At 40.8% G+C, this 72,089-nt stretch overlaps 2 protein-coding genes across 3 annotated transcripts; one reads left to right on the plus strand and one right to left on the minus strand.

Moving 5' to 3' along the window:
* Window positions 1-23,603: 23,603 nt before the first annotated feature.
* LOC114829519 (putative uncharacterized protein DDB_G0282133) lies at window positions 23,604-27,200 on the plus strand. Its single transcript, XM_029114994.2, has one exon. It carries the CDS (start codon window positions 23,604-23,606, stop codon window positions 27,198-27,200), a length of 3,597 nt encoding a protein of 1,198 aa, XP_028970827.2.
* A 7,013-nt stretch (window positions 27,201-34,213) lies between these two features.
* Window positions 34,214-36,654, minus strand: LOC105008272 (forkhead box protein B1). 2 transcript variants are annotated; one of them, XM_010867547.3, is made up of 2 exons: window positions 36,405-36,654; window positions 34,214-36,239 (listed from the first exon to the last, which is right to left on the minus strand). In XM_010867547.3, the coding sequence occupies exon 2, from the start codon at window positions 36,227-36,229 to the stop codon at window positions 35,291-35,293; it is 939 nt and encodes a 312-aa protein (XP_010865849.1). In that variant the 5' UTR covers window positions 36,230-36,239; window positions 36,405-36,654; the 3' UTR covers window positions 34,214-35,290. The 2 variants fall into 2 exon arrangements, with proteins under 2 accessions (XP_010865849.1, XP_010865848.1); XM_010867546.3 differs by having other exon boundaries at window positions 34,214-36,244.
* Window positions 36,655-72,089: the final 35,435 nt, after the last annotated feature.

Consider the following 72,089-nt stretch of genomic DNA (forward strand, 5'->3'; position numbering starts at 1 on the left):
GTGATGTGCTGGAGGTCTACGATGGCTGGGAGCTGGGTACCAGTGATGTGCTGGAGGTCTACAATGGCTGGGAGCTGGGCACCAGTGATGTGCTGGGTGGTTTTCATCACTCATTCTAGGGCCTTCCAGTCGGCCATGGAGCATCCACCAAAACACACTGTGGCGCAGTTAGTCAGAAAGATACGTTAATAAGGGTAGGAAATAGCTCACTAGCTGTTTTTCATTGCCTAAAGCTGTCCTCCTGTCCTCAGTATCTGGCTCTCATTGCCTACAGCTGTCCTCCAACATAAAGAAAAAGGGTTGTCTGAGTTTTTTTTCCTTTCTGTGTGGCTGCCGGCGGAGATGGGATGGCCTTCTCTGTACTTCTCAGCTTGACAAACACAAAGCACATCTCTTTGTTAAAGTGCCACTGATGGCAGGCTGGGCTCCATAGCCTCAGACTATTCAATACGCTGAGCTAGGGCAATTACTTATCAAACCAGGTCAGTGCTTCTGCCTCATCTTTACAGGGCTTGAGCATCACGTACTGTGAGGAAATAGAAGTGTCCGGTACAATACTTTTGTTACCTCTCCAACTTGGACACTATTATGACCAGATCGCTAATAATTCTAATTTAGTTAGCGTGCTAAATTTCATGGCTCAACAACATTGTTCTTTTATTCATGCGTGAATAACATTGATGCAAAAACTATCAAACTTAGGCGACGTAAGTGAAAATTCAGGAGAATCCTTACAAATTCCTCTTCTTCTGTTGCACATGGGATTGTGGTCTTATAATCCCAAAAAGCATGGTTACATAATCCTCTGGAAATAGTTGACCATCTGGGTACTTTTGCATACTTCCAACTCATTATGTTTTGGAACATACTCTTCTTAATCTGAAGTACTATATTGTATGGAAGTATGCACACTGAGATGGGGTCCCAGGAATTGTTCTCTACTACTAGGAAGTACATACAGTATAGCTAGGGAGTGACCACTTCAGTCTCTATTAACGGCCCAGGTAACCACACCAGACTAGGTACGTTAGGCCTATGACAGAATCTCACTGTTGTGTCTCTAAATACTTTCTGTTACTGTTCTTTATGTTGTACTCTACACAACCCTTTGGTACTGTTCTTTGTGCTGTACATGTTAATGAGTTGTGCTGGAGAACATTGGCAGTCAGGGCCAGGGGGGAAGTTCCCATGTTCTCAGGGTGAATCTGTTCCTGTACCTTCATAGCTCAGTCCGTCTAAAACACGGAGGAACAGAGACAGGAAGAATGTGTATTGAATAGAGCGTTTGTTACCTCCAGCTCATTTGGAGAAGAACAGTCTCCCTGCAGAAGACTTGAGGTAGGGACTGATCAAAGCCATGCCCAGAGATACAGAGAGAGAGGGAAATAGAGAGACTGAACCAGCACATTCTACAGTCCATCTTTGGCATCTTAACTGTTAAAACTAAATTTGAAAGACTAATGTTTAAATAATGTGGTGTATTAAAATAGCACATTGTATGTTGATGGACATCACATATATTATGATGCTGGGAAAGTATAAATAATAATAATATGTTAAATGAGTAATCACAAGATAACTGAAGTATAAGCAATATACAAAATGTTGGAGGATATTAAACAGGCTTATGTGGAGAGGGAAAGAGTGAACAAATAAAGGTCTGTAAGATAAGGAGCCTGAAGAGGAATTCTGTGACCTGCCAATTTGAACTATGACACTGAATTAAAACATGTCAATGGAGCAAGAGTCCTTGTAAAGGACAACATACAGGAAATACATCAATAGAACAGAACCAAGACACAATATCAGGACTGACTCTACTGATCCTGGATACTCCAAGATGTCTCTCCCCTCCTCCCCTCTTCATCCCTCTAACTCCCTCCCTCCCTGCCTCCCTCTCCTTAACTCCCCTCCTCCCCTCTTCATCCCTCTAACTCCCACCCTCCCTGCCTCCCTCTCCTTAACTCCCCTCCTCCCCTCTTCCTCCCTCTAACTCCCTCCCTCCCTGCCTCCCTCTCCTTAACTCCCCTCCTCCCCTCTTCCTCCCTTTACGTCTCTCCCTCCCTCCCTGCCTCCCTCTCCTTAACTCCCCTCCTCCCCTCTTCCTCCCTTCCTCCCACCACACCCACCTCCAACCACCCCCATACCCACCACACCCACCTCCAACCACCCCCCTACCCACCACACCCACCTCCAACCACCCCCCTACCCACCACACCCACCTCCAACCACCCCCATACCCACCACACCCACCTCCAGCCAACCCCTACCCACCACACCCACCTCCACCCAAGTCCAATTACCTCCACCCACCCTGCCCACCTCCGACCACCCCTACCCACCACCTCCACCCACCTCCAATTATCTCCATCCACCCCCCTACCCACCACTTCCACCCAACTCCAATTACCTCCACCACCTCCAACCCCCCCTACCCACCACCTCCACCCACCTCCAACCACCCCCCCACCCACCTTGTCCACCTCCTCCCATCTCACCCACCTCCAATCACCTCCAACCACCGCATCCCCCTCATCCACTTCCATCCACATTCATCCACATCCACCCATCTCTAACCACCACCAACCACCTCCAATCACTTCCAACCAATCCCACCCCACCTCAATTCAAATCCAAAATATATAAAATGATTACAGACAAAAACATTCTAAGATTGCTATGTAGACAGACAAACAGACAGACAGGAGAACAGACAGACAGAAGGATGTTGTTAAAATATGGTATGCAGAGAGACAGACAGACAAACACTTTGTAATTGTTAGAAGATGTCGATGGAATGCAGACAGACAGATTGACTGACAGGAAAGATTTTGTTGTTAATAGATGTTGGTGGTATACAAAAAATGGGACTGTTGACACCTACTGTTTATTTTCAGTTATGAAGACTTTCAATTCAAATCAAACTTGAGTTATTTTAGTTTATTTTGTTTCTTAAAAAAAGCCAGAGGGATGTCGTTCTGCTGCAACATTCTCTGCCTTGTTCCAAAATGGTGTTTCAACTCTCCTGAATCCACTGCAGTCGTCTTTCCAAACATTCCTTTGTTTGAAGAGAGATATGCCTTAGAAGTAAAAAGAGCAACACTGAATATATATTGGTTAATGTTCTATAATGGCAGACAACGCTAATGTGTTGAGTTCCAGTGTAAGAAACATGGACCTTCCAATTATGTGTTTGAGGCAGACAACAGCCTTATATTGACTCATGACCTGTTAGAGGAAGACAAGATTATATGAGATTATATTATATTGGATTAAACTTTATTGTCATTGAAGTACAGTACAACAAAATTCAGTTAGCATCTAACCAGAAGTGCAAATAGACGAGGGCAGAACATTTAGAAGTATTAAATATATTAAGTCAAATATAGACATTTAAAAAACAACTGCCTGGTTTCTGTTATAGTTTATGCAACAAATTTGTTGCCTTTAAAAGTATAAATATGTCTATTTATACTTCACACTTAGATGTCTATATTTGACTTAACACTTTCTAAATACCTAGATGTTTTATTTGACACTTAACACAAACTCTAAATACCTAAATCTATATCTGACATAACACTAGACTCTAAATATTGTACCTTGATGTCTATCTTTGACTTAACGCTAACTCTGACTACCTAGATGTCGGTATTAATCGTAACACTAGGCTCTAAATACTGTACCTTGATGTCTATATTTGACTTAACGCTAACTCTAACTACCTAGATGTCTGTATTAATCGTAACACTAGGCTCTAAATACTGTACCTTGATGTCTATATTTGACTTAACGCTAACTCTAACTATCTAGACGTCTGTATTAATCGTAACACTATACTCTAAATACTGTACCAAGATGTTTATTCACTGCTAAAAAAAATTAAGGGAACACGTAATCATCACTGTGCTGTATAACACCAAGTCAATTCAACTTCAGGTATATCAATCTGTCAGTTATGAATCATAAGGAATTACGGATCATTGTCACCTGTTTGGGTTCAAATTGAAAGCGACAACAGGTGCATGGAGAGGCAACTGCAAGACAACCACCAAAAAGGGAATGGTTTTGTAGGTGGTGGCTACAGACAATTGCTCTCTCCTTATCCTTCCTGACTGATCCTTCTCTAGTTTTGTGTTTTGATAGTGTCCTTGTCACTACTGGTAGCATGAGGCGGTACCTGCAGCCCATTCAGGTTACACAGGCATTCCAGCTCCTCCAGGATGTGCCGTCGCAAGAAGGTTTGCTGTGTCTCCCAGTACAGTCTAAAGAGCATGGAGGAGATACCAGGAGACGGGCCGTTACACGAGGAGAGCTTGACCGGGCCTTAGAAGGGCATCAACCCAGGGTGGGATGAGGGCCCAATGTCCTCTAGTGGGACCTGTGCTCACAGCCCAGTACTTTGCAGCTCGATTGGTATTCGCCAGAGAACACCAGAATTGGCAGGTCCACCATTGGCGCTCTGTTCTCTTCACAGATGACAGCAGGTTCACACTGATCACATGTGACAGACATGAAAGAGTCTGGAGACGCCATGGTGAACGTTATACTGCCTGCAACATCATCCAGCATGACCGGTTTGGCGGTGGGTCAGTGATGGTCTGGGGAGGCATATCCTTGGAGGGTCACACAGACCTCCTGGGCTAGCCAACTGTACCCTGACTGATGTTAGGTACCGGGATGAAATCCTCAGACACATCGTCAGACCTTACTCTGGTGCAGTGGGCCCTGGGTTCCTCCTGGTGCAGGACAATGTCCGGCCTCATGTGGCCAGTGTGTAGGCAGTTCCTGGATGACGAAGGAATTGATGCCATTGACTGGCCCTCACGCTCCCCAGACCTGAATCCAATTGAGAACCTCTGGGACGTTATGTATCTGATGCCGCCAAGTAGTGCCACAGACTGTCCAGGAACTCACTGATGCCCTGATCCAGGTCTGGGAGGAGATCCCCCAGGACACCATCCTCTATCTCATCAGGAACATGCCCAGACATTGTCGGGAGTGCATACAGGCACGTGGGGGCCATACACACTACTGAGTCACATTATGAGTTGGAACAGCCTGTGATTTCAATTATTTACTTAAATTTTTGGTGTGAGATTGAATCCATCCTTCAATCAGTTGGTGATTTTGGTTTCCACTGACCATTGTTATGTCATTTTATTCTCAACAAATTACACAATGTACAATAAAGATTTTGATCTTTAATACAGCTCTGGAAAGAATTAAGAGATCATTGCACCTTTTTCTTTCCTTTCAAAAAAGTAGAAATTTAAAGTTTTGTGTGAGAAACAGAAGCGTTCAATTTGGAGTGGTCTCTTGATTTTAACCCTTCTGTTCCTCACTCAAAACCTTCCTTTCAAACTTTTTTTGGAAAGGAAAGAAAATTGTGCAGTGGTCTCGAGTGGTCCAGAGCTGTATATTTCCTTCATCGAGACCTGATGTGCGATTTAAGTGTTCCCTTAATTTTTTTGAGCAGTGTGTTTGACTTACAACTAACTCTAAATACCTGGATCTCTATTAGTCATAACACTAGTTTCACAATCTGAAGAGGTTGCAGGACACAGGTGCAATTTGTTTTACTTAACCCTACCTATAAATACATAGATGTCTATATTTGACTGAACACTATCTATCCAGTTACATTTTGTTATTTTGTCTGTTTACCAAAATATATTCAAGTTACAGTTGAATAATGAACATGGGCTTCTAGTCTCTCAGCTTGAATCCACATTGGAGGAAGGGTTCCCCTGTTTTCAAGGAACCAAATGTAATTGGACAATTGACTCAAAAGCTGTTTCATGGACAGGTGTGGGCTATTCCTTTGTTATTTCTTCATTAATTAATCAGGTAAAAGGTCTGGAGTTGATTCTAGATCTGGCATTTGCATTTGGAAGCTGTTGCTGTGATCCCACAATATGTGGTCAAAGGTGCAAAACATTTATAAAAGTCCATCAGTGAGATTACAGAAATATTAGGAGTGTCCAAATCAAATGTTCTAGTACATTCTGAGAAAAACAGAACGTACTGGTGAGCTCTGCAACACAAACAGGCCTGGACATCCATGGAAGACAACATTGGTGGATGATCATAGGATCCTTTCCATGGTAAAGAAAAACCCCTTCACAACAACTAGCCAAGTGAAGAACACTCTCCAGGAGGTAGGCATATCATTATCCAAGTAAACCATAAAGGGAAGACTTCACAAGAGCAAATACAGAGGGTTCACCACAAGGTGCAAACTATTCATAAGCCTCAAGCATAGAAAGCCCAGATTAGATTTTGCCAAAAAAACTTAAACACTTTAAAAAAAGCCAGCCCAGTTCTGGAACGACATTCTTTGGACAGATGAAAATAACATCAACCTATATCAGATTGATGGGAAGAAGGCTGATGAAGAAGGCTTGGAACGGCTCATGATCCGAAGCATATCACATCATCTGTAAAAGACAGTGGAGGCAGTGTGATGGTATGGGCATGCATGGCTTCCAATGGCACTGGGTCACTAGTGTTTATTGATGATGTGACAGAAGACAGAAGCAGCCGGATGAATTCTGAAGTGTATAAGGATATATTGTCTGCTCAGATTCAGCCAAAATTAACCCAGGAGTTGATTTTAAGGCAAATAAGTGGAATATTCTGCAATGGCCGAGTCATCTCTCGTGCCTGCAAAGGATTCTTGACAAGGTATTAAAAATGAACATTTTATTTATGATTGTGTTTATTTGTCTAATTACATTTGGTCCTCTGAAATAAGGTGCCTGTGTATGAAAATAGTTGCAATTCCTAAATGTTTTATGCGATATTTTTGTTCAACCCCTTGAATAAAAGCTGAAAGTCTGCACTTAAATTGTATCTTGGTTGTTTTATGTCAAATCCATTGTGGTGGCGTACAGAGACAAAATTATGAAAATTGCATCAGTGTCCAAATATTTCTGGACTTAATTGCAAATATCTAGATGTCTGTTTTTGACTTAACACTACCTCTAAATGCTTAGATGTCTATACTAATCACATCCCTAGCCTCTAAATAATGTACCTAGATATCTATATTTGACCTAACACCAAATCTAATCCCCTAGATTTCTGGGTCAATTCTAACCTTAAGTGTAAATCCATGACATAGTGGACCAATGGGGAAACCAGCCAATCACCTGGGCAAGTTCATATTATTTATTGGACTTTCTGGTATAGAGCCTTAAAGGACCGTTCCAGAACTATTACAGATATGGGCATTAACGAGATATAAAAACATATTTTATATTTTTGGGGAAATGTATAATTAGATGGATTTAGATGTGCTTTGGGTCAGAATTAATTTGCAAGTGAAAGACAGTTAATGAATCTTTCAAATTGACACAGGATCAGTTAATAATTATATTTAATTCATTTTAATGCATTAATTCAGTGAGAAAAATTGAGCATGAATTCTAATTTGCAAGAGCAAGATACATTGCAAAATAAAAAATATAATTTACAATAATGAAATAAAGGAACTCTAAATAAAGTCATTGAGAAAATGGAGAACTTGGGCAATTGTTTAAAACAAAATAAATAAAAACAAAATCTACAAGCATTCTTTTAAACTCTACAAATTACTCTATGTTCTTGAGTTTGAGTTCTACTTTCAGCTCATTCTGTGGGGCATAATTACTGAAAGCGGTTTTACCTGAAAATGGTTTTACCTGACTCTAAAGCCATCATAGGTGTATACAGCATTACCAGTAATTTGTTCTTGTACCACAATTTGTGGATTTAACTTTGATAACTGAAGTCAGATGTGTTGGTAGTTTCTGTAAGACAGCTTTATACTATGTAATATAGCACATTGTTATCTTCTTACATTCAGAGAGGCCCACCCTACATTTTCATATATAATGAATTTTTTTATTTTATTTTATTAAACCTGAAATAAAACTGAGCTCAGTGGTATACAACATTAAATGGTTTTAAAGTAATAGCAGCTAAGTGCATGTAGAAACTAACTCCATAATGTATAACTGACATGAAAAAGGCATGGACAATTAATTTTCTTTAATCAAATGTTAGATAAGCTCTATTTCATTTTTTTTTTTTTTTAGCACTAGAAATCTGGTGGATATTTCTGCATTGCTAGAAATTCTGTTTGTAGGAAAGTAAAGGCTATATGATACGCATCTTTTTTTTTTACAATTAGAAAATAATTTCAAAGATTGCTTTAATAATGTGAACCGAAGAGGTCCTAAAATCTTGAAGTTCTGCTTTATGAACTTTTACAAATTCCAATTTAACACTATGCATCCTCATTGCATTGGTTCTCCCAGAGAGATAATTCTTAAACCATTACAAAATCAAAGCCTAATAAACTCAAAAGCTTTCCCCAGGTCATTAAATAAGGCAACTCATTTTCAAATCCATGGCATTTATAATATTATTTACATTGCAGTAATTGCACATTGTCCTGACTTAAAACCTGATTTATATCCAAAAAACAACTAGATAAAAATACTCAAAGTTGCATTTTCACTAGAGATTTGTGAGTCTTTGATATGAAGGAATTAAAGAGTTGATATGTGGTGATAGTTGTCAGTGTCACTTCAATCGACATCCTTGTGGAATGTTAACATATGAACTGCATTCTGTAGTGGTAATATAGCAACATAGATTTCTTGTTTTGAGAACTACTGTAAAAAAAAAAAGCTGAATGATTTACAGATACATTTGCTGATTATCCACATCAGCATTCAGTACACTCTCACATTACATATAATAACCATTATTTCAAAGAAATGGCCCTCAGAAATAAACATAAATAAAACTAGTTGTACATATGATCAGTTAATGGGAGTTTAAAATTAGCAAAGGATCAGTTCATTTGATTCTTGGATTAATGCAAGATCAATTAATGTGAGTCATGTTCATTTGAAAGTCAAAGTCTTTTATTTATCAAATACACTGAATAACATAGTGTCATTCTGAACAATGAAATTCTTGTGACATGTCACATGACAAAATATACATAACAGTGTTAACTAGCAGCAATTTCAAAGAGTGTAGAGTGGGGTAAAGTGGAACATACGGATTGAAATTCTTAATATTATAATTATAACATTATAATACTATTTAAAAATTATAGAACCCATTTTTTGAATAACATATTGCTCTTGTCAGTAGCATGCTAGTAGAGAGTTGGTGGTAGTGCTGGTAGTAAAGTAGGTTAGGGCCTTCTGTTATTCCTCTTCATGGAGACAGATATCTGGATGGCCATTATTCATTTAAAAGGCTGATTGTTCCCTCAGGCTCTGTTCATCTCAGCTTTACACTTTATTTAAAGCCAGTTGTTGACAACTCTTCAGTCTGCCAAACTATCACCACCAATAATTGCTTAAGGAGATGGAACTTTAGCAAATGTTGGTTCCATCCCAGAACTCTCTTCTCTTTCTCAGCCTTCTAGAACTCTTTCTGATGAATCATTGATTTCTCTGCTTCTTACACTTGGCAGAGATTCCTCTGTAATTCAAAGCTGTAAGAGAAATGATAAAAAAGAATGATGTGGTGGTTTTACATATGAAACAGAAAGTAGTCTCTCCCTTTCTCTCCCTGTTTCAGTTTTTTTCTCTTTATTCTTTATTTTTGCATATTGACCAAAGAGGCTCTGCTGTGGTGTTTCCTGTGAAGTGTCGTTGTGGTGTTCAGCTGTGTTGTTAGACCCTGAAGCCCGGGGCAGTCATACAGCAGAATGCAGGCTACCTCTCTGTCTCTCTGTCACTTGGCTCCACGAATGCAACAGTCACTAGTGAAGCACAGACGCCAGTTGATTAAAGCCAATTAGATGGCCTGTCAGTTTCCCTGGTGACAGGGGGAGACGGGGGACACCTCCAACCCCAAACCAACTCCTCCCATCTGAGCCGTCGCTGGAGGCGGGACGAAACATTTCAAATGCGGAACACAATCAAAGGATTGTGGGAAGGAAGCTCAGATTTTGACGGTCTGGTTGTGTCGACTTCTAAGATGGTTTCAGTGAAACTCTTGTGAAGATATGATGTCACCCCAGGCTCCACAACCAGTCAGCTAATCAGACAAGCAGCCGGCCAACCAGTCAGTCAGTCAGGCAGTTAGTCAGTCATCTCAATAATGGAGGCTTAAAAGTTAAAAGTCTTATCCTAGTCCAAAACCCCTACACACAGCAGTGTTCTGCTGTATCGGATCACTGACCTTCAGACTTAGGCAGTCAAGAAATTCAACTAAATAGAGGAGTACATTAGTTGAATTTTCTGAGGTGCCTCTGAGCCACATGTAACAAGGTTAAGTAAAAATGCTGTGTTTTCACTATGCACCATATGTTGAAAAAAATCTAATATGTTCAGCTCCAATATGTCAAAGTTTGGGTATATATTTTCATTAGTGTAGGAACCTATCAGTGTAGAATGAGGAGTTTTGTCAGTATAGAATTTCATCAGTGTAGAAATTCATCACTGTAGAATTAAATCAGTGTAGTATAACATTAGTGTATAATTATGTCAGTGTAGAATTCTGTTGGTGTAGAATCATGTCAATTTAAAATAATGTTAGTGTAGAATTATATCAGTGTAGAATTATGTCAGTATATAATTGTGTCAGTGTTGAATTTTGTGCATGTAGATTTACATTAGGGTAGAATTACATCACTGTAGAATAACATTAATGTGTGTAGAATGCATTGCAGGGAGACAGTTTACATAGTCATTTTTTTTACAATTTATATTTGTGAATTAACCAATTTCTTGCATTAATTTATTGATCTATTTCATATAGTATATTTTATTCTGTTTGCTGCTTCTTTATTTTCAGTGCTGTAGGAAGAGAAAACAGAATCTGATCTAAACAACAGAGATTCTCCTTAATGTTCCAGTCTGCATAACAACAGCTTTAGTCATGAAATATTCATGTCTATTATTGTGGGTTATGAAGTCAGGATTGTAAAAACAAAAAAATGATAAAACAATATTCCAGCATGATAAACTCTCCATTAAGTTTAGTTTGTTGAAACAGTTATAATTAACAGTGTGAATGTTAACCTTGATAAAAATGTCAACACTGCATAACATTTATTCTGCCATAAACTATCAATGCCCTCCTTTTTAAAGGTAATACGAGGGGGAGGAGTGTCTGATGCATCTAATGGATAATACATGTTTTATAATGAAAAACCGTAATATATAATAATAATAAAAAGTCTCTAATACATTCATTTGTTTTATAACAGATACTGTATAATAAATAATAGTAAAAAAGTAAAACATATCCATCTTTCTTTACATGAACAATAATGTATGTACCACATTTATCTACTTTAAAATTTATAATAATGTTTTTGAAATATTAATCTTTTTTATAATTAATAATATTATATGTAAGACATTAATCCATTTTATAATGAACAATATTGTCTATAACATTTTGTTATATATTTTATTCATCTCACAGACTTACAGTTAGCACAGACATTTTAAAATAACTGGGTAAGACAACCACATTACTCATTAGTAGCAAGTCCACATTATTCAGTAATTTGCAAGTCCACATTACTCAGTAGTTTGCAATATTTGCTGCAATAACCATTTCTTCTTTGCCCAAATTTTCCCAAATTTAACAACAACACTGAAGTGCATATTGTTCTGTGAAAGACCTCATCCCCTCAAGCTCAACTCTAGACATCAAGGCCAGTTCCTTTCCATTTCTTCATTGCATCCTGCTAAGGTGTGGAATCCAAGATAACACAAATGTCAATAAAAGGTATGAGATAAACAATGTAAATCAATTTAAAATGTAAAAAATAATTATATTTCTTTTGTCTGCTATCAGTCAGAAAAATAAATAAAGAACATTTTATTTTACTTCTATTTATCATTTTCTGTCCCTTTTCATTTTTCAATACCTCACTTTTGTTTTCTTTTTCCTAGATCAGTTTATTCATACGTCCGTTTCTCATTTCCTCATGCAACATTCCCCATTTCCCTCATCGCAATTATATGACAGCTTGAACAGTTCTCTATTTCCTGTTTTCCTCATGCTAATGAGAAGGGCGTGTTTAACCCATGCAGTTCAGAGATTGGTCCAGGGTGTGTGTATTTATCGTCAGTGGTGAATACAGACTAGACCAATCAAAAGGTTTTATGTTACTCCAGTCTCAATAGCAAAATAATAACCACACACCTCAGGTGTTAGAAAGCTTCAGCCGTAAATATCTTGTGTCTGCAAGCCAGCTACTGTAGAGCTAACAGAGCAGTAGCCAACATTAGCCATAAAAATGTGTGCCTGTTTAAGTTATTTCTCTTGTGCCATCCATTTAAATATATTGACAAGAAGCTACGATATGAGATTTTGTCTGTGATAGGAAAGTTATGAGTATTTGCATGTATGCAATGCTTTATATTACAGACAGTGCTTCTTTAGGTATTTCATTAGGCTGAATGTCTATTCAAAATATACAACTGTCCCATAATATAAGTTGCACACTCTGACCATACTTGCCAAACACTTTTGGGATGCAGGACTAATGCAAAAAAAATACAGGACTAAACGAGGGAAAACCTCAGATAGGCGCTTTTCTAAGGTTTTGCACATTTTAACTTTATTTAAGGCCATGCTATCAAGCCACTGAACACATTTCAAGGGGTTCTGTGAAGCTGGGAGACCCGTGGATATGAGGAGAATTTGACTAACTGTTAACAGGGCTGTAATATACTGATAGTTAAACCTGTCAGACAGAGATAACCTGCTGGGAAACATAGGCCTAAAACAAATATTTTTGGACAACAATATGATATACTTTAGCCTGTTTATATCCTACTGACTTGTGAGGCCTCTGCCTCCGTGCCCAAACATTGTTTGTTTTAGATAGACTTGGTTATGAAAGCAAGAGTGTAAAAATCAATCTATCAGTCACATTTATAAAGCCCTTTTTACATCAGCAGTTTTATAAATGCCCATCCAGAAACCCCAAAGTGCAACAACGTCTGCTCCGTGTGGGTACGCGCTCCACCTCGTCGGTGTACTAACCACCAGCTGGAGAGTGATGGCAGCAGCACACCCTGAGGACGCACCTGTTTTCATTTAGTCATTATTTCTTCTTATCCGGCACTCCACCTCATCGGTGTACTAACCACCAGCTGGAGAGTGATGGCAGCAGCACACCCTGAGGACGCACCTGTTTTCATTTAGTCATTATTTCTTCTTATCCGGCACTCCACCTCATCGGTGTACTTACCACCAGCTGGAGAGTGATGGCAGCAGCGCAGCCCATCATTAGTTCATCGTTAGTCATTAGTTCAGTATATATTGGTTCTGTTAGTCATAGTTCAGCACAGATTATTGTTTGCTTGTCATTACGTGAGGTGTGTTTTTATAGATAATGTTTGAAACCATTTCTGCTCGTGTTTTTTGAAGTATGACAGCAATCCGGAGGGTTGTCCCAGTTTCCTTCTTCAGTGCGATTTGTATTTCGGGGACCAGCCGGTGTCTGACTATGAGCAAACAAACGCGATAATCTCCCTTTTCACTGGGCGGGCCCTCGAGTGGGCTATGGCACTGACAGTGGTTCTGGGGATCTAAGGATGTTTCCTGGTTCATAGCCCAGGTTCGTGCCGTGTTTGACAATCCCGCAGGGATGGGGGCGAGCTACTTCCGCGTCTGAGGAGTATGCCCTCGTGTTTTGGACGGTGGTAGCATCCAGCAGATTGAACGAGCCGGCTCTTTGGACAGCCTTCATCAAGGGATTGCGGGCAGAGGTCCAGATGGAGCTGGCGTGCGTAAGCTATTCCATGTCGTTGGACGCCTCCACCGCCTGAGCGATTGCCATTGATGGGCAATTCTGGGGCCGGGACTGCCTGGTGTGCCGTTCACATGTCAAGCCCACTGGGGTGGAGTCAGATCCTGAGCCTGGAACTGGAAATCACCAGGCTCCCCGCCGAGGAGAGAGGACGCAGGTGTCATCAGGGGCTGTGCCTGTTCTGCGATGAGAAGAGGCATTTCCAAAAGGGGTGCTCCTTGGCAGAAAAGGGGTGAGTACTCTGAGCAGTTGGGCATTCTAGGTGCCTTGTGTTTAAGAAACATAGCTAGCCCGTTCTGCTACCCAGTTGTTCTGTCTGGTGGTTCTTTCTCTCACCCCACAACAGCTCAGATTGACTCCAGGACTGCGGGGAGCTTCATAGACCAGCACTGGATGGATGTCCTCTGGGGTCCGGCTCCATAACCCACAAGACACACCCTGTCACAATTTCCATCAATGGCTGCCATCGGGAGAAACACTGCTCCTGGGACTGTGCCATTGACCTCCTCCCGGAGACCGTGCCCCCCAGGAACAGGATCTACCCAATCTCTGTGGCCAAGAACGAAGCTATGGAGACTAATATAAAGGAGACGCAGGAGCAGGGCTACATTTGCCACCTCCCCTGCTTCAGCCAGCTTCTTTTTTGTTAAGAAGAAGGACAGGGGTTGAGACCCTGTATAGACTATAGAGTCCATAACTGTGAAGTACAGTTATCCAATGCCTCTCGTCCCATTGGCCTTAGAGCAGTTAAGGGGGCCGCACGTCTAGACCTTTCTAAATGAGGTGTTCGGGCTATGTTGGGGAGGTACATAATGGTTTATATAGATGACATCTTGATTTACTCCCTCAGAATACGTGGCTCACATCCGTGCTGTCCTGGAACGTCTACTTAAACACCATCTCTATGTAAAGGGAGCAAAGTGCGTGTTCCACACCCCCACCGTCTCGTTTCTTGGGTACCACATCGCTCCGGAGGCGTGTGGCTGGAAGAGCTGAAGGTGGATGCAGTAAGGTCATGACTGGTCCTGAAGACCATCAGAGAACTGCAGAGTTTTATTGGGTTTGCAAACTTCTACTACCTGTTCATCAAGGACTTCAGCACCATCACAGCGCCACTCACATCGCTGTTGAATGGCTCAACCTCAACTCCTCTGCTGGACCCCAGACGCGGAGAGGGTGTTCCTCCTTCTTAAGGACAGATACACAACGGCACCCCCTCAAGCCTTCACAATGGAGGTCAACACGTCCGAGGTCGTGGTGGTCCTCTCCCAGCAGCATGGAACCCCCCAGCTCTACACGTGCGCCCATTATTCCAAGACAATGTCTGCTGTTTAGAGGAATTATGACATGGGTGACCGGGAGCTACTGGCAGTGAAGTTGCCACTAGAGGAGTGGAGACACTGGAGAGAGTGGAGATACTGGAGAGAGCGGAGACACTGGAGAGAGTGGAGACACTGGTGAGAGTGGAGACACTGGAGAGAGTGGAGATACTGGAGAGAGCGGAGACACTGGAGAGAGTGGAGACACTGGAGAGAGTGGAGACACTGGAGAGAGTGGAGACACTGGAGAGAGTGGAGACACTGGTGAGAGTGGAGACACTGGAGAGAGTGGAGACACTGGAGAGAGTGGAGACACAGGAGAGAGTGGAGACACTGGAGAGAGTGGAGACACTGGAGAGAGTGGAGACACTGGAGAGAGTGGAGACACTGGAGAGAGTGTGCCCAGGAGCCATTTACTGTCCTAATGGACCACAGTAAGGGGGGTTTAAGGCCTGGTGTCTCTGTAAAGCACTTTGTGACAACTGCTGTTGTAAAAAGGGCTTTATGAAATAAATGTGATTGATTTGATTGGTCACAGGAACCTCTAGTATATCAGGGCAGCCTGGCAACTCAAGCCCCACCAGGTGCGCTGGGCTCTTTTCTTCAAGCGCTTCCAGTTCACCCTGACGTATCGCTCCGGTGGATGCCCTCACCTCCCTGCACGACCATCCAAGACATATGTGCCCCGGAGAGTGCAAGGTCAGCTGGTGACCTGGGTGCACACCCCTCCTGCTACAGAGAGGAAACAGACTCTGAGGCGTGGTCAGTCCTCTTCTGGCTGTGCTAGGTAAGCATTATTAGAGCAAATGACCTTTTGGCCATGTCAATGTTTTTGCACAATCAGAAGACAAGCAGGTCAATAAATGCATGTGGCCTGTGACCAGAGTCTTTAAACAGAATCCAGGCAGGACAGGGACATTCAGGTGGTCTGTAGGAAGGACAGGGATATCCAGGTGGTCTGTGCGCAGGACAGGGACATTCAGGTGGTCTGTGGGCAGGACAGGGACATTCAGGTGGGCTGTGGGCAGGACAGGGATATCCAGGTGGTCTGTGGGCAGGACAGGGACATTCAGGTGGGCTGTGGGCAGGACAGGGATATCCAGGTGGTCTGTGGGAAGGACAGTGACATCCAGGAGGTCTGTGGGCAGGACAGGGACATTCAGGTGGTCTGTGGGCAGGACAGGGACATTCAGGTGGTCTGTGGGCAGGACAGGGGCATCCAGGTGGGCTGTGGGCAGGACAGGTACATCCAGGTGGGCTGTGGGCAGTGGCAGCAGGAATCATTTAGTAGAAACTTGATCTACAACACGTCAAGGAGGACTTCAGACAGGCCAGCGATTGAGTTGTGTGAGTCTGCTTGAGACCTCATCACCATCCTTAGCTGAGAGGGGGCCTGGGACCATTACTCACCATCGACACACTAATTAACACACTGACGGTATGTTCTGCTTGGTAACCACTGACTGTTTCATCCTGACGTTGTACTGTACTTGCCAGTTTTTCGACTTTGCCTGATCCAACTGAGATTAGCTGCCCCCTGGTAAATAATGCAAAATGGCCGGTTGATTTTTTTGTTTAATATTGCAGGTACCAGAGTCCCCGATGACTAGGGTTTTCAGTTTGTTAGGGCTACTGGTAGAAACTGTCTGCAGCTTATACCTCTCAAGAGACGGGTTGGGCCTTGATTCCAACTCCAACAGGGAAAACTGGTTGAAAACATCTGTCGGCTCAGAGAGTAACCCGAGTTTAGCAGGTCCAGAATGTTTACCAGTAGTTACCAAGGGAAATGTGTCCGTTTGCAGGGACTGTGCTGGCAAGAAAACACTACTACCCTCGTTTCAGCATGGTGGCAGATATGATAATAATGAACAGGGTTTAATAACAAACACACAAATGGTTTAATAACAAACGCACAGAGGGTGTAATAACAAACACAGAGGAATTAATAAGAAACCCAGAGAGGGCGTAATAACAAACACAGAGGGTGTAATAACAAACACAGAGGAATTAATAAGAAACCCAGAGAGGGTGTAATAACAAACACAGAGGAATTAATAAGAAACCCAGAGAGGGTGTATGAACAAACACAGAGGGTGTAATAACAAACACAGAGGGTTTAAAAACAAACACACAGGGTATTGGATATCTTGTCAGCTGACCGTAACGGAGGAATGTGTTTACTTTGTTTTAGTGACAATCCAAACAGATGCTGTGTTTGAGTTGTGTGATGAGTCACTTTGTTACTCGTGCTCCAGGGAAATGGGACGAGAGAGTGAAAGAAAAGTAGAGGGAGGGAGTTGGATGGGAAAAGGGAGTAAAGAAAGAGGAAGAGTGAGGGGACAGAAAGAAAGAGAAGGGGAAGATAGAGGAGAGAAATTAGAAAATTAGAGAGAAAAAGAAAGGAGAAACGGTTAGGGTTGGAGGGGTAAGATGGAGGAAGAGATGGAGGAAGACAGAGGGGGAGGAAGAGGACTGAGTGAGAGGGAGAGGAAGAGGACTGAGTGAGTGGAGAGGAAGAGGAAGAGGACTGAGTGAGTGGAGAGGAAGAGGACTGAGTGAGAGGGAGAGGAAGAGGACTGAGTGAGTGGAGAGGAAGAGGACTGAGTGAGAGGGAGAGGAAGAGGAAGGGGACTGAGTGAGTGGTGAGGAAGAGGACTGAGTGAGTGGAGAGGAAGAGGACTGAGTGAGAGGGAGAGGAAGAGGACTGAGTGAGAGGAGAGGAAGAGGACAGAGTGAGAGGGAGAGGAAGAGGACTGAGTGAGAGGGAGAGGAAGAGGACTGAGTGAGAGGAGAGGAAGAGGACTGAGAGAGTGGAGAGGAAGAGGAATAATGATCACAAGAAGGACCTGACTATAAAATGGACTGTCCTGATTATTAATTTTCAAGGTGAATAATCGCAAATACAGGAAATGTGTCTAGATGCTGCATATCTGAATGTGATGTTCCCTCCAGATCAGGGTCAGTGTTAGAGGTCCAGTAATAAGACAGTCCTGATGTGATCCCTCCAGATCAGGGTCAGTATTAGAGGTCCAGTAATAAGACAGTCCTGATGTTCCCTCCAGATCAGGGTCAGTATTAGAGGTCCAGTAATAAGACAGTCCTGATGTTCCCTCCAGATCAGGGTCAGTATTAGAAGTCCAGTAATAAGACAGTCCTGATGTTCCCTCCAGATCAGGGTCAGTATTAGAGGTCCAGTAATAAGACAGTCCTGATGTTCCCTCCAGATCAGGGTCAGTATTAGAGGTCCAGTAATAAGACAGTCCTGATGTTCCCTTCAGATCTGGGTCAGTGTTAGAGGTCAGTTTTTCAAATTATAGCCCTGGCTGAATGAATCACAGCCCAGGCCGAACTAATCACATCCCTGTCCAAACAAAGCCCTGGTTCAATGAATCACAGCTCTGGCCAAACAAATCCCTGGCTCAACAAATCACAGCCCTGACCGAACGAATAACCCGACCTGGCTGTCTGGAGATGTCAGGGTGTTCCTCTCAAAACATTCACCACTTGGTCCCCCTGTCTTTCATATGGCTCCATCTATCATAATCATGTAAAAAGCTTGAGCTTTGTTTGTTTAGCTGTTTGTCGACATGACAGAAGAGTTGTCTATTCTATAGCGGAATCTAACGGAGACTCCCTGAAGAAGAATCCACACAGCGTTTCCCCGGAGACCATTCATGTGCTAATTCAGTCATTTAAATATTTTTAAGAGGATCAACTAAGATTACGCCAGTTACACACACATCCACACACACACATCCTCAGAATTTACCAGAAATAATTTGATGTGTGTAACAGCTTTACTTGGGACGATGATTACTTAGTTCATTAGGAGACATGTAGGAATAAAGACTTGACTTGTATGGTCACTTTACAAGCACACTTTACAGAATATATCACTGTGTTATGCGTTTACAACAAATATTATTGACATCATACAGAACCAAATACTAAATCATTTCTTTACGTATTTGTTTTACCTTATGCCACTCAATATAATTTCTAGTGGTGATCAAAACTACAGAAACACTTTAAAAAAAACTATGCATTATGTTTTTTATACTGACCCCTCCAGATCAGGGTCAGTATTAGAGTTCCAGTAATAAGACAGTCCTGATGTTCCCTCCAGATCAGGGTCAGTATTAGAGGTCCAGTAATAAGACAGTCCTGATGTTCCCTCCAGATATGGGTCAGTGTTAGAAATCAATAGTAGGACTGATGGCAGTGTTGGGGCACTGTTGGAGCGGTGTTGGGGAAGTGTTGGGGCAGTGTTGTAGTGGTTTTGGAACAGTGCTTGGGAAGTGTTAGGGTGGTGTTGAAGTGTTTTTGGGGCAGTATTAGGGAGCTTATGGGCAGTGTGATTTGCCTACTGGCCTTTGCTGGATATGGGCCCTTCTTCATCACGCCACAATGCCAAGAGACAGAAGTGAATGTATTCCGTTATTCTCTTGAAATGTACGTTACTACTCAACATCTAAAAGTACAGTAATAAAGTTCTGCAGTGGTGACTTCAAAAGTTATTCATCCTGAAACATTATATACATGAAATACAAAGAACTATGCTTTAGAAGTGCTGATAATTCATTACTTAAAACTTCAGGAAAAGATTTCAAAGTGTGTGGCTCGTTTGAAGCTCTTTGGTAAAAACTTTCGTCTTTCTTCCAATTTCATCATTCTGTGTTTTTATTAATCAATGTGATGACCTAAATTATTTTCAAGACAAATTAAATATTCTACAAGAATATATAGAACTTTTATTGTAGTGTCTTAATGTCCTTCCTACACCACAGCTATCAGCGTCAGGCATAGCCATCAGCCATCAAGGAAACACTTCCTTTGAAATGAAGCCTCTATACTGGCCATGTTCTGTCGTGCCCAAAGGCAGCATCCAAGATCAAGAATAAGTAAATGTTTAATTGTCAATGGCTGACATGTTCTTTTTTTGTACTGACTCAAAATGTATAGCAACTCACATTTCAGAGCGGTTTTCTGTGATGCTTCATTTCAGCTCACATGGGATGGTTGACCAAAACTGTTTGTAAAAGCTTAAAATTATTGTTTTCTATGATTAAAGTAAATCCCTGTAAAAAAAAAATTATACAGTAAATTTTTTTATCTTGGGATAACTTTAGATCATTTGAGTTACTGCTAAATTCCAACACTGATGTCCCTTATCAATAGATAGGCATCTGCTTTTAGCTGCTTGGTTGCTGACATATTAAAATGTTTTAAAAAAGTTTGAGAAAAATTGCTGTATAATGCTGTCAGTGCAATCCTTTGTCATGAATTTAGAACTGGGTTTTGATTTGACCACTGTTGGCAGCAAATTGTAATATTACAATTTGTAATGTAATATCTGTCTACATAACATATAAAATATGTAATGTGCACAGATGTAGTTGAAAATACCTGTATACTTGCTCTTTGAAACTGACTAGAATAAATATATAACATACATACCTGAACATGTCTGAAAAGGAATCATTTTCTGATCAGACATTCTCAGACATAAATTACTAATTTATACATTGTATTTTAATGCCCAGAAAATTACTTGGTTGGCGCCATGGCCTGTAGCTCGTCCAGAATCTCTATATGTCCCTGTGGTACTGGTCAAGACTCCTCAGACTCTCTATATTTCTGTGGTACTGGTCCAGACTCTTCAGACTCTCTATATGTTTCTGTGGTACTGGTCCAGACTCCTCAGACTCTCTATATGTCCCTGTGGTACTGGTCCAGACTTCTCTGACTTTCTATATGTTTCTGTGGTACTGGTCCAGACTCCTTTGACTCTCTATATGTCCCTGTGGTACTGGTCCAGACTCCTTTGACTCTCTATATGTCCTTGTGGTACTGGTCCAGACTCTTCAGACTCTATATATTTATGTGGTACTGGTCCAGACTCCTCTAAATCTCTATATGTTTCTGTGGTACTGGTCCAGACTCCTCAGACTCTCTACATGTTTCTGTGGTACTGGTCCAGACCCTTTAGACTCTCTTTATTTTTCTGTGGTACTGGTCCAGACTCCTCAGACTCTCTATATATTTCTGTGGTACTGGTCCAGACTCCTCAGACTCTCTATATGTTTCTGTGGTACTGGTCCAGACTCCTCAGACTCTCTATATGTTTCTGTGGTACTGGTCCAGACTCCTCAGACTCTCTATATGTTTCTGTGGTACTGGTCCAGACTCCTCAGACTCTCTATATGTTTCTGTGGTACTGGTCCAGACTCCTCAGTTTCTCTATATGTTTCTGTGGTACTGGTCCAGACTCCTCAGACTCTCTATATGTTTCTGTGGTACTGGTCCAGACTCCTCAGACTCTCTATATATTTCTGTGGTATATATTAAGTCTTTGACTCTCTATATGTCCTTGTGGTACTGGTCCAGACTCTTCAGACTCTATATATTTATGTGGTACTGGTCCAGACTCCTCTAAATCTCTATATGTTTCTGTGGTACTGGTCCAGACTCCTCAGACTCTCTACATGTTTCTGTGGTACTGGTCCAGACCCTTTAGACTCTCTATATGTTACTGTGGTACTGGTCCAGACTCCTCTGACTCTCTATATATTTCTGTGGTACTGGTCCAGACTCTTCAGACTCTCTATATGTTTCTGTGGTACTGGTCCAGACTCTTTAGACTCTCTATATATTTCTGTGGTACTCGTCCAGACTCTTTAGACTCTCTATATATTTCTGTGGTACTGGTCCAGACTCCTCTGACTCTCTATATGTTACTGTGATACTGGTCTAGACTCCTCTGACTCTCTATATGTTTCTGTGGTACTGGTCCAGACTCTTCAGACTCTCTATATGTTTCTGTGGTACTGGTCCAGACTCTTCAGACTCTCTATATGTTTCTGTGGTACTGGTCCAGACTCTTCAGACTCTCTATAGGTTTCTGTGGTACTGGTCCAGACTCCTCTGACTCTCTATATGTTACTGTGGTACTGGTCCAGACTCCTCTGACTCTCTATATGTCCTTGTGGTACTGGTCCAGACTCCTCTGACTCTCTATATGTTTCTGTGGTACTGGTCCAGACTCCTCAGACTCTCTATATGTTTCTGTGGTACTGGTCCAGACTCTTCAGACTCTCTATATGTTTCTGTGGTACTGGTCCAGACTCTTCAGACTCTCTATAGGTTTCTGTGGTACTGGTCCAGACTCCTCTGACTCTCTATATGTTACTGTGGTACTGGTCCAGACTCCTCTGACTCTCTATATGTTTCTGTGGTACTGGTCCAGACTCCTCTGACTCTCTATATGTTTCTGTGGTACTGGTCCAGACTCCTCAGACTCTCTATATGTTTCTGTGGTACTGGTCCAGACTCCTCAGACTCTCTATATGTTTCTGTGGTACTGGTCCAGACTCCTCAGACTCTCTATATGTTTCTGAGGTACTGGTCCAGACTCTTCAGACTCTCTATATATTTCAGACTCTAATGCTGCCACCACAATGCTTCACGGTAGGGATGGTATTAATCAAGTGTTAACCACTGCCTGGTTTCTGGATTTGACTCTTGGTATTCAGGCCAATGAGTTCAACCTTGGTTTCACCAGACCAGCAAATCTTGTTTCTCTTGGTCTGAGAATCCTTTAGGAGCCTTTTGGTGAACTCCAAGTGGGTATTTATCTGTCTTTTACGAAGCAGTGCATTCCATCTGGCCACTCAAAGATAATGGCCTCAATGTGGATTGATGCAGAGAGTTTTACTTCTGGAAGGTTTTCCCATTGCCACACAGGAAGTCAGGTGCTCTGTCAGAGTGACTATCGGGATCTTGTTCACCTCTCTGAACAATCCCCTTCTCCCCTGATTGCTCATTCTGGCCAAGCAGCCAGCTCCAGGAAGAGTGTTGGAGATTCCAAACTTCTTTCATTTAAGAATGAATTAGTTCTTGGGGACATTCCATTTTGGAGATTATTATCATTATTATTATTGAATGAAAATTATAAATTTTGCTAAATAAATATGTTCTCCAATGAGAGAATAGATCTCTTCCATACTGGCCATATTTTACACATAACCTGTATTGGAACTAGATTGCAATAAATTGACATCCTAATGAAATATGTCTTAATGTGAGGCATTAGTTTGTCCGTCCCAAGGGAGAGAGAAAGGAACTGAGCTAGAAAACTGGGTCAGATTTAGCTCTTCTGGTAAACATTCACAAAATACCTTCTATGCAGCAGAATAATATAATTTAGACTCTCTGCCTGCCATAATTGCTACTATTAGTTCTGCAGTGTATTTGTACTAAAATAATTTATATCAATATTTTTGTTTTCTTTTTATTTATGGTACACTGCGTCCTGTTTGGGACAGATCTGATAACTACAACACGACTACTAACCGGGACAGGTCTAAATACAGGAGCAGGCATGATAATTGGGATAGGTCTGATAACGGGACAGGTCTGTTCAAATCAATCAATCAAATTTCCAGTCGGATAACTGGAAAAGTTATTTTTAATGGGAGAGATCAGATAACTACAACATGTCTAATAACCAGGACAGGTCCAATAAATACAATGAGTCTTATAACCGGGACAGTTCTGGTAACTACAATGAGTCTTATAACCAGGACAGGTCTGGTAACTACAATGAGTCTTATAACCGGGACAGGTCTGGTAACTACAATGAGTCTTATAACCGGGACAGGTCTGGTAACTACAATGAGTCTTATAACCGGGACAGGTCTGGTAACTACAATGAGTCTTATAACCGGGACAGGTCTGGTAACTACAATGAGTCTTATAACTGGGAAAGCTCTGGCAACTACAACGTGTCTAATAACCAGGACAGGTCTGGTAACTACAACGCTTCTAATAACCAGGACAGGTCTGGTAACTACAACGCTTCTAATAACCGGGACAGGTCTGGTAACTACAACGCTTCTAATAACCGGGACCGGTCTGGTAACTACAACACGTCTAATAACCAGGACAGGTCTGGTAACTACAACGCTTCTAATAACCGGGACAGGTCTGGTAACTACAACACGTCTAATAACCAGGACAGGTCTGGTAACTACAACGCTTCTAATAACCGGGACAGGTCTGGTAACTACAACACGTCTAATAACCAGGACAGGTCTGGTAACTACAACGCTTCTAATAACCGGGACAGGTCTGGTAACTACAACACGTCTAATAACCAGGACAGGTCTGGTAACTACAACGCTTCTAATAACCGGGACAGGTCTGGTAACTACAACGCTTCTAATAACCGGGACAGGTCTGGTAACTACAACGTGTCTAATAACCAGGACAGGTCTGGTAACTACAACGCTTCTAATAACCGGGACAGGTCTGATAACTACAACACGTCTAATAACCAAGACAGGTCTGGTAACTACAACGCTTCTAATAACCGGGACAGGTCTGGTAACTACAACACGTCTAATAACCAGGACAGGTCTGGTAACTACAACGCTTCTAATAACCGGGACAGGTCTGGTAACTACAACGCTTCTAATAACCAGGACAGGTCTGGTAACTACAATGAGTCTTATAACCAGGACAGGTCTGGTAACTACAATGAGTCTTATAACCGGGACAGGTCTGGTAACTACAATGAGTCTTATAACTGGGAAAGCTCTGGCAACTACAACGTGTCTAATAACCAGGACAGGTCTGGTAACTACAACGCTTCTAATAACCAGGACAGGTCTGGTAACTACAACGCTTCTAATAACCAGGACAGGTCTGGTAACTACAACGCTTCTAATAACCGGGACAGGTCTGGTAACTACAACACGTCTAATAACCGGGACAGGTCTGGTAACTACAACGCTTCTAATAACCGGGACAGGTCTGGTAACTACAACGCTTCTAATAACCAGGACAGGTCTGGTAACTACAATGAGTCTTATAACCAGGACAGGTCTGGTAACTACAATGAGTCTTATAACCGGGACAGGTCTGGTAACTACAATGAGTCTTATAACCGGGACAGGTCTGGTAACTACAATGAGTCTTATAACCGGGACAGGTCTGGTAACTACAATGAGTCTTATAACCGGGACAGGTCTGGTAACTACAATGAGTCTTATAACTGGGAAAGCTCTGGCAACTACAACGTGTCTAATAACCAGGACAGGTCTGGTAACTACAACGCTTCTAATAACCAGGACAGGTCTGGTAACTACAACGCTTCTAATAACGGGGACAGGTCTGGTAACTACAACGCTTCTAATAACCGGGACAGGTCTGGTAACTACAACACGTCTAATAACCAGGACAGGTCTGGTAACTACAACGCTTCTAATAACCGGGACAGGTCTGGTAACTACAACACGTCTAATAACCAGGACAGGTCTGGTAACTACAACGCTTCTAATAACCGGGACAGGTCTGATAACTACAACGTGTCTAATAACCAGGACAGGTCTGGTAACTACAACGCTTCTAATAACCGGGACAGGTCTGGTAACTACAACACGTCTAATAACCAGGACAGGTCTGGTAACTACAACGCTTCTAATAACCGGGACAGGTCTGGTAACTACAACGCTTCTAATAACCAGGACAGGTCTGGTAACTACAATGAGTCTTATAACCAGGACAGGTCTGGTAACTACAATGAGTCTTATAACCGGGACAGGTCTGGTAACTACAATGAGTCTTATAACCGGGACAGGTCTGGTAACTACAATGAGTCTTATAACCGGAACAGGTCTGGTAACTACAATGAGTCTTATAACCGGGACAGGTCTGGTAACTACAATGAGTCTTATAACTGGGAAAGCTCTGGCAACTACAACGTGTCTAATAACCAGGACAGGTCTGGTAACTACAACGCTTCTAATAACCAGGACAGGTCTGGTAACTACAACGCTTCTAATAACCGGGACAGGTCTGGTAACTACAACGCTTCTAATAACCGGGACAGGTCTGGTAACTACAACACGTCTAATAACCAGGACAGGTCTGGTAACTACAACGCTTCTAATAACCAGGACAGGTCTGGTAACTACAACGCTTCTAATAACCGGGACAGGTCTGGTAACTACAACACGTCTAATAACCAGGACAGGTCTGGTAACTACAACGCTTCTAATAACCGGGACAGGTCTGGTAACTACAACGCTTCTAATAACCAGGACAGGTCTGGTAACTACAACGCTTCTAATAACCGGGACAGGTCTGGTAACTACAACACGTCTAATAACCAGGACAGGTCTGGTAACTACAACGCTTCTAATAACCGGGACAGGTCTGGTAACTACAACACGTCTAATAACCAGGACAGGTCTGGTAACTACAACGCTTCTAATAACCGGGACAGGTCTGGTAACTACAACGTGTCTAATAACCAGGACAGGTCTGGTAACTACAATGAGTCTAATAACCAGGACAGGTCTGGTAACTACAACGCTTCTTATAACCAGGACAGGTCTGGTAACTACAACGCTTCTTATAACCAGGACAGGTCTGGTAACTGCAACGCATCTAATAACCAGGACAGGTCTGGTAACTACAACGCTTCTAATAACAAGGACAGGTCTGGTAACTACAACACGTCTAATAACCAGGACAGGTCTGGTAACTACAACGCTTCTAATAACAAGGACAGGTCTGGTAACTACAACGCTTCTAATAACAAGGACAGGTCTGGTAACTACAACGCTTCTAATAACCGGGACAGGTCTGGTAACTACAACGTGTCTAATAACCAGGACAGGTCTGGTAACTACAACGTGTCTAATAACCAGGACAGGTCTGGTAACTACAATGAGTCTAATAACCAGGACAGGTCTGGTAACTACAACGTGTCTAATAACCGGGACAGGTCTGGTAACTACAACGCTTCTTATAACCAGGACAGGTCTGGTAACTACAACGCTTCTTATAACCAGGACAGGTCTGGTAACTACAACGCTTCTAATAACAAGGACAGGTCTGGTAACTACAACACGTCTAATAACCAGGACAGGTCTGGTAACTACAACGCTTCTAATAACAAGGACAGGTCTGGTAACTACAACGTGTCTAATAACCAGGACAGGTCTGGTAACTACAACGCGTCTTTTAACTGGGACATGTCTGATAACTACAACGCGTATTTTAACTGGGACAGGTCTGATGATTGAGACAGGTCTGATAATTTGCAATAGCTCTAGGATGGTTGGGGCAGAGTATAGTCTATTAGCCATCAGCCACTTCAGTTTTTGTAAACCGTTATGGAGGGCAGTCCCAGTAGCTTCTGATTAGCCCACATTGTAATTTAACAAACAGACAAAAGAACCAAGTGGAGTTTGAACACAGCACAAGATCACCATGACAATGAGTCAGCCCAGATCAGCACTAAGCTTCCACCCTAATGGTGGCTACATGAGTCCAGATCAAACTTCCACTAAATTACATTAATAACATATTTTTACCTGCTCTGAGTACTTACAGAACCATTTAAAAACAGATTGAAAAAGTTGAATTGTACTAAAAACTGACATTGGCCAAAAAAACTAGATGAACACAGGAAAATACACAGGAAGATCAAGAGAGATATTCACAGGCAGATTAATGGATAGTTTTACAGGGAAAATCCCAATCTGGGACTATGATACATGAACCGATCCCCAAACATATCCACAAGGTGAGCACAGAGATTGGGTCTGGGAACGAGGCCGGGCCGTGAACAGTGCAGGGATGAGATGGGCTAGGAATTGGTAGAGAGATAGGTTTGGGACTAATGTTAGTACTGAAAATAGGACTGGGACAGATGAAATGCAAGTAAGACTGGAACTAGGATGGGGAAAGGAACTAGGACTGGGTCAGGAACTAGGACTGAGTTTGGGACTGTAACTAGGACTGAGGTTGGGGCATTAACTAGGACTGAGGATGGGACTGTAACTAAGACTGTGTCTGGGACTGTAACTAGGACTGAGGATGGGACCGTAACTAGGACTGAGGATGGGACTGTAACTAGGACTGAGGATGGACTGTAACTAGGCCTGAGGTTGGGGCTGTAACTAGGACTGTGTCTGGGACTGTAACTATGACTGAGGATGGGACTGTAACTAGGACTGAGGATGGGACTGTAACTAAGACTGAGGATGGGGCTGTAACTAGGACTGTGTCTGGGACTGTAACTATGACTGAAAATGGGACTGTAACTAGGACTGTGTCTGGGACTGTAACTAGGACTGAGGATGGGACTGTAACTATGACTGAGGTTGGGGCTGTAACTAGGACTTTGTCTGGGACTGTAACTAGGACTGAGGTTGGGGCTGTAACTAGGACTGAGGATGGGACTGTAACTAGGACTGAGGATGGGACTGTAACTAGGACTGAAGTTGGGGCTGTTACTAGGACTGTGTCTGGGACTATAACTATGACTGAGGATGGGGCTGTAACTAGGACTGTGTCTGGGACTGTAACTATGACTGAGGATGGGACTATAACTAGGACTGTGTCTGGGACTGTAACTATGACTGAGGATGGGACTGTAACTATGACTGAGGATGGGACTGTAACTATGACTGAGGATGGGACTACAACTAGGACTGTGTCTGGGACTGTAACTATGACTGAGGATGGGACCGTAACTATGATTGAGGATGGGACTGTAACTATGACTGAGGATGGGACCGTAACTATGATTGAGGATGGGACTGTAACTATGACTGAGGATGGGACTGTAACTAAAACTTAACCACACTATGTTATTGTACTTTCATATATTTTTCTTTGTAAAGCTCATTGAATTGCTTCAATGTATGAATTGTGCTATATAAATAAACTTGCTTGCTTGCTTCCTAGGACTGAGGATGGGTTAGGGTTAGTATACAAATATGATATGTTGTGTTGTAGTCATATTTAGGAGTTTTTCATCGTTGAAGAGACCTTCCAACATGTTGTGTTGAAGTCATATTTAGGAGTTTGTCATCATTAAAGAGACCCCCAACATGTTGTGTTGTAGTCATATTTAGGAGTTTGTCATTGTTAAAGAGACTCCCAACATGTTGTGTTGAAGTCATATTTAGGAGTTTGTCATTGTTAAAGAGACTCCCAACATGTTGTGTTGAAGTCATATTTAGGAGTTTGTCCTCATTAAAGAGACCTCCCGACATGTTGTGTTGTAGTCATATTTAGGGGTCTATAGTTAACAGAAGCTCCTAGCACAGTTTCATGCTACAGTGTGTCTTAGATACTTCCGGTATACTTAGTAGACTTTTTAAATTGGTATAAGGTTGAATCGTGTTGGTATGTAACCATGTTTTGTAATGTAACTTTATTACTTGATTGGAATAAATTATATTACTTCAGAATATATATTACTACAGCATTCCTCTTTCATCTTCATACTCAAGCTCATAGGGCTAATGGTAATTACATACACAGTAAATCTAAGCGACCAGACTTGTCATCCCTGAGTCCTGGGTTTCAAAGCAGTCTGGTTAGGCCCAGGAACACATCACATTGACTTGTCATCCCTGAGTCGTGGGTTTCAAAGCAGTCTGGTTAGGCTCAGGAACACATCTCATTGACTTGTCATCCCTGAGTCGTGGGTTTCATAACTTTCTGTGTAACCACAGGAACACATGCCATTTTACTGTATGGTTCATATTAAAGGACCTACACCTTATGGACACTTATGATAACTGATATAGGCACATACACATATGTATATCAAAGTGACCAGACTGGTCATCCCTGATTTCCAGGTGGCTACATCCCTTTTTCTCTGTACTTGACTCATGAGAAGCATTGAGGATAGGCTGTGAAAAACATTACCTTTTAAAAGTTTGGTTTGTGACAAAAGATTAGCTAGCTTTTCTAATAACTTCCATCATAGTATGGTCATTTATGACTGCATATGTTTCCAAACAATATGGAGTCAGAATATTAGATATTAAATTATCATGTAGGTAGGTCTTAGATTCTCTTGCACTAATTTTCCTACTGGTCCACTCCCATAACATTCAAAGGGGTTAACCATTATCCTTCATACTACATTAGCCTGTTGACCAGCTAGCTTTTCTTAGCCTGTCCAACAATTAGCTGCTGTCATCCTGTTTACCAGATTGCTACTGTTAGCCTCTGGACCAGTTAGCTACTATTGGCCTATCCAGAAGTTAGTTCCTCTTTGGAATTTGCCAACCATGGTCTGCCAACCATGGTCATAATTAATTTCACAGTCACCCACTGGCCGACATCCACCTAGGATGAATAACAATGATCTTGGGGTTAGCTGGGATTAGAGCACACATGGTGTCTAACCATGATCCTGTGGTTAACTGGGATTAGAGCACACATTGTCTCTAGCCATGATCCTTGGAATAGCTGGAATTAGAGCACACATGCTGTCTAACCATGATCCTGAGGTTAACTGGGATTAGAGCACAAATGGTCTCTAGCCATGATCCTGGGATTAGCTGGAATTAGAGCACACATGGTGTCTAACCCTGATCCTGGGGTTAGCTGGAATTAGAGCATACATGATCTCTAGCCATGATCCTGGGATTAGCTGGAATTAGAGCATACATGATCTCTAGCCATGATCCTGGGATTAGCTGGAATTAGAGCATACATGATCTCTAGCCATGATCCTGGGGTTAGCTGGAATTAGAGCATACATGATGTCTAACCATGATCCTGGGGTTAGCTGGAATTAGAGCATACATGATCTCTAGCCATGATCCTGGGGTTAGCTGGGATTACAGATAGCTGCCTATTCAACTGCATTCCTCTCCCACTATGGGCCTATCTACCCCTCTTTCCCTATCTCCTTCAGACTGGCCTGTCCTCCTAACTCCCTCCTTTAAACTGGCCTGTCCTCCCCATCACTACCTCCTTCAGACTGGCCTGTCCTCCCCATCACTACCTCCTTCAGACTGGCCTGTCCTCCCCATCACTACCTCCTTCAGACTGGCCTGTCCTCCCCATCACTACCTCCTTCAGACTGGCCTGTCCTCCTAACTCCCTCCTTCAGACTGGCCTGTCCTCCCCATCACTACCTCCTTCAGACTGGCCTGTCCTCCCCATCACTACCTCCTTCAGACTGGCCTGTCCTCCTAACTACCTCCTTTAAACTGGCCTGTCCTCCTAACTACCTCCTTCAGACTGGCCTGTCCTCCCCATCACTACCTCCACAGATTGGTCCATCCTCCTCACTCCCTCTTTCAGTACTTCTCACTTCCTCACCTCTCTCCTTCACTGCTCTTCACTTCCTCCGCTGTCTCTTTTACCCTTAGCTTGCCCTCTTCACACCTCCCTCATCAAACCCATTCTGTTTACTGAGGTCCACAGCCCACAAAACCCTCTGAAAATATTTGTTTTTGCTTGTTGTTTTATTAAATACATAGGTACAAGCAGTATAGATGAAGTTTGTCACCAGCAAGACTACAAAGATAACACACACAAACTGTCACATCTGCAGAATAAATGTGATGCTACTTCTGCTTATGAAGCATAATGTTAGCATCTTGTACCTGTCAGTGTTGACAGCCCAAGGATGATGTGGGGCTATGGCCCCATTCCTTCAGCAGTCCAGCAGATCTATGAGACATGATTTTACAGGGAAAGTTAAACTAAACTTACTTAATTCTCCCCATTAAAAATACACCCTAAGCAACACACACACACACACTTATTTTGACAATAATGAACTATCTCCTGGCATGTATCCACAAGATAAACTAATAAACAAAAATGCCAAAGTCAAAGTTCTCTTTCAGCCTGTCTGTCTGACTGTCTGTCTTCCTGTCTGTCTGTCTGTCTGTCTGATTGCCTTTCTGTTTATCTTCCTGTCTCTTTCTGTCTGCCTGTTTGTCTTCTTGTTTGTCTGTCTTCCTGTCTGTCTGTCTCCCTGTTGGTCTGTCTGGGGAGTTTATTGCTGAGGCCTGTATAGATTAATCTAGATGCCTGCATGAATTAACACTTTCAGACAAATTACACATGAATGATAATTACGATGTGGTTCCACTTCAGTTGATTATCTTACAGATATCATGATAGAGTAGTTACGTGTGTGCTCTGTTTGACCCTGTATCATATAACTGATCTCCCCCTCTGTCCAAATGGATCACAAGTTATGAAGGAGTTAAGACACAAGTACAGCCACTACTGACAAAGGCTTTATATTGCTAAAAACAATTAAGATTACAGCACAAATAGATCTTAACTGAGGATCTCTGAGCTTTCAATGCTGTCACGATGTCGAATTATGATATTAAAGAACAAAAGATTTGTGAAACAGAGACGAGTAAACGCAGGGTTGTTGTAATAAACCCGTTCCAACAGGATTCTACACACTAAGAAAACTAAACAAAAACTGTAATTAATGGTTATTAATAGGAGTTTTAATGCGTTTCAGCTAATACATAATATTACCAAAAAACACTAATTGCAACCGCATGACACGTGTAAATGTGTAAGAAATATGTAGCCGATTTAATAAACATTTTCTCTAAATATTATTTAGATATACATAAACAGTGAGTCTAGCTATTAAAAGCACGAGGAACTGGTGGCATCAAAAATCAGGATTCGGAATTGGAAAACGCTTAATAATAATTAGAGCGTGTAGTGTCTGAATGGGACACTTTTTGAGTATTGTGAAAACCGGACACAGCTAAAAATGACAAAGTTAAAATGTTTAGGTTCAGTATTTTCACAAAAGCCATAAATTAAGTATTACATTCTGCGATGAACTAAATAAATTGCATGGAATTGCATTTTAATCGTCCGGAGAAAAACGAATGTAGTAAAACACCATGCCAGAACGGATAAACCTGAACTGTGTTGGACAAACTGGGTGTAAGGAGGAGGAGGTGGATTTAAATTCCAAAGGGGTCTCCGCGACCGTTTCCTAGTTTCCCAGTCAGCAATGTGTTTGTGAGAAATCGGTCTTTTTGTCTCTTCGTAAAAAGGCTAAATCTACATTGGTGGCCCAGTCGAAGTTTGCAATTCTTTGCTCTTTCTGCAGAGTGAAGAGAGAATGAAGTGTCTAGGAGGCGGGGTTTGTTGTAGTCAATCCGTGAATTCTAAAGTATTTGTTTAATGCCCCGAGACGGCCTGCCTTCGCTGCTCCAGCTCTCACACACACTCAAAATGAGCGCATTTAAAATACAAGATCAGCTATAAATGTCAACAAAATAAAGGTTAATTAATTAATTACACTTTGCTTAAAAAACTATGTAAATAGACAATTTAAGAATATACAAAATGTTATGAGAAATATGATACATTTTTAAATGTAACTAAATATATTTCTAATTATAAAAGGTGGAGATATTGAGTTGTGAAAAAATACACATGTCGAGATGAATTAGGCTGATTGTGAAATAATAAAAAAGATTAATTTGTAATCTATTTGTATCAATTAGATGAACCGTGCAGGCTAAGGGATAGCTTAAGTATAAGACAAACTCAAATGAGCTGATGAAAATCATGTGCGTGCAATACACAAAAATGTGCGTGCAATACACAAGAGCGTTATGAAACTTTTTAATTACGATCATTAGGAATTATATTAGGTGCCAGGTCTGTAGCCTATCATTTCTTTATTATATTGTAATTTGTTAATGGTTTATATGGTTTATCACCGTTTAAATGTGGGTTGCTTCTCTGCGCCTTTATTTCTAGGCCGAATAGTGTGTAGCAGAATGAATGAGGCTGACTGTCTCCGCTGTAACTACGGCAGCAACTCCATGCATTCTAATAACCCGCTTCTGATTGTGATTCAGACGTTTCTCGGTTTGGTCGATGACCTCCATTGCTCAGTTGTTTTCTGAATGGTCCGGTGGGAGAGTCTCAAGGTGTCTCTCACCGTGGGTTCTGGTGTAGCTACATTGCAAAGCCACCTGTATTCTGATCTAGATACTCAAATATGCAGTAATATAGGCCTATACCTGATTAAAGCCAAAACATTGATTTGATTTGCTTAATAAATCTGCTTCAATTAATGGGTAGTCTAATAGAAATGATGAAATAACTAAATAATTACGTCATCAAAAAGGTGTGATATTTCTGTCAGTATGATAATAATAGAATTATCCTCTTACTGTATTGTATGTCTGCACGTCTTATCATGTATAAATTAATAAGATTAACCTTAGAATAAAATACCACAACAAATTAAAAGAAGCTACACCATTTTATTGAGAAAATATTTCGATCACCAACTTTTAAATTCAATGCAAACCAAATGCACACTTTCAAAAGCAGCATGCTGGAAGATACAACACATCCTTTTGAATTCAACATGCTTTACCTCGACAGAGAAACACATTAACATCATATTATCAACAGCGTAATCGTTCATTTAAATAAAAATCACAGAACATATTTTGTGAATTAGATATTGTAAACAACCAAATAAAAAGTGCATTTTACATATCCATATCAGATTATTTGTAATTATTCACATTCATTCACATATTTCTCTTCGCATTTATCAATAATCCTATTGTTCAATTTACAGTGTAATATTTCTAAAGATTTTAAAATGTTCTATAATTGTATTTTTACATAGCTGATAAACAAATCAAATACATATTTGGTATTCTGACAGCAACAACCATTTGAGCATCAAAACTAATAATTTGTTTAAAACAAATGATGAATTGAGAGGTTTAGGTTTGCATGCTTTCACAATGTGACACATTGACATCCCAATCAAATGTTCGTTGTTTGTGTGTGATGCTGGTTGAGAAGAATGTATGTTCCAGTTATAAATATAACTAACATGGGACGTATTTGATAATCAGGAAATAATATTATTTCAAAGGTTGTCTGGGACATTACGTTACATCCAATTGAACCATCGTTACGTGCAATTAAATCATCTGAAACAAAGTCAAGGTTTGAAAGAAAAGTTACTGACATGCATCAGACTGAACCGCGGTTTGCAGTGCTTTGAGCCTTTACAAATCACAATCTGACAACACTTTAAAAAGAAATACGTAATAAGTTGAAGAGCAAAGATCAATGGCAAATTTTTTTGTGTTGGGCCCATGTTATAAGACAACCACAATTCAAAGCAAAACACCAGAAACCAAAATACACATTGTATACTCAAAATGAAAGTCTCTCTTGCCTTGGTTGATGATATCTCCGCCCAAGACGTCCGGAACAGGAGTTAGAATCTTGTGTGGTCCGAGCCATGATGTGGTCCGAGCCATGATGTGGTCCGAGCCTGCTGGTCTTGGTGATAAAGAGCTCTGTGTAGTTCTGTTGGTTAGTGCACCGCCACCGACTGCAGTGTTGGGTTGGTGTGAGTCTCCCGAGGGGTGGAGGGACTGCTTTGGCTGGTGGCTGTCTGAGGGGATGTCGGGCTCAGAGACTGTGGAGAGTTCGAGAGGAAGGCCGGAATGTGGGTTGGAAGTCCTGCAGAGAGCCCCACCGGGGCCGGGGTGGGTTTGATGGGCACAGGGATGGCTGGTAAGGTCTGTCCACCATGACAGAGAGACTTGAGCGGCATACCATAGGCCCCGTAGTCACCACCCATAGATATTGGAGAAACCGAATCAACCATTGTGTTGTACATGTGTGGCCAGGCCGTGGTTAGCTGGTTGTGTAGAGGGTAGCCTGCGGACATGGACTGCATAGTGGAGAACGCCAGACTCCCCGGAACCTTGTACTCTCTGGCTATAATGTTCTCTATTGCAAACGGATGTTTAAAAGTCGATGGCTGCGACACTCCTAAATTATAGTTAGACATCTGCGGCAGGTGTGTGCTTGTAGCAGCTAGGGCGCTGAGCCTCAGTTTTGCCTGCTGCTGGAGGTAGTGGGCCGCGTCAGACTGCTTGCTCTGGGCCAGGTGCTCCTGCGCCATCATCATCATCACCTTAAACCGTTTACGGCGTCGCAAGAAACTCCCGTTCTCGAACATGTCACCGCAGCTGGGGTGAAGTGCCCAGAAACTCCCCTTCCCTGGCTGGTCCGGGCGACGCGGGATCTTGATGAAACAGTCGTTGAAAGACAGGTTGTGTCGTAAGGAGTTCTGCCACCGCTGTGTGTTCTCTCTGTAGTAGGGGAACCGGTCCATTATGAACTTGTAGATCTCGCTTAGAGGCAGCATCTTCTCCGGACATGACTGTATGGCCATGGCGGTCAGGGAGATGTATGAGTAGGGAGGTTTCTGGTCGCTGTAGGTGTTTCTTCCTGGTCGCGGCATCCTGTCAACACTTCACTTCAAACAAATTGTTCCGTTTAGTTTAATTCCGTGATTAATATGTTTCTTCATGAAAATGAACAGCCAATTCTGCATGCGTAAAATGCAATATATTGGACCAGTATTTCATGCATCAAAAAAGTGACAGTTCAACTGCCTAAAGTTGCAAATAGTTTACCGATATGGTGTCCAGAACTCGTTGCTTTAGCTCTGTCTGTGTTCCAGTGAAAGTCGGTCTTGTTGTCTTGGCTAAGCTTAAAAGCTGTGAGCTGTGGTAATGAAAATCGGCAGTCAGATCTTCTATCCGAACTAACTGAATTGAACCGATCTCATCTCTTCATCGTCCCGTCCCTTCTAGATAAGTTGAGATAAGTAGCAATTATACTTTCCTGTCCTCCTCTCTGCAGTGTTTGACTGTAGTGACAGCAGTCGTATAGACTCCCATAGAGTCGCTCCACTAATGTGCCACCTCTTCATATCACATGACAATCAACCAGGGAGGAGGGGGATACTCGCAGAGAAATGCATAATCTGCTTTCAGTGATGCCTATTTACATGGACACCTTGGGCCAATATAAATTATTATAATCTAAAGGGAAAGCGGTGAACAGTCTCGCCAAATGAAGTGAATTGTGAGGGCACTCGGACAAGGTAACGGAATGTGGAGGTATTGCCTAACGGTCCTGGTGGAGGATTAGTCGTCAGCTCACTACATCTGCTGAGCCGTGGGATGTTTGACAGGGCTCACACCGTAGCTTTCACTCTTCCTAGTATTGTTCCTCTTTTGTTGTGTCATGACTTTCTTCGACCTTATAGGAACTAACTTTTAGAGCTTTATTTCTACCTGGACTGTATATGTTCTACCTGGACTGTTAATTTTGATAGGCCTTGATGCACACGTCTGTCAAATGTACAAAATTCAATTAAAAAAAACTAAATATTTTTTATTACATGTTGCGTTGTATTTGTACTTTTAAATTTTAGGCTATATAAATGTATTCAATACAAACCTGTTTCGGTCACTTGACATGACCCCCTCAGATCATGATGCTAGTTTTTTAATTAAAGATTTATGGACAAAACAGCTCTCTCTATATATTTTTAATCATTTATAGCTAGGAGTACCTGTTTTACGTAACTATAACTTGCCTAAAAATTGTATGAGTTCCTGTAGCCTATATGTTCTGGACTAAATGGTCAATTAGGATGTCGTATTTAAAACATGGTAGCTATCTCCAAAAATAAACCATCGTATTTAAACGGAAACTTCATAAGGAACGTGACTCTGTTGTATTTGTGTAAAATAATTGTAAAAGTGCTTCAGAAATGCAAATACAGCCTTTGGGGTGGCGTTGTGAAAACTGTATAAAATATCCATAAGTCAATTATATGAATGTAAAAACCTATTTTGAACCACGGCTATTCAAGGGTTTTGCAAGGCTCACCAAGGAGCACCTTTCCGCATGGCGGGTTTGCAATACCAGAGACCACACACGCGCACGCGGATTCGGTCATAATTTATGCTAATGAGCCTCCATAAATCCACAATGCGGACCTTCAGCAGGTTGACGGATTAGCAATAGAATCTGATCTGGAAGGAGATCCGCATTGTTGACTCCCGTCACAGCACTGGGCTGTAGACTATTCTCAGCCAGAAAACAAGAACTCAAGGAAACTACTCTCACCAAGTTGTTATTATTTACAGAAAAAGAGAAAAAGTACCAACCAAATAGTTTAGGTTTCCTTGGCTGCCACACAATCCCTGTCTGAAGTACATAGACGCTAGACGTCAGCACCACGCTGTGCACGGAAGCAGCGTTTTATTTCGATGGGTTTTTATTCCTAGTGATGAGCTCCTTTTAACGTGTCATTCTTCCATGGTGTTCTGCAGAATAGAGATGGGCTTTTTATCTGTTTCAAAAACGTTTCCTGAAGTGTCCCGGCAGGCCGGGGACCTGGGAGCCCCTGGGGTAAAGAGGACCAATAAAAACATGACACTTATAGGTTGAGACTTCTTTAACCCATCAACCTCTAGCTTGTTCACTGTGTGGTGATAACATTAACACTGAGCTATTCTGTAAACAACAGCCTCCCTCTCCCAAAGCTTACTCCGAACTAAAATGAATCTATTTTTCATTCAATGTATTTATTTTTCAGAAATGCTACATCTTTCAACACCTTTTGTGGACATAGTTATTGACTAAATATTTGAAAAATTCTAATTCCAGATATATTTTGAGCCTGCTCTACTGTGCACGCTCTACTTAGCCGTCCGGGATGTTGTCACAGTTAATTATGAACACAGAAACAGTAATAACCTGACGGAGGACCACCCAAACCACATCACATATCATCCCAACTAAATCACATTAATCTCTGCACGGATTAAGTCCTGTCCAGCTGTCATGCAAATTATGCCGATATACAGGAGTTAACAGTTAACCTGCTGAACTGAGAAGCGGACTAGCAGTGCCTATTAGCTCACTGAGGAGGCATGGTTCTCTCCTGTTGTACGATATGCTGGTTCGGCCTATTGTGGGTTCAGCCAGTCCACAGCACTGAAAATACCACCATGGCTCTGGCTCTGAAAGGATCCCCTCTCCTTCCTTGTTGCTCACAAACTGGGTTCAAGCAGCAGTAGATCACCAGTATAATGTGTGAGGTGTTTGGTCATTTGTACGTGCTGAACAAAGGTTGAGCTAAGCCAAATTGCATTGCACTTGTGAACCGAGGCCTGGTCTGAAGTGTCTTTTATAGCTGTGGACGGAGAGCTTAAAGAAGGCCGGAAGACAAAAGCTTTTTCTGAAGCATCTCTTGGTCGAGTAGCGAGGCGGAACATTCCCAGGGCCGCACCGGACAAAGCCTGGGTCTCGCGGATGAACGGGACAATCAAACAGTCACTTTCACACGTCGGGCCTTCACTGCCACTGAGATTCACAAAAGGAAACAAATGTTGTTAAAAGAGGATCGATTCCATTCATTGTAAAGCAGCGAATGATAGCCAAACAATATTGTCGGACAGAATCAAGTCAGGTTATGCAGCCGCCACTCAGACAATAGCCTATAATATGATACCCCTGTTCCGATGCTCAATATGTAAAGCTCCATGCATGTGATTTTATGACAGTTCTATGCTTATCGCATCTAAATATTAAACAAAACCTCACCAACAAATCAATAATACAATGCCAGTTCTAAACATTACTAAGAACATATAATACTTTCAGGCTCAGATTCATTCATACTGCGACAGTTTACCGTAAATAATGTTAACTGTCTTTATTTACGGTATGTAGGCCTACTCCGTCTCCACACACTCATGTTAAAAGTGAAAACATGCTGGTTCGGGATGTTGACCTAGTAGTTGTAGGGTTTCAAACCAGTCAGTTGGTTTGTCAATTGGAAAACGAAAGACAGCGTTAAATTGCTATTCAAGTATGACTGAATTGAGCTATTCCTTTTCACTTTTATGTTAGCTATGTTTTAATATTTTTACTGCTTGTTTATATATTTTCATATATATTAAACATAATGCAGTAAATTTAATGAATTCGTCCTAATCCTTTTAAACGTAATACGTAGTAGAAGAGGTCATATATATATTAAACCAACATAATTAGCAGTATAACTTAGTATGTACATTTGTTTTACTCAAGATTGATAACACACGATCATGAGCAAGACAAAATCATGTATTTTCAATTGAAGTGGGTGTGAGAATATAACGATTTCAGACTACAGTTCCCTGATATATAACCAGTATGTCAGCTTGGTAGCAGTCAGAGGTGCGTCATCACCTTGAGGGATTCTCTACTGTTTCCTCTTGATGTCAGTGGGCTGTGGAGGGTAGAGTCCCACTGAGGCCCTGTTTCCCCTCAATACCGTGTCATACTGTTATACAGCGCTCTATCTGCAGGCAATGTAGATTTACTAAACAACTGATGAATAAACAAATTGCAATTAGCTGGCGGTGTAGTCGACTTTCTAAATGCAAACATTTTTATACATATGTCATTAAACCTGGATAATCAGCTAAATTGCCAACAATTATATTTTTACATAATCACTATAATATACAATGATAATTTAGGCCTTTAATTTCAGGCCGGATTTTAGAATAATCCTTGGTAGTTCTGGTAAAATACTATAGAATAGACAACTTCATTATCATTATGATAAAACACACTAGAACACATCTTGGTAGTTATGGTAAAACCCTACACTAGAAAACATCATGGTAGTTATGGTTTAACCCTACACTAGAAAACATCATGGTAGTTATGGTTTAACCCTACACTAGAAAACATCATGGTAGTTATGGTTTAACCCTACACTAGAAAACATCATGGTAGTTATGGTTTAACCCTACACTAGAAAACATCATGGTAGTTATGGTTAAACCCTACACTAGAAAACATCATGGTAGTTATGGTAAAACCCTACACTAGAATACTTCATGGTAATTATGGTAAAACCCTACACTAGAAAACATCATGGTAGTTATGGTTTAACCCTACACTAGAAAACATCATGGTAGTTATGGTTTAACCCTACACTAGAATACTTCATGGTAGTTATGGTAAAACCCTACACTAGAAAACATCATGGTAGTTATGGTTTAACCCTACACTAGAAAACATCATGGTAGTTATGGTAAAACCCTACACTAGAATACTTCATGGTAATTATGGTAAAACCCTACACTAGAAAACATCATGGTAGTTATGGTTTAACCCTACACTAGAAAACATCATGGTAGTTATGGTTTAACCCTACACTAGAATACTTCATGGTAGTTATGGTAAAACCCTACACTAGAAAACATCATGGTAGTTATGGTTTAACCCTACACTAGAAAACATCATGGTAGTTATGGTTTAACCCTACACTAGAAAACATCATGGTAGTTATGGTAAAACCCTACACTAGAAAACATCATGGTAGTTATGGTTTAACCCTACACTAGAAAACATCATGGTAGTTATGGTAAAACCCTACACTAGAAAACATCATGGTAGTTATGGTTTAACCCTACACTAGAAAACATCATGGTAGTTATGGTAAAACCCTACACTAGAAAACATTATGGTAGTTATGGTAAAACCCTACATTAGAATACTTCATGGTAGTTATGGTAAAACCCTACACTAGAATACTTCATGGTAGTTATGGTAAAATACAGTAGAATATTTTAATGGTGGTTATGGTAAAACACAGCCGAATACTTAGATTGGTTATGGTTAAACTCAGTAGAATACTTAATGTTTTGTAACTATATTATAATAGTTACCAAATGGCCCAGAGACAGCCGCATGCCGCATCATCAGGCTGCTGCCCATTCAGATCTTGGGTAGATCGTACAGAAAACGCCCTGGGACCTTGGATGGGACTCAGCACCGTCGGGGGTTGATCGGGTTTGTGTTGGAACCGGTGGCCTTCAAACATGTAGGTTCTGTGAGTACTTGAGCAGTGGTGAGAAGCAGGAGGCCCTTGTGGATTCTGCTTTAGAAGACACGTCTTGATCTGTGACTCTCCCAAGGCCATATCAACCAATTGGACTTCATTAAACTGGTCAGGGCCAATCAGCAATGATATTACAGGTATGTTTGTCTTCAGAGCAATGATGCTCTTGATTGGAGCCCACATGGTGTTACCTGCTCTGGTGTAGCTATGGCAACGACTCACTCTTCATAACAAAGCTCCGGCAGCTGGATTAAATATGATCTTAATTAATTCCATGGCGATTTCTCCTCCTTGGAGAGGTTTTATTATGGCCCCTGATAATAGGGCATAATATAGTACATGAATATTCAGTAGAATGACAATTAATTAGCAGATAGAGGGCTCTCATTAGGACACCCGGAACCATCAGTAATCAACCAAGTTGTCAGGGAAGGGGTTCCAGAATTCAGGGAGGGTGTCGACCCCTTCCCGTCCAATAGCACAGGTCCCATGCTGCTCACACTTTGTTTCAATTAGAATTAATTGACCAGAATCCAGTGTTAAATATGTGTTTCATTAATAATATCAAAGCACATGGCCCACATACCCTTTTCACAAACATTGAATTAATTTTAATATCAGGCTACATAATGTAGCACAATAATGTATAACAACTCTAGTTCTGGTAAAGGTCCACTGGATTATGTCCACATACCCTGTTCACACACATTTATTGAATTATATTACCAGGCTACATAACAGTACAGCAGTATATACCAGCTCTACAGAGAGTTATGGTAAAACACCAGCACTAAAAGATAGCATGCCTTGCCTTAAGTGGGTCTTTAAAAATATATATAATTATTCATTATAAAATAATCTATTTCACAATAATCATAATAATGTTATTTAAAAAATATGTCCTGAAAATATATGAATATGGTATTTATCAATGGAAAGGGCATTCAGTTGTTTTATACGTCTGCTTGGCTATATTAAACACTGTACAGTGACCTCAGAACGTTAACTGTAAAATACAGACTGTAAGGGCATCAGAGCACCTCAGGGCATCAGAGCACCTCAAGGCATTTGAACATATGCTGGCAGTATGGCTAATGGACTGTTAACATGCAGGATCATTACAGAGACCTCCAGGGAGGTCTGTATGCGCCAGAGAAGGTCAAGCCGGTGCAGATATCATAACCAGAGATTATGTTAAAGGACGGATCAAACCCAATTAGGCTGGCCAGAATAATCTCAGAACTGGAGATGATGTTAAAAGAGGATCAAACCCAATTAGGCTGGCCAGAATAATCTTAGAACTGGAGACGATGTTAAACCAATCAAAAAATCAAAATTTATTTATAAAGCGCTTTTTACAACAGCAGTTGTCACAAAGTGCTTTACAGAGACACCCGGCCTTAAACCCCAAGGAGCAAACAACAGTAGTGTTGAATTTCAGTGGCTAGGAAAAACTCCCTAAGAAGGTCGAATTTTAGGAAGAAACCTAGTGAGGACCCAGGCTCAGAGGGGTGACCAGTCCTCTTCTGGCTGTGCCGGGTGAGATATTAAGAGTCCAATTGGAATAATAAATAAATTTCTCTTGGCTAAATCCAGAGTATATTTGATTTTAGACTAGGTCAGAAGTATGACCAGGTGGACAAGGACAGGAACAGCAACGGTCCCCCCAAACCAGGTAATCCGCAGGTGTGGACCAGGACCTCATCTCCTTCTAAAATTTAAAATTGGAGGAAACTGAGAAAAGTTAGTAGTACATCCCTCATGTCCCCCAGCACAATAATATAGCAGCGTAACACCTTGGAAACTGAGACGGGGGGGTCCGGTGACACTGTGGCCCTACCCGGGGGAGGCCCCGGACAGGGCCCAACAGGCAGGAAATCAATCCAACCACATTGCCAGGCATCAACCAAAGGGACACCCACCAACCGCAACCCCCCTGAATGAGGGCCGAGTATTGCTAGTAGCGTACAGCCCAACTGCACAAGTGCGCAATAGAGAGTCAACAACAAGCCAGTGACTCTTCCCCCGAAGGGCATTGGAGGGAGGGCATCCCAGTGGCGACGAGAGCCCACCTGGCAAGACAGCAAGGGTGGACAGTATCAAGCCTACTGGTCACCTTCACGCCCCCGGGCCAGGCTACACCTAATTATAAACCGTGCTGTAGAGATGAGTTTTTAGTAGACACTTGAAAGTTTGCAGTGAGTTTGCATTTCTAACCTTAATTGGCAGATCATTCCACAGGAGTGGAGCTCTATGAGAAAAGGCCCTGCCGCCAATTGTTTGTTTAGAAATTCTAGGTACAATTAAAAGGCCTGCGTCTTGCGATCTAAGGTTACGTGTAGGTATATATGGCTGGATCATTTCAGCAAGGTAAGTAGGAGCAAGTCCATGTATTGATTTATAGGTTAAGAGTAAAACCTTAAAATCAGCCCTAACCCTAACAGGCAGCCAATGTAAGGATGCCAGGACAGGAGTAATGTGTTAAAGGATGCATCAAACCCAATTAGGCTGGCAAGAAAAATCTGAATAACATACATGGAGTGAGGATTAAACTGGAATACTGAAACGGGGAAAAATCCTAATTGTGCCAAATAAAGACCTATATCTAGTGTAGACAAATAATTCCTTATTTTAGGAATATAAAAGATATGTAGGAATAAAAAACATCCTTAAAATTCAAAGAATCGCTAAATTTATCAAAACTAAATATTATTATCAGTAATATTATTCACAATATATTACACAATAATATTGGTGTGCGTTTTTACATCAGCAGTTGTCACAAAGTGCTTTTACAGAAACACCCAGCCTTAAACCCCAAGGAGCAAACAACAGTAGTGTTGAATTTCAGTGGCTAGGAAAAACTCCCTAAGAATGCTGAAATTTAGGAAGAAACCTAGAGAGGAACCAGGCTCAGAGAGGTGACCAGCCCTCTCATGTCTGTGCCGGGTGAACATATTAAGAGTACAAATTGTAATAATTAATAAATGCATGTGGGTCCAGAGTATATTTGGCTTTGGAGGGAGGGCATCCCAGTGGTGATGAGAGCCCACCTGGCAAGACAGCAAGGGTGGACAGTATCAATCCTTTCTGGTCACCTTCACACCCATGGGCCAGGCTACACTTAATCATAGACCATGCTGTAGAGATGAGTCTTTAGTAGACACTTGTAGTTATGTATGGCTGGATCATTTCAGCGAGGTAAGTAGGAGCAAGTCCATGTATTGATTTATAGGTTAACAATAAAACCTTAAATCAGCCCTAACCCTAACAGGCAGCCAGTGTAAAGAGGCTAGTACTGGAGTAATGTGTTCAATTTTTTGGGTTCTAGTTAGGATTCTAGCAGCCGTGTGTAGCACTAATTGATTTTTTTTTATTGATTTGTCAGGGTAACCAGAAAGAAGAGCAGTGCAGTAATCTAATCTAGAAGTAACAAAAGCATGGATTAGTTTTTCTGCATCAGTTTTTGATGGACATTTCTGATTTTCGAAGATGAAATTAAGCAACTCTTGAGATATATTTTATATGTTAATCAAAGGAGAGGTCCGGGTCAAGGGTAACGCCAAGGTTTCTTACAGTTTTTTGGGATACGACCATGCAGTTGTTGAGGTTCACAGTGAGATCTGTGAGATCTTTGTTTCTTGGGTCCTAAAATGAGCATTTCTGTTTTTCTTGAGTTTAAAAGCAAGAAGTTCTCTGTCATCCACTTCCTAATATCTGAAACGCATGCTTCCAAAGTAGCTAATTTTGGGGCTTCTCCATGCTTCATTGAAATATATAACTTTATGTCATCAGCATAACACTGAAAGTTTACATTGTGATTTCTGATTACATCACCCAGAGGCAGCATATATAGTGAGAAAACCATAATGGGCCCAGAACCGAGCCTTGAGGAACACCAAAACATACCTTTGACTTGTCAGAGGATATGCCATCCACACTAACGAACTGATATCTTTCAGATAAATAAGATTTAAACCAGGGTAGAACATGTCCATGTAGCCCAATATGGGTTTCCAGTCTCTCTAAGAGAAGGGAGTGATCAATAGTGTCAAAAGCAGCACTAAGATCAAGAAGAAACAGGACAGATGCAGAACCTTTGTCTAAGGCCATTAGAAGGTCAATTGTTACCTTGACGAGTGCAGTCTCAGTACTATGATGGGGTCTGAAACCGAACTGGAGCATTTCATAAATGTTATTTGTCTTCAGGAAAGGGGGATATGGGACTAGTATAGCCAGGACAGTATACATAACTGTACTGATGTTAATCAGTACAGTATACATACAGTACTGATTAACACTATACATTACCATGGGCAGTTCTAACACAGTAGTGATAAACACAACACATAACCATGGACAATTTTAATACAGTAGTGATAAACACAACACATAACCATGGACAGTTTTAATAAAGTAGTGATAAACACAACACATAACTATGGACAGTTCTAACACAGTAGTGATAAACACAACACATAACCATGGACAGTTTTAATACAGTAGTGATAAACACAACACATAACCATGGACAGTTCTAACACAGTAGTGACAAACACTATACATACCCACTGGGGGTACTATGTCTCTCTATGGGGGTATATGAAAAGACTAATGACACCAAAAGCCTTCTGATAAGAACTGTCTGGGGGTAGGGAGGGTACTTCAGGGGTACTCCTGGCACAACAGCATTCATTTATTCCCCTGCGTCATTGCCAGGTTGAATCCAACTTCATCCACAAAGATGAATTTACAGTGGGGAGAACAAATATTTGATACACTGCCGAGTTTGCAGGTTTTCCTACTTACCCTAACCCTAACCCTAAGCATGTAGAGGTCTGTAATTTTTATCATAGGTACACTTCAACTGTGAGAGACGGAAACTAATACGGAATCAAACTGTATGATTTTTTAATAATTAATTTGCATTTTATTGGATGACATAAGTATTTGATCACCTACCAACCAGTAAAAATTCCAGCTCTCACAGACCTGTTAGTTTTTCTTTAAGAAGCCCCCCTGTTCTCCATTCATTGCCTGTATTAACTGCACCTGTTTGAACTTGTTACCTGTATAAAAGACACCTGTCCACACACTCAATCAAACAGATTCCAACCTCTCCACAATGGCCAAGACCAGAGAGCTGTGTAAGGACATCAGGGATAAAATTGTAGACCTGGCTAGGCTGGGATGGGCTACAGGACAATAGGCAAGCAGCTTGGTGAGAAGACGACAACTGTTGGCGCAGATATTAGAAAATGGAAGAAGTTCAAGATGAGGGTCAATCTCCCTCAATCTGGGGCTCCGTGCAAGATCTCACCTCGTGGAGCATCAATGATCATGAGGAAGGTGAGGGATCAGCCCAGAACTACATGGCAGGACCTGGTCAATGACCTGAAGAGAGCTGGGACCACAGTCTCAAAGAAAACCATTAGTAACACATTACGCCGTCATGGATTAAAATCCTGCAGCGCACACAAGGTCCCCCTGCTCAAGCCAGCGCATGTCCAGGCCTGTCTGAAGTTTGCCAATGACCATCTGGATGATCCAGAGGAGGAATGGGAGAAGGTCATGTGGTCTGATGAGACATAAATAGAGCCTTTTAGTCTAAACTCCACTTGCCATGTTTGGAGGAAGAAGAAGGACTCCAAGAACACCATCCCAACCGTGAAGCATGGAGGTGGAAAAATCATTCTTTGGGGATGCTTTTCTGCAAAGGGAACAGGACGACTGCACCGTATGTAGGGGAGGATGGATTGGGCCATGTATCACGAGATCTTGGCCAACAACCTCCTTCCCTCAGTAAGACCATTGAAGATGGGTTGTGGCTGGGTCTTCCAGCATGACAACGACCTGAAACACACAGCCAGGGCAACTAAGGAGTGGCTCCGTAAGAAGCATCTCAAGGTCCTGGAGTGGCCTAGCCAGTCTCCAGACCTGAACCCAATAGAAAACATTTGGACGGAGCTGAAAGTCCGTATTGCCCCGAAACCTGAGGGATCTGGAGATGGTCTGTATGGAGTAGTGGGCCAAAATCCCTGCTGCAGTGTGTGCAAACCTGGTCAAGAACTACAGGAAACATATGATCTCTTTAATTGCAAACAAAGGTTTATGTAGTAAATATTAAGTTCTGCTTTTCATACAATGTGATTTTCTGGATTTTTGTTTTAGATTCCGTCACTCACAGTTGAAGAGTACCTATGATAACAGTTACAGACTTCTACATGCTTTGTAAGTGGGAAAACCTGCAAAATCGGCAGTGTATCAAATACTTGTTCTCCCCACTGTATGTGCAGTTTGACTGGCTTCCATCTCCATTACTCTAAAAAAAAAACAGTAAATCCACAGTTTTCCAGTACTTTTACATTATGTTTCGACAGGGTTGGGTAGGTAACTTTTTAAATGTAATCCGTTACAGTTAAAGTTACCTGTCCACATTTGTACTCAGTAACGGAACTTTTTGATTACTCAAACTCAGTAACTTAATCTGATTACTTCCATGTTAAGAGGCATTGGAAAACAAATAAGAATAGCCTACAACTTATAACCAACTGAACTGAAGTTTTACAGTACTTTACATTATGTGTAAATGTGTAAATACCCTGTTTGGTTATTGAACAGAAATCTTACCTGGATATATTGATACATTTCACTCATTTGCAATTTCTCTCAAAGGGCACAGTGTACAATACTTGGGTCGGTTTTCAGTTGAAACTGCAATCAACTGTGTTTGGATTGACTAAATATTCTAACATAATTAACATTTTCTAACAAATATCAAAATTGTCTTTATATTTCAATCTGTTTACTGCAGAAATTCACACCAGTTGCCATCATTCTGTTTTTGGTTAGGGTTGAGAACAGTGTGTAAGCATTTGAGAGAACATGTGCTGTGAATATATTTGTGAGGTTCTCACGCCATTCCGGATCCAGCTCCTCCCTGTCATGCTCCTCACCTACCACCGTTACGCTCCCACTCCCCGATACGCATGAACGCATCCAGCAATCCAGATCCCAATCCCCAGATTACAAAACACCTGTGTCCAGTTTCCTTCCCTGTTTAACCTGTGCTCTGCCTCCACTCCAGTGTGAGGTATTGTTCGTAGTGGACCTGCCAAGCCTTTGTACAGCTCGCGGTATTTGCCTTTTTGACCAGCCTGTTGTTCTCTTCCTTCCCGTTCCCGTCCTCCTTATCTCCTTATCCAGAAACCTGCGTCCTGACCTGTCTACCTGCCCCTTGGATTCTCCTGCCACCTAACCCTGCCTGTATTGTTGCCCTCGCGGACTGATCACCCGGAATTCTGACCTACCTGCCTGCCCCTGGATTCTCTTACCGTCTATCCCTGCCTGTACTGTTGCCTTCGTGGACTGATCACCCGGTATCCTGACCTGCCTGCCAGCTTCTGGTTTTCTCCTCTCTGTCGATCCCTGCCTGTGCCCTTGCCTTTGAGGACTGATCTCCTGGTTACTGAAACTACCTGCCCGTCTTTACTGTTTGTGCTCCTGCCTACTCCATTGTACAACAATAAATCGACTGTTGCACTTCTGCAATTGGAACCACACCACTCCGGTCTCAGTGTTCATTACAATATTGTTTTGTAGGTGGTTGAGTTTGAATGAGAAAAGAGTTAATGGATTTTGGGGAATGTGTTCATAGAATGCTTTTTGTGTAAAAGCAATGAGAAATTATTCACAGTTTGTTCACATACAATTCAGTTTTGGTGACTGTGTGAAGAGTTTTGTTAATGTAACTTCAGTATTGATCAATGCTTGTTAGCAATCGGGAAAACTGTAAGTATAGTGTATGTTACAAGTGGGTTAAGAGTTGTACGGGTACAGATGGAAAGTCTAGATGTGCAATCAAGGCACATTGAAGGAGTAATGTGCATGTGCAACCGGAAGGAATCAGTATGGGTATGTTATGAACGATTATGCATATGTTTTGAAGCAGTATGGTTATGTTATGAATCATTGTGCAATAGTTTGGTTCAGTCTGGTAATGTTATGAACCATTATGAGATATGTTTTAGATCATTATGTATATGATTTGGTTCAGTCTGGTTATGTTATGAATAATTATGAGATATGTTCTGGATCATTATGTATATGATTTGATTCAGTCTGGTAATGTTATGAATCATTATGAGATATATTCTGGATCATTATGTATATGATTTGATTCAGTCTGGTTATGTTATGAATCATTGTGAGATATGTTCTGGATCATTATGTATATGAATTGATTCAGTCTGGTTATGTTATGAATCATTGAGATATGTTTTGGATCATTATGTATATGATTTGATTCAGTCTGGTTATGTTATGAATCATTATAAGATATGTTTTGGATCATTATGTATATGATTTGATTCAGTCTGGTTATGTTATGAATCATTATGAGATATGTTTTGGATCATTATGTATATGATTTGATTCAGTCTGGTTATGTTATGAATCATTATGAGATATGTTTTGGATCATTATGTATATGATTTGATTCAGCCTGGTTATGTTATGAATCATTATGAGATATGTTTTGGATCATTATGTATATGATTTGATTCAGTCTGGTTATGTTATGAATCATTATAAGATATGTTTTGGATCATTATGTATATGATTTGATTCAGTCTGGTTATGTTATGAATCATTATGAGATATGTTTTGGATCATTATGTATATGAATTGATTCAGTCTGGTTATGTTATGAATCATTATGAGATATGTTTTGGATCATTATGTATATGATTTGATTCAGTCTGTTTATGTTATGAATCATTATGAGACATGATGATGATGGAGAAGAGAAATACGTCACTATAAAAGAGATACATGGAATAGGAATCAGGAACAATGCAGATCATTGTCATGGGTGTCTCAGAGGATCAATATGTCTGGAGACCATAACAGAACAGTAACAGAATAATCCTGACCCAAGGTCCAAACCTATGTGCTTAACCTCTGACCTTTAATTCTGAGTTTACTATTTCACTGACATCCGTGTTTAGGGTTAAATCCAAGGTCTCACACTGAGGATGCTGAAAGGCTGATCTACTCTAAGAAGTCGTATCAATGGCAAAGAACGCTCAATGTTTTTTATTTTCTGCTGACAGACATCAAACTTGTGCCGGAGCATTATATCTACAGGAATGTCACTCTTTGAGGTTAGTTAAAAACCAGTATCACATTTATCTGATGCAACTCCTGTTGTTATTGAGCCTGAGTGTTTATAAAGCTCAGTCCTTTATGTGGATCAACTAGACCTTGATAATGATCAGAGCCACACAAACCCTGGGGTTTGTGAAGAAGAGGGGCATTATGTTTTCAGCCTTTCATCTAATCTATCTGGGGAGCAGCTGGTCTCTGAGGAGAAGGAACCATCTCTAAAGAGCACAAAAACATTGTCCTCCACTGCAGTTAATTTCCTGCATCAACAACAACAACAACAACAACAACATACAGTGCAGAAGGTCCATGGGGCTGGAAGGTAGGGACCTAATGAGAGGACTGCAGGTGTGTTCACAGAGCCTGGTCTCCCGTCGTCTCGGAATATCTGAATATGTCAGTTGAAGCTTCGATTGATTCCCATTTCCCTGCAGACCTCAGTCTCCAGAGATCAGTGAGAGAGTGGGGCCACAGGACAGAACCTGGTTTACCAGGACGATATGCATATTCCAATGACTCAACTTCTTCATGAGTTGAAACAAAGTCAAGGCTCTAACCATATATCACATATATACCCTATTACATTGGCCACCCTCCCCTGTTAGTCTTTCTGTGGGTGAGGATCACTTCAACCAATTAATACCTGCCAGCCTGCCAGATATTTTCAAACACTTTAATTGGGTTCTGATTTATTGTGCTGTAAATTTACACAGCCTTTGTTCTGTTTAAATAGGAGTCACATTGGATCACATCTGAAAGCCTTTGTTCAGATAATCAGCCGTCACAATGAATCACATCCACAATTCTGAGACTGCTTGCTCTGCTGAATGCGTGGTGACCTGCGCCAGTTACAGGACATTTGTACAAATCCTGCCTAATCCCCACCAGCTAAACTAGGATAGGATCCCCCAAATCCTGACAATGTTATAGTTACAATGTGTTAGACAATGTTATAGCTACAATGTGGTAGACAATGTTATAGTTACAATGTGTTAGACAATGTTATAGCTACAATGTGGTAGACAATGTTATAGTTACAATGTGTTAGACAATGTTATAGCTACAATGTGGTAGACAATGTTATAGTTACAATGTGTTAGACAATGTTATAGCTACAATGTGGTACACAATGTTATAGTTACAATGTGCTAGTCAATGTTATAGTTGAAATGTGGTAGTCAATGTTATAGTTGCAATGTGGTAGTCAATGTTATAGTTACAACATGGTAGTCAATGGGATAGTTACAATGTGGTAGTCAATGGGATAGTTACAATCTGGTAGTCGATGTTATAGTTGCAATGTGGTAGTTAATGTTATAGTCTCAATGTTGTTAGTTCAAATGTTACAGTCAGTAGGCAATTTGTAGAGCATCTACAGGCACACTTTTGGGATTCTCAAAATAGAGTGTTACCTCAGCAAAGTGCTTATACAAATACAGAGACTAAAAACGCCTAATGATGCCTATTGCCCCTAATTCTCAAACAACATCACTTGTAGAGGTAACAGTAAAACCTGTACCTTTACAGATCCATCTACACTGACAGTATACCCTGTAACTTTACAGATCCACCTACCCTAACAGTATACCCTGTAAATGAACAGATCCATCTACACTAACACTATACCCTGTAACTTTACAGATCCATCTACACTAACACTATACCCTGTAACTTTACAGATCAATCTACAGTAGATAGTATATGACTATTTAGATGTAGAGAGATGGGCAGAGTGTTTTGTATAATATAGTGGAACTGTTAGCAGTTAACATCCTCTTCCTTCCCATCCTCCTACCCAGCTCCTCTTGCATACTGCTCATAATATGCATGACGCTTCCCCAGGCACTCGTTGGTGTGTTTGATACTAAGAGCAGTAACCTACCAGAAACAGGGTCTTCTATTAATCCATGGCTGCTAGATCGACTCTGTCATATCAATTAACACAGAGCAAGTCCCAAACAGTTCCCTATTAGCCATACAGGCTATGTGACTACTTTTTACCAGAGCTGATTACTTTACTACATTGGGAATAGGGAGCAATTAAGGACACTAGCCTGCTGTGTCTCTCAGGTCTGGAGAAACCCTCAACGCAGCAGCCAAATGTATCACCTGCAATCAACTCCTTCTCTTTACCTCATTATTGAAGAGGAGAGCTGTGAATCTTTACATCATTATTGAAGAGGAGAGCTGTGAGTCTCTATGTCATTATTCAAGAGGAGAGCTTTGAGTCTCTACCTCATTAATCCACAAAAGAGCTATTGGGCTCTACCTCATTATTCAGCAGGAGAGCTGTGAGCCTCAACCTCAATATTACCGGGAGAGCTGTGAGTCTCTACATCATTATGAAAGACGAGAGCTGTGAGTGTCTACATCATAATTCAACAGGGCAACTGTAAGTCTCTACCTCATTATTCAATAGGAGAGCTGTTTGTCTCTACCTCATTATTCAACGGGAGAGCTGTGAGTCTCTACATCATTATGAAAGACGAGAGCTGTGCGTCTCTACATCATTATTCAACAAGAGAGCTGTGAGTGTCTACATCATAATTCAACAGGGCAACTGTGAGTCTCTACCTCATTATTCAACAGGAGAGCTGTTAGTCTCTACCTCATTATTCAACAGGAGAGCTGTGAGTGTCTACATCATAATTCAACAGGGCAACAGTGAGTCTCTACCTCATTATTCAACAGGAGTGCTGTGAGTGTCTACATCGTTTTTCAACAGGAGAGCTGTGAGTGTCTACATCATAATTCAACAGAGCAACTATGAGTCTCTAAATCATTATTCAACAGGAGAGCTGTTAGTCTCTACCTCATTATTCAACAGGAGAGCTGTACGGAAACAGCCATCCGCATTTCCAGTCCTTCTTATCCCACCGATTGGACAACAGTAGTTTAATTTAGTTTGAAATATTAGGACACCTTTTTTTCATTCACAAAGTTGGTTTAAATCCTGGGCTCTGTTGGTTTAAAACTGGGACTCTGTTGGTTTAGAACCAGAGGCCTTTTTGTTTAAAACCAGGACTTTGTTCAGGATCAGGGATCAATAGATTTAGAGCCAGGGGTCTTTTGATTTAAAGCTGCGTAATTTGGCATAGGACAAGAGGTGTTTTGTATAGAACCAAGGCTCTTTTGGAATGAAATCAAGGAATTTTGGCATAGAACCAGGAAACAGGATTCAGAGAATTCCCTTCCACCCAGGCTGGCACCACTCTGTCTCTCTTTACTAACTAAACAACACAGAAACACTTGAATAATGTTTGTTGATTGATGTAATTGAGTCAATTAAACTGGTGATTACCCAAATGAAGGCAGATTAGAGGCAGCAGGCGGCTGTTTGGAGGGGAGGAGATTAGCTAATTACTGGGCTGATTGCTATACATGTTAAGTACCAGAATGAGGCTTCAGACACTGGAACTCATTACAATAACATTACATCGTTTACGTTCAGATTATTTACTCATGTTGATTGATGTTACACCTACAATCAAAAGCAAAACAAAGTAAAGAGATTTGGTCTTTCCTTTTCATGATCCATTATTCAAACAGTGTTTGACACACGCATATGTTTTCTGGGGGGAAAAAAACTTGGGATGTGCAGAGTTTCTTAGCAACAATTTACCCTTGCTAGGGTCTGAGACATCATACAACAATCATCTGCTGTAAGAATAGTGTTTGGCCCAATCAGTCATTACAATGTTTATGTCCCTAAACTTCATCTATTAACTTCTCCAGCCACTAAACACACTCAAGTATTACAGGCCAATAAAACGGTACAATAAAACACATATCATTATAGATGTCTACATGATTAATCTCTAAGACCTTTTACAATGCCAGCAAAGGGGTAGCCTATTCCATAAACCTTAGACCAGAGCCCTATTCCCTATATAATACATTACTTTAGACCAGAGCCCTATTCCCTATATAATACACTACTTTAGACCAGAGCCCAATTCCCTATATAATACACTACTTTAGACCAGAGCTCTATTCCCTATATAATACACTACTTTAGACCAAACCCCTATTCCCTATATAATACACTACTTTAGACCAGAGCTTTATTCCCTATATAATACACTACTTTAGACAAGAGCTTTATTCCCTATATAATACACTACTTTAGACCAGAGCTTTATTCCCTATATAATACACTACTTTAGACAAGAGCTTTATTCGCTATATAATACACTACTTTAGACCAGAGCTTTATTCCCTATATAATACACTACTTTAGACAAGAGCTTTATTCCCTATATAATACACTACTTTAGACCAGAGCCCTATTCCCTATATAATACACTACTTTAGACCAGAGCCCTATTCCCTATATAATACACTACTTTAGACCAGAGCCCTATTCCCTATATAATACACTACTTTAGACCAGAGCCCTATTCCCTATATAATACACTACTGTAGACCAGATATTTTTGACTGACTCAAGGAGCCACAGAGGTTGACCCCTGATTAGAGACAGCATTCTACAGGCAGCAGGACAGCCAGTATGTGAGGCAACGCATGTAACAGATATTAATATTTAATTAATAATTAGTCATGTAATTTCTCCTCGGGAGTTATTATCCCTTTAACTGGTTAGTGAATTTAATTATAGAAGCCTTTTGGTTTCCTAGTCCCTCTCCTTACTATCAGAATTGATGTAACATAAACGTAATTAAAAATTAAACCCAGAGTCTTAATTACCAAAGCCAGCCTGACTGAAGTTAGAATTAGCCAACTCAGTGATGTGCAAATGAGAGCATTATTTAAGAAACATGCTGGAAGAAGTTATGCTAATTCACAAGGGTTCACAGTAGCAGACCTTCTCACTTGCAGTTGCATATTCATTAAACACACTATGCAGATTTCATGTAGCAGTCTTTGTAATGCCTCGTTAATTTATCCAGATTTATTGAGTAAGTCTTGTAAAAAAATATCCCAGTTTAATGTTTGTTTCTGGTTGGGAGGCAGCAGAGATTTTAAAGTGTAAATCAGAATTACTGAAGTTTGATGAAGAAACAGAAAGGAAAGGACAGCTTTAATAAATACATAAAAAGGCTACATAGCAATACTTCAGAAATGTACAGTAGATTTACTTGAAGGTGTAATCCACCCAAAATGACACATTCATAAGATATACTGTACATTAGGTAAACAATGCTAGTATGTGAAAATGAAAGGAATATTTTCTGAATATTTTCAGTAATGATGACTCATTTTGACCACAAAACTCACACTGCAATGCTCTTTAGTTGGCAAGGAAATATTTTTCCCTCTGTGACTGGCTAAGTCAAATGTATCAACACAATATTAAATAGCCAATATCAGCAGGAGAAATAGTTAATTGTAAAATAATTTTCAGAATTTAATACTTACCATGTTTAACTTGGTAAATATCAGATTTCTAGTTCAAAGTATTTTCCTGTCTTATTGCTATGCAAGTCCGAAACAGAGACAGTACTAAAGAAAAAAGATTTGAAACACAATGGTTAATAAATGGACGAACGTGCTACACTCCCTTCCAGCAGATGGTTGATGACCTGTGTTCAGGTTGTCATGCTTCATCACCTGGTTGCTAAACTAATAATACCCATAATGCACCATGTGGCCAACTGACAATGTGTGAACACAGTGCACATTCAAGGAGTTCAGTGAGGTTTTTCATTCCCATCTCCAGGTGGGTCCAGAGATGTTCAAATGGCTTAAAGTCTTGAAGTCACTCAAGGACATTCACAGACAAGTCCTGGAGCCTCTCCTGTGTTGTCTTGGCTTAGGGATGTTGTACTGTTGGAAGGTGAACCTTCGCCCCAGTCTGAGGTCCTGATTGCTCTGGAGCAGGTCTTCATCAAGGATCTGTCTGTCCCTGTATAACCCCACAGCATTATGCTGCCACCACTGTGCTTCACTGTAGGAATGGTATTGACCATGTTAAGAGCGGTTCCCTGTTTCCTCCATACATGACATTTTGACATTCAGGCCAAAGTGTACTGTGTCCTATTAGTCATTAGATCATTGTGCACCAGTATGGTCTTTTATTTTGATATACACTCAGGAAAGTCAAAATACAGCCAAAAAGTATGACTGAAGTCCAAATTATCAAAGTATTTAATTGCAACAAGCTAGTTTTGTGTGCCTATACAAAGGGCTTCTCTCGTTTAACTATACACTCATTTCCTTATAAATGGAGAGCGGCGAGTCCTTATATGGACCTTATATTGGTTGATGTCCTTATATTCCTTCACACTGAATAACAAAAATGTTTACAGTAAAGTACTGTATGTTAAAACAAATTAAAAAATTAAAAACAATAACATAAATACAAAAGAAAACTTTTTAAAGAGGTTGGTAATAACAACAAAACCTCATACTTTGGTTCTCATGTTCAAATTTCCATCACATTGTCTATAAAATGCTGGTTGTCTTGCTTTTTCACCATCTTGTGCTGCAAAAATGTTTAACACAACAACACCAGTCAAACATCTGACAAACAGGGCTAGCTGTATCCTTTTAAACAACTACACCAGTCAAACATTTCACAACCAGGGATAGCTGTCTCCTTTAACACCTCAACATCAGTCAAACATTTCACAACCAGGGATAGTTGTCTCCTTTAACACTTCAACATCAGTCAAACATCTCACAGCCAGGGTTAGCTGTCCCTTTTAACACAAAATCCCCAGTGAAACATCTCACAGCCAGGGTTAGCAGTCCATTTTAACACAACAACAGCAGTCAAACATCTCACAACCAGGGCTAGCTGTCTCTTTAACACAACACCAGTCAAACATTTCACAACCAGGGCTAGCTGTCTCTTTAACACAACACCAGTCAAACATCTCGCAACCAGGGCTAGCTGTCTCTTTAACACAACATCAGTCAAACATCTCACAACCAGGGCTAGCTGTCTCTTTAACACAACACCAGTCGAACATCTCACAACTAGGGCTAGCGGTCTCTTTAACACAACACCAGTCAAACATCTCACAACTAGTGCTAGCTGTCTCTTTAACACAACACCAGTCAAACATCTCACAACTAGAGATAGCTGTCCCCTATTAAAAAGCAACACTAGTCACCAGGGTCTCCAACACCAAAAGAAAAAAGTGAAATATACAACACTCAGCACAGTACTAATATAAACAAATATGGCTGTATTTATCTACTCAAGGCTGTTTACCTCCAACTCAAGGAATCACTTTCTTCATAGATTAAAAAATGCATAATAAATAAAAAGCACACAAATAAGAAGTAGCAAATAGCAACACATAAACACAGTGCCTAGAGCCTTTTAAGAACACACTAATCTTTAAACTACTTTTCAGATGTGTATTTTGAGTAACAACTAGTGAACCACAAACAGCTCTCAGTTGATTACATAGATATCACATTGATCAATAATTTAAAAGTCATTAATTACAACGTGTATTCACTGAAAAGGAAAATATTTGCATGTTGAAACACAAGACTGTTGTTTACAGTATTTCTGAAAGAAAATTATATGAATAATAATAAAATGTAGATGTCACACAGAGCAGAAGATTTTATACAAGACTTTTCCTTTGATTTCAGACTGGACTGTTTGTCTGGTTTTCAACTAGACTGTTCCACTGGTTTCAGACTGGACTGTTCCACTGGTTTTCAATTAGACTGTCCTTCTGTTTTCGACTAAACTGTTCCACTGGTTTCAGACTGAACTGGTCATCTGGTTTTAGACTGGACTAGTCATCATGTTTCAGACAGGACTGGTCCAATGGTTTCAGATAGGACTTGTCCTCTAGTTTTAGATTGGACTGGTAGTCTAATTTTAGACAGGATTCTGGTTTTAGACAGCGCTGGTCCTCTAGTTATAAACAGGACTGATCCTCTAGTTTTGGACAGGACTGGTCCTCTGGTTTTAGACAGAACTAGTCCAAAGGGTTTCATACAGGACTGGTCCAATGGTTTCAGATAGGACTGATCCGCTATTCTTAGACAGGACTGGTCCAATGTTTTCAAATAGGACTGATCATCTGGTTTTAGACAGGACTGGTCCAATGTTTTCAGATAGGACTGGTAATCTGGTTTTAGGCAGGACTGGTCCAATGGTTTCAGATAGGACTGGTCCTCTAGTTTAAGACAGGACTGGTCATCTGTTTTCTGACATGACTGGTCCTCTGGTTTCAGATAGGACTGGTCCTCTGGTTTTCAGACTGGACTGATACTCTGTTTTCAGACTGGACTGGTCCTCTGATTTTGGACAGGACTTTTCCTCTAGTTTAAGACTAAAGTGGTCGTCCGGTTTCAGACAGTACTACCTCTATTAATAGACTGGGCTGTTCCTCTGGTTTCTGACAGGACTGGTCCTCTGGTTTCAGACTAAAGTGGTCGTCCGGTTTCAGACAGTACTACCTCTATTAATAGGCTGGGCTGTTCCTCTGGTTTCTGACACAAATTATCCTGTAGTTTTAGACTGAACTGGTCCTTTGGTTATAGACTGGACACATCCTCTGGTTTTAGACTGGACTGGTCCTCTGGTTATATTATACAATAAAGCACAGTATGTATTTAACAAAAAGTGTCTATTAATGGCAAAATTTTAATATAAATGAATGACAATTAACTACAGAAGATTATGAGATTAATTAGGATTGATTATTTTAATGGTCTGACAGCATTCATTTTTAATATTTTCGTGTTCTTGTTATTTGAGATATTTTATTCAAAAGTATTTCTGTGTAATCTATGTACAACCCTGTTTCCAAAAAAGTTGGGATACTGTGTAAAATGTAAAGTAAAACAGAATGCTGTCATGAACTGGAGCTGGGACACAGGCACAGGTAAATATATATATTTTTAATAACAAACGCTAAATGAACATGAAGGAACAATGTGATGAAGCACAAACGTATAAGAAATGGAGTACAACATTTTGTAAAATAGTGGAAGGAGCTGAGTAACATGACAGGTGCATAGCACACAATATCCGACAAAGACAGGGGAAACCAGAAGAGGTAAATACAGGTGGTGAGTTTTTCAGAAGTAAAGATTAGGATTTGCCACTCAATAAAAGACTGCGCAGCCAAATAGTGCTACAATTTAAGAATAACCTTTCTCAATGTAAAATTGCAAAGCATTTGGGGATCTCATAATCTATGATATTAAAAGATTCAGAGAATCTGTAGAAATCTCTTTATGCAATGGACATGGCCGAAAACCAGTATTGGATGACCGTGATCTTTGGGCTCTCAGGCAGCACTGCATTAAAAACAGACACGATTCTGTAGTGGAAATAATTGCATGGGCTAAGGAACAGACAAAAAACATTGTTTGTGAACACAGTATGTCGCTGCATGCACAAAATGCAAGTTAAAACCCTACCATGCAAGAAGAAACCATATACTGTATAAATAAGATCTTAAAATGCCACTGCTTTCTCTGGGCCCAAGCTCATTTAAGATGGAAAACTGTCCTGTGGTCTGGCAAATCTTTTAAATTATTTTTGGGAAATATGGACGCTGTGTCGTCCGGGGTAAAGAGAGGGACGATCTGGCTTGTTATCAGCGCACAGTTCAAAATGCCAGCATCCATGATGGTATGGGGGTGCATTAGTGCACATGTGTGACTTGCACATCTGTGAAGTTTCCATTAATGCTGAACAATACAAATAGGTGTTGGAGCAACGTTATGCTGCCATTCAGACAATGTATTTTTCAGGGAAGGCCTTGCTTATTTCAGCAAGGCATTACCAAACCACATTCTGCATGTAGTACAACAGCATGGTTCCGCAGTAAAAGAGTCTGTGTGCCTGTAACCTATTGAAGACATTTGGTGCATTATAAAATGAAAAATACAGCAAAGGAGACCCTGAACTGTTGAGCAGCTGAAATCCTATATCAAGCAAGAATGGAAATACATTTCACTTTCAAAACTACAGCAATTGGTCTCCTCAGCTCCCAAATGCTTACAGAGTATTGTTAAAAGAAGAGGTGATGCAACACAGTGGTAAACATGCTCCTGTCCCAACCTTTTTTCAATGTGTTGCTGGGATCATGTATTTTTCCCAAAACAACATTTCGCAGTTACATTATTTAATGTATTATCTTGGTACTATTGTCAATTAAATATAGAGACAAATTATTAGCAAATTGTTGCATTCTCTTTTTATTTGCATTTTACGCATAATTATTCATAATATACCCCGGTCCATGGGGTATATGATGGGGGCTGGGGTATATGACTCAGGCTGTGATATATAATGGGGGCTGAGGTATATGACTGAGGCGGTGATATATGACGGGGGCTGCAGTATACGATGGGGGCTGAGGTATACCATGGGGGCTGGGGTATATGATGGGGGCTGGGGTATATGATGGGGGCTGTGGTATACGATGGGGGTGGGGTATATGATGGGGGCTGGGGTATATGATGGGGGCTGTGGTAAACCATGAGGGCTGGGGTATATGATGGGGGCTGGGGTATACAATGGGGGCTGTGGTATTCCTTGGGGGCTGGGGTATACGATGGAGGCTGTGGTATACCATGGGGGCTGGGGTATATGATGGGGGCTGGGGTATATGATGGGGGCTGTGGTATACCATGAGGGCTGGGATATATGATGGGGGCTGGGGTATATGATGGGGGCTGTGGTATACCATGGGGCTGGGGTTTATGATGGGGGCTGGGGTATATGATGGGGGCTGGGGTATATGATGGGGGCTGTGGTATACCATGAGGGCTGGGGTATATGATGGGGGCTGGGGTATACAATGGGGGCTGTGGTATTCCATGGGGGCTGGGGTATACGATGGGGGCTGTGGTATTCCATGGGGGCTGGGGTATACGATGGGGGCTGTGGTATACCATGGGGCTGGGGTATATGATGGGGGCTGGACAGAGACACAAACACAGGTTCACCCCAGCAGTCCATTGATCATCACAAACCACAGAAGGCAAAACAAATCTGGGAGACCTGTCTGGATGTCCTGACTTTGACTTTCCCTAATTCCACTGTCAACAGCATTCACATGGTCCTGTTGCAGAACAAGAGATTTCAGACCATTACTGCTTATCTCCAGAATCAATTAATCAAAGTAGACAGAGGATTAATTAATCAAAGTAGACAGAGAATTAATTAAGCCTGCAGTATGAGTTACCCTCTCAGATCCTCATCAAGGTGTAGCTACAGATGACTGGCAGTTCAGTGTGGTGGAGACAGAGGGTTGGTTGAGTATCATAGTAAGGCGTCAAGGGGGAGGTCTGACTGTACAATTGGACTGGACTCTGCTGGGAATACTCTGCCCTCATTCAGGGGGGTTGCGGTTGGTGGGTGTCCCTTTGGTTGATGCTTGGCAATGTGGGTGGATTGATTTCCTGCCTGTTGGGCCCTGTCCGGGGCCTCCCCTGGATAGGGCCCCAGTGTCACTGGACCCCCCTGTCTCAGCCCCAAGGTCTTACACTGCTATATTATTGTGCTGGGGGAGTAGGGTCAGTTCTCCTTCACTATAAATCCTTGTAGATCTAAGGAATGCATTTTCTAAATGTTCCCTGCCCTGTTTAAACTTAGGAGGACATGAGGTCCTGTCCCAGACCTGAGGAGTACCAGGCTTGAAAGACCCGTTGCTGTCCCTGTCCAAAGTCCTCCTAGTTGTGTTGCAGATCAAGATGATACCTGATACCTGATACCTGGTTTCAGCTGCCACTGTGCTGACTGACTAGAATGTATAGTAATAATGAATTATCTGACTGACTAGAATGTATAGTAATAATGAATTATCTGACTGACTAGAATGTATAGTAATAATGAATTATCTGACTGACTAGAATGTATAGTAATAATGAATTATCTGACTGACTAGAATGTAAAGTAATAATGAATTATCTGACTGACTAGAATGTAAAGTAATAATTAATTATCTGACTGACTAGAATGTAAAGTAATAATTATCTGACTGATTAGAATGTAAAGTAATAATGAATTATCTGACTGATTAGAATGTAAAGTAATAATTATCTGACTGATTAGAATGTAAAGTAATAATGAATTATCTGACTGATTAGAATGTAAAGTAATAATTATCTGACTGACTAGAATGTAAAGTAATAATTAATTATCTGATTGACTAGAATGTATAGTAATAATGAATTATCTGACTGACTAGAATGTATAGTAATAATGAATTATCTGACTGACTAGAATGTATAGAATGTATAGTAATAATGAATTATCTGACTGATTAGAATGTATAGTATTAATTAATTATCTGACTGACTAGAATGTAAAGTAATAATTAATTATCTGACTGATTAGAATGTACAGTAATAATGTATTATCTGACTGACTAGAAGGTAAAGTAATAATGAATTATCTGACTGACTAGAATGTATAGTATAATTAATTATCTGGACAATCCAACTTTATAGAATGTTAGACAGCCCACCAATATAAAACATCTTCTGAACAGGCCACCACTATAGACCACTTCCCAAACAAGACAGCACCATAGAACATTATCTTAACAGGTCAACACTATAGACCACTTCCCAAACAAGACAGCACCATAGAACATTATCTAAACAGGTCACCACTATAGACCACTTCCCAAACAAGACAGCACCATAGAACATTATCTAAACAGGTCACCACTATAGACCACTTCCCAAACAAGACAGCACCATAGAACATTATCTAAACAGGCTTAATCTGCAGTACTCACACCACCCTATATCTCCCCACAGCCTGTTAACACTAAACCTTAATCTGTAGCACTCACCCCACACTATATCTCTCTACAGCCTGTTAACACTAAACCTTTATCCGTAGCACTCACCCCACACTATATCTCCCCACAGCCTGTTAACACTAAACCTTAATCTGTAGCACTCACCCCACACTATATCTCTCTACAGCCTGTTAACACTAAACCTTTATCCGTAGCACTCACCCCACACTATATCTCTCTACAGCCTGTTAACACTAAACCTTAATCTTCAGCACTCACCCCACCCTATATCTCTCTACAGCCTGTTAACACTAAACCTTAATCTTCAGCACTCACCCCACCCTATATCTCTCTACAGCCTGTTAACACTAAACCTTACTGAGTGTTAATCCACATTGTTAGTGTAAAAGAGTTTGTCATGTATCCTTTATATGCCTCTTACATAAAGAAAGGATTGTTTAGTGGAATTGGGGAAATAAACTATAATAACTGAATATGAAAACAGATATTTTAATCAATATAATAATGGGGCATTGATATATTCTACATACTCTCCTTCCTATGGACAACATGCTGGTCAAAATGATTTACTGTTATCTGTTATCATTCTTGATATTTAATTTCACAGATTATTCCAAGATTGAATTGTCATTATAATAGAGAATGGAACTGATGGCCAATACTGAATTTTAATTGGCCACTTTCTACAAGATCAACTGACATTATTCCAAGATTGTTACATTTTTATTAATATAATTAAGTATTTTCTGAGGACAGAAACGTTTGACCTCAAGGTTTTAGAACCCCCTGGCTATAATTAGAAAAAAGATTTATTCTTAAGAAAAAGGAGGTTAATTAATTATTTACATGAAGGGAAAATTCTATGGGTGATTATTTTGTGTAGGCATTGATTTGATAGCAATGATATTGTATTGCATTATTCATATTATTATTATCATTGATATTATTATTGTTATTTATTATATTTCTGTAGTGTAGAGGCTAAATCTGTGCCAAGTCAACTGGGATGTTTTTCAAACAGAAGAAAAAGGACGATTCATCTAACCCTACCTGCTTCTAACAGCATCTATCTTTTAAATGGGGAGGGTAGCTTACATTGGTAAACAGATGGCTGAACCAGCCTCTGTCAGTGCTCTGTCTTGCTTCTGTTTCTATTCACCAATTATAACTTTCTGGCGTGTTTCCTGCTGCATGTAGAGACAGAAAACAGTACAAGAGGTCAAATACCTGCAAGGGTAAAAGCAGAGGACCAACTGTTCCAGAAAGATTGAGAGAGAGAAAGAGATAAAAGAGAGAAAGTGAAAGAGATAGACAGGAAATGAAATAGACTGAGAGAGAGAGAGCTGCTGTCTTTGTCTCAGCTGGTGTTCACGGCCGTTTGCTTCACCTGGTGATCACCCTGTTTGACATGAATAATTATCCCACTAATTACCAGCTAGAACATGAGTCTGGACTGTGCCCTCTCAGATGCAGTCATCAAGGATAACAGGTGTTCACAGTGCCTGGGAGCGACACAGATGAAACATTATTTCCTTATCGTCAGTCTCCTTCAGGCAGATCTGTCCTGGGTCCTGTCCTGCCAAGCGGACACGCAGGGGAGCTGTGAGGGGATGGTTTCCCCTGGCTGGGTGGGTTTAGAGTTTGGGATGGGGCTTGGGGGCAGAACCAGGCTGGGCGAGGCAGAGTTGGATATTAGCAGGGTGTTTGACGAAGACTAAATGTTGGTTGATCTGGGACAAGAGCCTGTCCTTGAAAATCCTGGACACTCAAGAGTGCACATTACCCCCCGTTACTTTCCTGGAGAACATGGAACTGTATCTAATACTTACTGTCATATTGCACTAGTATTGCTACTGGTACATACATTAATCCATATTTGATTGTTATTAAATAATATCATATTTATTTAGCAGATGCCTTATTAAGAGCAAGTTATAGGAGCAGTCCTCTATAACTGTCTTGCTCATCAAAAGAATAGCAGGTATTTCACCTCTGGAATTTTATCTAGCAACTTTTTGGTTACAGGTGAGATGCTTACTGCTGGGCAATCAGCCAGATAACAGATGTAATGCTATTGTTTGTATCTGGGTTTTGGGAACAGGCTATTGTTTGTATCTTGGTTTTGGGAACAGGCTATTGTTTGTATCTGGGTTTTGGGAACATGCTATTGTTTTATCTGCGTTTTGGGGGACAGTTCACAGCTTTGTAAAATATTTCATTATGATGCAGCTACAGAAAACTCAGTCTTCTGTAGAGGCTGTTCTTTTGCTCAGCTTGGTATCGGCATCATAACATGTACATTCTATTTCTAAGTTGTTGCATGTGAACAGCAAATAAAGGAAGCAGCAGGGTATTCTTGTAGGAATTACTTAAATACTTGTCAAGATGCCACAGCCTCTTGTTCGTTCCCTCTCTCTCTCTTTGTCTATATGAATACTAATTGTGGGTTTTAGAACTCTAAGAGCAGGTGGAACACAGAAACAGCAAATATTAGTTTTGAATTAAAATTACTGCTGCTTTTATAGCAGAGCAGGAAGAGTTAGTATGTTTTTATAATAGGAGGTGACTGTGGTGAGTCATTGAAATTGATAATTCACAGATGATAGACATCTTGTAGGGTAATAAATAGGGTGATAAATATTGTCGTACCCGCAATGCACTTGACTAAAACCCTGTTCACAACGCCACCACCCACAATGCATCTGACTAGAACCCTGTACCCGCAACCACCACCCATAATGCACCTGACTAGAACCCTGTACCCATAACCACTACCCACAATGCACCTGACAAGAACCCTGTACCCACCACTACCACCACCACCCACAATGCACCTAACTAAGACCCTGTACCCTTAACCACTATCAACAATGCACCTGACTAGAACCATGTACCCACAACCACCACCCACAATGTGCCTGACAAGATCCCTGTACCCACAACCACGACCCACAATGCACCTGACTAGAACTCTGTACCCACCACCCACAATACACTTGACTAAGACCCTGTACCCATAACCACTACCCACAATGCACCTGACTAGAACCCTGTACCCACAACCACCACCCACAATGCACCTGACTTGAACCCTGTACCCACCCCCACCCACAATCCACCTGACTAAGACTATGTACCCATAACCACCACCCACAATGTACCTGACGAGATCCCTGTACCCACAACCACCACCCACAATGCACATAACTAAGACTATGTACCCATAACCACCACCCACAATGCACCTGACTAGAACCCTGTACCAACAAACACCACCGACAATGCACCTGGGTAGAACCCTTTACCCACAACCACCACCCACAATGCAACTGACTACAACCCTGTACCCATAACCTCCGCCCACAATGCAACTGACTAAGACCCTGTACCCATAAACACCACCAACAATCCACCCGACTAAGACCCTGTACCCATTACCACTACCCACAATGCACCTGACAGTGGAAAACCACAACTTATTTTAATCAGGCAGTGTGGGACCTGGTCCATACCCCACTGTGTCTCTACTCAACCATGAGAACAATATGATAATGTCTCAGCATAGAATCTAAATTGTGTAAAGAAAGACATGGGACAAGGTTAACTACACTGTAATGTTCATTCACCCCTGTTGTTTTTAATTGTCTCCTGATTTCCTGACAGAAATAGCCATCAACATGTTACATTTTGACTTGCACTGTGCTAAAACTCATGATCTGTCATTATTAACAGTCAGACAAAACATCATAATCTGTCATTTTTAACAGTCAGACAAAATGTCATGATCTGTCATTTTTAACAGTCAAACAAAATGTCATAATCTGTCATTTTTAACAGTCAGACAAAACATCATAATCTGTCATTTTTAACAGTCAGACAAAACATCATAATCTGTCATTTTTAACAATCAGATAAATTGTCACAATCTGTAATTTTTAACAATCAGATAAATTGTCATAATCTGTCATTTTTAACAGTCAGCCAAAATAGCATAATCTCGGCACCTGCAGCCATGATCACTCCCCGAGCATCACCTCAACCAGGGACTGGCAGATCCAGAACAGAGGACAATGATTATATGTGCAGGGCCCTAAAAGGTTAAACAGTGGTCACCATCTCTAATGTGTTAGGGGAGGAAGGGACCTGACTGTGTCCTGCTGTCCAGCCTGGTATGGGGTCAGGGCCTCTGAATGTTAAGTAGCAGGGCAACAGGTCAGGAGGCAGGATGGGCGACCAGCCAAAGGACCACAGGAGAGGCTAGACACCCAGGTCTCACTCTCTGTCAGGCCCCTCTGAACGTTAACTAAGAGATGGTCAGCAGCTAGACAAGCTGGGGGGGTCACCAACACCTGCTTTCTCTCTACTGGCCAGGAACTCATGCAGAAAGTCACCATCCATCTTTGGCGCAATGATGCATTGTGGGATACGTCTGTGGCCCAGCATATAAAGGTAGGTAACACTCCAAAAGTAGTTTATTATTACTGCTGCTTTTCCTGCTTCACTTTTCTAAAGGTTATATATTACTGCTGTTTCTCCTGCTTCACTTTTCTAAAGGAGGTTATTATTACTGCTGATTCTCCTGCTTCACTTTTCTAAAGGTGGTTATTATTACTGCTGCTTCGCATTTCTAAAGGAGGTAATTATTACTGCTGCTTCTCCAGCTTCGCTTTTCTGAAGGAGGTTATTATTACTGTTGCTTCTCCTGCTTCACTTTTCTAAAGGAGGTTATTATTATTGCTGCTTCTCCTGCTTCGCTTTTCTAAAGAAAGTTATTATTACTGCTGTTTCTCCTGCTTCACTTTTCTAAAGGAGGTTATTATTACTGCTGCTTCTCCTGCTTCGCTTTTCTGAAGGAGGTTATTATTACTGCTGCTACTCCTGCTTCGCTTTTCTAAAGGAGGTTATTATTACTGCTGCTTCTCTGGCTTTGCTTATCTGAAGGAGGTTATTATTACTGCTGCTTCTTTTTATAATGCACCAAATGTTTTCAATGAGTGACAGGTCTGGATTGTGTTTGGCATTGTCTTGCTGAAATAAGCAAGGCCTTCCCTGAAAAAGACATTGTCTGGATGTCAGTATATGTTGCTCCACAACCTGTATATATTGTTCAGCATTAATGGTGCCTTCACAGATGTGCAAGTTACCCATGCCATGTGCACTAATGCACCCCCATACCATCATGGATGCTGGCTTTTGAACTGTGTGATGATAAAAAGCCGGATGGTCCCTCTCCTCTTTTGCCCAGAGGACGCAGCGTCCATGATTCCCCAAAATAATATCACATTTTCATTTGTCCGACCACAGGACAGTTTTCCACTTCACCTCAGTTGATCTTAAATGAGCTTGGGCCCAGAGAAAGCAGTGGCATTTCTGGATCTTGTTTATGTATGGTTACTCCTTTGCATGGTAGAGTTTTAAAATGCATTTGTGGATATAGCAACATACTATGTTCACAGACAATGGTTTTCAGAAGGGCTCCAGAGCTCATGCAGTAATTTCCATTACAGAATTATGTCTGTTATTAATGCAGTGCTGCACAATAACCTACAAAGCACGGCCATTGAATATTGGCCTTGTCCCTTGTATACAGGGATTTCTCTGAAGTGTTTCTCTGAATTGATTCTGAATCCTTTAATGATATGATGTACCGTATGAAGAGATCCCCAAAGCCAGTGCAATTTTACATTGAGAAATTGTTTTCCTGTATTGTTGCACAATTTGCCGCGCAGTCTTTCACAGAGTGGTGAACCCCACCCATCTTTACTTCTGACAGACTCATCCTCTCTGGGATGCTCCTTCTAGACCCAATCATGTTACTGACCTGTTGCCAATTAACCTAATTAGTTGTGAGATATTTCAGCATTTTTTTAGCATTACACAACTGTTCCAGTGTTTTTTTGCCCCTGTCCCAGGTTTTCTGAAATGTGTTGATGGCATCAAATTCAAAGAGGCCGTTTATTTTTCACAAAACAATAACGTTTCTCTGTTTCAACATTTAATATGTTGTCATTGTACTACTTTCTATTTAATCTAGGGTTTAAGTGATTTGGACATAGTTGCATTCTGTTTTTATTTCCATTTTACACACCGTCCCAACATTTGGGATACAGGGTTGTACTGTATGTTACAATGCCTACAGTACTTGTCAAGACTATGAGAATATGGACAAAATCAGAACAACGTATGCATTGCAGAAGCAGGTTTAACAGAGTGTTCCTGTCTGCCATAGGGTTGTACCAGTGTTCACCACACAGGCAGCAGTGATGCCTCTAGTGTTCCTGGAAGATATGTTGAAAGTGTTTGATGTCTTCACAGGCACTGATCAGCCCTGTGGTTTAACCCTGTGGTGGTCCTCTCCTAGCTATGCTCTAAGATGAAATCTCTAGTGATATAAAACCATAATGCTTTTATTCTGTAACTTCTGGTTTCATCAAAATATGTTTAAAAACTAACTCCCCATCTCCTTTACTTTCTCCAATGTTTGAAATGTTTTTCCAACTATTTGCCTGTTTGTTATCATTCATAGTCACAACACTTACTACGTCCAATGGTGGTAATAACATTACATATTGTAGTTGTCCCCACAGAGATGTTTAATCTCAAACATTGAATGGAATGAAGCCTTAAGGCTGTCTGCCAGATGATTATGATTATCTGTCTGATTCCCTATGATTTAGTACATCACAGATGAACCGGCCTTAACATTCTGGTTTAGTACATCATGGACGAACTGGCCTTAACACTATAGTTTATTACATCACAGATGACCTGGCCTTAACACTCTGGTTTAATACATCACAGACAAACCAATGATAACACTCTGGTTTAGTACATCCCTAATGAACCAGTCATTAACACTGTGATTTAGTACATCACAGATGAACCAGCCTTAACACTCTGGTTTAATACATCACAGATGAACCTGTCATTAACACTCTGGTTTAGTACATCACAGATGAACCAGTCATTAACACTGTGATTTAGTACATCACAGATGAACCAGCCTTAACACTCTGGTTTAGTACATCACAGATGAACCTGCCGTTAACACTCTGGTTTAGTACATCACAGATTAACCAGTCATTAACACTGTGATTTAGTACATCACAGATGAACCGGCCGTTAACACTCTGGTTAAATACATCACAGATGAACCGGCCTTAACACTCTGGTTTAGTACATCACAGATGAACCGGCCTTAACACTTGGGTTTAGTACATCATAGATGAACCAGTCATTAACACTGTGATTTAGTACATCACAGATGAACCGGCCTTTACACTCTTGTTTAGTACATCACAGATGAACCTGCCATTAACACTCTTGTTTAGTACATCACAGATGAACCAGCCTTAACACTCTGGTTTAATACATCACAGATTAACCTGCCCTTAACACTCTGGTTTAATACATCACAGATGAACCAGCCTTAACACTCTGGTTTAATACATCACAGATGAACCGGCCCTTAACACTCTGGTTTAATACATCACAGATGAACTGGCCATTGACATGAACATCATGTTAAATAATAATTGAAGTCAATCAATAAACTAAATGTGGCAGTGAGACACATGACCATACAGAGTTGAGTTCTGAGTGTTTGAATAGACGAGTGAGTGGTTATAATAAACACACATAAATGCCATTAATCATGGCTCATCTGAAGGTGTAATGTAATGGTCACACTATTATACACTGTTTTCATTTAGCACATACATTTTGACATTTCAGTGTTATCATTACATGGCATATGGCAACTTGATTTAACATTTCATAAGTGGGCCAATTTTGTTTAATATATATCTAATATGCCTAACATTTGACAAGAACCTCAAAAGATGTAATGGAACTAAAATCAGTGTCAAATATTCATGAAACATCTTCTACCATGTTTTTTTGTCCACCATCGTATAATCTTTTTTAATATGGTCATCAATAAAGTCGACAATTAAAATATTGCAGAATTAGAAAGACGGCATGTTGACACAGAAGACATGTAGTTATGCCTGCTGGTGTTTTCAGAGCCACAACTAGGAAGCCATTAATTTGTTACGGTTCTATAATCTCAATGCCCTTATAAAGAACAGACTCCTGGTTTTATATTGCTGCAGTGTAGCTAAACACAACCACTCAAAATATACTCACAGCAACTAGATTCAATTATCAGCCTCTATTCTTATATGAAATACAATATTACATACATATGACAAAATACATCCATTACATCATTCTTGATATACTTTCCAAAATAATGTATAATAATTATATAATAATGTTTTATATATATAGAATTATTATACATTATATCTCTCTCTCTCTCTATATATATATATATATATAGAGAGAGAGAGAGAGAGAGAGAGAGAGAGAGTGGCGAGAACACGTATTTGATACACTGCGGATTTTGCAGGTTTTCCTACTTACAAAGCATGTAGAGGTCAGTACTTTTCATCATAGGTACAATTCAACTGTGAGAGACGGAATCTAAAACAAAAATCCAGAAAATCAAA

Source organism: Esox lucius, chromosome 19, assembly GCF_011004845.1.
Source record: "Esox lucius isolate fEsoLuc1 chromosome 19, fEsoLuc1.pri, whole genome shotgun sequence".
Lineage (NCBI taxonomy): Eukaryota > Metazoa > Chordata > Actinopteri > Esociformes > Esocidae > Esox > Esox lucius.

Bases quoted from the DNA above. Each gene is read 5' to 3' on its own strand.
- LOC105008272 (XM_010867547.3), bottom strand. From the start codon at position 36,229: ATGCCGCGACCAGGAAGAAACACCTACAGCGACCAGAAACCTCCCTAC.
- LOC114829519 (XM_029114994.2), top strand. From the start codon at position 23,604: ATGTCTAATAACCAGGACAGGTCCAATAAATACAATGAGTCTTATAAC.